General features: G+C 33.4%; 1 pseudogene; it reads right to left on the bottom strand.

Moving 5' to 3' along the window:
* Positions 1-42,687: 42,687 nt before the first annotated feature.
* LOC149535754 (DNA replication licensing factor MCM4-like) lies at positions 42,688-47,220 on the bottom strand (annotated as a pseudogene).
* Positions 47,221-72,089: the final 24,869 nt, after the last annotated feature.

Raw genomic sequence — 72,089 nt, 5'->3', positions numbered from 1 at the left:
TCTGATAATGAGGGCAATCAGACTGTTTCTAGTGGTGGTGATAAATACAAAGAAAAATTACTTGAGAATCCTATTGATATGAGAGAGGAGGATCATATGGTTAAGCCTACTTCACCTACTATAGAGATTGGGGGACAAGATAAGGAGGACATTGTTTAGAATGAGGACCCTATTGAGACTAGGGAGGAGGAATAGATTAAAAGGGAGGAACATATCAACAAGGTTGGTTCCCCTCCTCATGAGATTATAGAAGACACCAGTGACTCTCTGCAAAGGGAAACCAATCTTTCCTTCCTACATTCTACCAAGCTCAAATTTGACTCCATTGTACAAGTTGATTAATGGATTTATAATGAATTGATGGGGCTAAAGAAGAAAATGGAAACTCTGCAACACAACCAACATACTAACCATGCCAAAATTAGCCAATTGGAGGTGAAAATGGGAGATATCCCAAATAAATTTAAAGACTATGAGCAAAATCTCAAAATTCTTATCAAGGAAAGTGGAACAAAGATGGAATAGGTTACATCTAGTATCTGTGCTACCATTGAAAGCCTTGGCAAAAGAGCTAATGAAGAAATTATATCTTTCGAGGGTCCAAGCAAGAGAACAAGGTAGAGCTTAAGGAAGATAGCCCTGAAATCTACTACTACTTTAGCTACTGACTCCATCCATGATACTGCTACAATTGGTAAGGAGGCTATCAAGTTGATTATGGAGCTATAATAATAGCATTGGGTCTTGTTCTTTGGTTTTTTTCCTGTTCTAGTCCTATTTGCTGGTTGTAGTAAATGGTTCTTGTTTTTGGTCCTATTTAGTAGTTTTTAGTCTAAACTATATTTGAGGTTCTAGGTCCTTGTAAAACATGGGTACTTTTATTGGACTATGTTTGTGGTTTTAGGTCCCTATAAAACCTAATTTTGATGCTATTTTTCAATAGGTTTCAAGACTATTTTTCCTCATGCTTATTATTGCTTAATCTTTTCTCTTACTATTAAAGGGTTTTAGGGCCCCTTCAAAACCTACTTTTACCATAATCTAAAACAATATGGATGATAGAAAGAGCACTAGTGGTGGAGCATTATTTCTTGGAGGAAGATTGGTTTCTTGGCTAAGCAAGAAACACTATTGTATTTTGTACAATACATCTTAGGCATAGTATGTAGTAGAAGAAAATAATTTTAATCAAGTTATGTGGATGAAGAAGATGCTAAAGGATATTGGGATAGAATTCTCATAACCTATTATTATATATTGTGATAACACAAGTATACTGAATATGTCTAAAAATTATGTATTGCATTATAAGCTAAGCATATATCTATTAAGTATCATGTCTTTAGAGAGAAGGCAATAGAAAAGGAGATTAGATTGGAGTATATATGTAGCAAGAATCATATTATTGATATCTTTACTAAGACCTTACCTAAATATATATTTGAGTACTTTAGAGGTATGCTTGCAGTTATGCCCATGCCTACTTTTGAGTAAATGATGTTGAGATTTGAATTAGTCCAATAGTAAATAGTGCTATTATTTGACTTGATTGAATGTTAATGCTTCCTATATGGGGGAGTATTTTTGATGAGAAAAATCACTAAGGACTCTTGATATTTGGTAATAAACAATGTCTTTGGAAACTTGAGCTAGTTGAAGACTTGGGGCAATAAATTGACATAATGAGGCCTTATTCATTGATTTCAATGGGGGAGAAGAGTACATGAAAAAAAATCTCCTAAGTATTTATGAGGGAGAGCTAAGTATGAGAAATATCCTCTAATGGGGGAGATATAGTTATTAAGGAGATATACAGCATGAAGAGCTATTAATTCCAAAGAGAAGATAGAGTACCATTGAATGGGGGAGAAGCTAAGAATTTATTAGTGAACAAATCATGATGTCAATCTAGAAGACGTAGAACAAAATAGTGTTCTATAAGATTTTAGATTTGATTGATGAAGAGGATTTGAAAAGATGAGAGCAACAAGAACAACAACATAGTATTGTTTTGTGTTCTTGGAACCTAGATGTTTTTCATCTATGTTGTCATCAATGCCAAAGGGGGAGATTATTAGCATGAATTTTGATGGTATTCCTTTGGGGGAGTATCCTAAGCATTGGTGAGCATGTGACAATACTAACATATCACATTCATGACTATGTTTGTTATTGATATCAACATAGTCTTAAGTCTATGAATACTAGCAGAGTACTAGAAATAGATTAAGGTTGCAAATAAAGAGGTTTAATTTTTTAATGATGCATAGCTAGGGACATGTTCCATTTTGTGTCCAAATGATGAGGTCAAATGCGCATAACATGATTTGAAGTCATATGGAAGTTATATGTGATTTACAAAGAGCACTACAAGGATAGAGGTATTATTAAGCAATTTATGATGATTGCATTATATCTTATGGTTAGATGTAATGTAGAGATATATGGTTAGATGGTGATAGAAGATAGTCTGATGATGATGTTAATGAGTATGAAAGCCCTAATTTCATATGTGTGAGAATTTATATAAACTATGAGCCAACATTGCTATTGTTATTATGAAATAATTAATTATCTTATTATAATTAATTAGGAAAGCCTCAAGGCTGACTCAAGGAATTATTTTGAAGATATGGTATAAAGGAAATATGCTTTCCTTGTTTGTAATATGTCAAGGAGTTTGTGTTAATCATATCAAGTGCAAAGTGTGAATAAGAGAAGAGTTTTTGGTGAATGTGAGTAAGTGATCTAAGGTATTATTAGACGTGAGGTTTGTGATATGGTAACAAGATCACAAGGAGTAGAGGTTAGGTTGATAGGATAGAGAAAGAGGAAGAAGTAGTATAGCTCAATTCTATTTTTCTTCAAGGAATAATACAAATATCATTTGGACAGTGGGTTCATTGGTCTTGCCCTTGAATTTGTTTGGATAGTGGGTCCATCTACCTTCCACAACTCCTAACAAGGTTGGCACAACTCTTAATAGGGGCTGATATGTACTGAATTTTGTTATAGAATTTTAATAGGTTCCATCCTCTAATAAGGAATATTTATATTAGTACATCATCTTGTGTGTATCATCCCCACCAGGGTTTTCCCTCTAATCAAGGGTTTCCCTAGTTAACATTTGTAGTGTTATTGTGCAAGAGTATCTTGATGTGGTTTCTAATTATATCACTCATATGGTTAAGTTTTATTAAGGTTAATAATTTTGATAATAATTGGATAACTAATTCACCCCCTTCCCCCCCGACCCCCCCCCCCCCCCCCCCCAATTATATTGGTGGACTATATATTCTAGCAGTGTACAAGTTGAGATGGTCAGATGGAGGAGTGGTCATTGGGACTGTTGACTAGAGGAGTGAGTGTCAAATGGATGAGTGACCATTGGGATTGTCAAATAGAAGAATGTTAAGGTTTCAAGTAACCATTTTTTTCTATGACAATTAATGCACTGAAATCAATAATGAATTGTAAAGTAAAATTATGTGTGGTATTTTTAAGGAATGACAAGGTTGTAATGGTGAAAATCAAGATGATTGTTACACAATTTGGGCCTATAATCATGTGCAAGAAATGCATTTTATTGTATGTAATATTAATTACTATAATACAAGGTATTTTCTTCAATTCTTGGATGGTGGTTATTTTCTTGAAAGGGTTTCCCACATTAAAATTTGGTCTCTTTTTTTTATCTTGGGTGCATTTAATTTTCTATGTTTATGTTTCTTCTACATATCTCAATGATGTGAAGTAGATTTGAAATCATTTTTATTTCACTTGTAAATTGGTATTAGGAAGGAATTTCTATACTATTTCTTTCCTAAGGATTTATTGGTACCTATAGACCATGTATCAATAGGGTTAAGTATATCTATTAAAACTATAACTTTACAAAAATCATGATACCATGCAAGCATAATGTAGAAGTAGAGGTTAAAACTAAAATTCTTTGATAGAAAATCTTAAAGGATTAAAAAAAAATGAATTATCTTTTACAATATTTGAATAATTAATATGATCTCAATTGCATCCTAATATTACACACTTTATTTGTTCTCCAAAAAATAGGTGCGAGTTGGGAATGCTCTAATTGGATGGAGATTTTTTTTTATATACAATCTAATCATTTAAGTGTCCACAATTTGGCATTATGCATGAGGTAATCATGTAAACATATTTTCTTGCTATTTGTGTTTTTAGATCAGATATGAATGTGGGCTAAATATTTTGAGCACCACTACTATAAAAATGACATGCATGGGATATGTGGAACTATAAGAAAGGTGTGTGAAAATATTTCTTGAAAACTCCAAATTATTGTTTTTCCATATCACCATATCAAAATGTGTGCAAAAAAAAGAAGTTTAAAGGGATCTAAAACTTCTAGGAAAATTAATTAGTAGGGAAAAGCTAAATTCATGACCCTTTTTATTATAGTCATCGCTTGTACAAAAAAGAAGAGATAGGGTATGGCCACCCATTTGAAGCTTAATTATATATATTCACATGACATAATATGTTGATATATACATACATACAAAATGGTATACTTCAAATAATGTTTTGAAAAAAAGAGAAATATGAACATCGACATAATAGAGAAGATTGGAGGAGAAAAGATCTTCATTAATTTATTCATCAATTACATTGCCTCTATTTATAGATGACTTTACAATTTCTAGAATCTAAAATGATAGGACTAAATTAATTTTTTATCCTAACTAAATCTATAGGTGGCATATTGCATGATTAGGTGAAGACATAGTCCACCAAATTATTAGGAAATGTATGGAATTAGTTTCTATCTGATAGATAATTTAGTGTAGTCAACAATGACTACTATAGTCTAGATTTAACTAACTATAGATGTGGATAGAAATGAATTAGCTTAGGAAGTAATTTATCCAACACCCCCCTTTAATTTCTACCACAATTATCTCTTTATATGGGAGAAACTATTACAACAAAAAATTTAAATAGAATGAGTCCCAACATTAAGCCTTCTCAGGTACCCATTTACAAGATAGAATTTGTATTCCCTTTATCACTGTCACTTTACAAAATTTATTCCTCTTTTCATTATGCATTTGGTTTTTAACTAGTTCATTCTCTTCATCATCATCATCATCTCCATTGACAAGATTTAATTCCCCAAATTACTCAGCACATTAAGTGTGCTCTACCTCTACTATAACTTCTCCTTTATCCATTTTCCCCTCATCTTCATGTATATCATCACTATGGCTTTTAGATGGAGAAGCTATAAGAGGTGGTCTAGGAGATTTAAGAGATGGAAATCTTCTTGTTGGGTCATCTGGTACTATATCCTCCATACTTGAAATTTTTATTATTCTAGGATCAACATGTCTTTCTCCCATTCTTCTTCACTAATAAAACCTTAATCCTCTAGAGTTTCAAGATCTTTATCTGGTTCAACATCATGAGATTTTTCTTCCTCTCTGGTCCTCTTTTGTCCCTTTCTTTCTTTTTGGATTATATTAGTGGACTTTAGAAATACATTGAAACTTTCTTTATTATAAACAATAGTTACTTTTTCTTTTCTTCCTCTCACCAATTTCTAAGACATGGTGTCATATATACTTCATAAGTTTTCCAAAAGTATCCTCAATCTCTACTCTTAACTTTTGTAATATGAGAGTGGATCATATTTGATATCCTTTTCTCTTATTTCTTCTAATGTGTCATCATACATGCACTAGTATGCTTTCTTCCTTTTCTAAAACATCAAACCATCTTCATTTTTGATAATTTCCTCAAGGTAATCAAATTTATGCTTACCCCTTAGAGCCTTCTTTATCTTACATGTCAATCTTTCATAAAACCCTTTAATGACATTCATCCTCTTTAAACTAACATTCATGTTATAAGATCTCAGAAATTGAATTAAATATTTCTTCCATCCTTGTTAGGGAGAAAATTAGTATCTTGTAACATGGAAATTTGTCTCATGACTTCCAAGAAACCAATTCCTAATGGATCATATTTTGGAAGCACAAAAGGCCTTCCGAGAAAACTATATACCCTTAAGCTTGTGGTGAAAGGGTAAAAATATATGTCTCCCCACTAGTGACACATCTTTTGCAATAAATTAAAATCAATAGGCCCTCTTAAAGACTAGGAAAAATTATTAACCACATGTAGGGTATGTGCAAGATTATGGTCTGCCAAAAAAATGGCAATGTGAAATAAGTGGAGTTTGAAAATGTCTGAAAGCATTTCAAAATCTACTTTGACTTTTTTCCACCCATCCTAATACCAAGGAAAAAAGGTTAGGCCAAACCTCATCAAGTAACTAATTCATTATCAATTACCTAATATCATATCGAGTATCCGATATGAAATTAGATACCCAAAACCTATGACTTGGAATTTAAAATAAAAATACCAAAAGAAAATAATGCATTTTGCATTTGAGTTTTGTTTGTGTTGCCTCTATTTTAGGTATTAGATATAGGAAAGGGTACACAATATAGGTAATATTTTTTTTATTTACTTATTATTCTGAATGAATTTTAATATAAACTAGGTATTTTGAATTAAAATTGTTGAAATTAGGTTTTCTTTAATAGAAATGTTTGAAAGTAAAGTATTTTTAATATAAATGTTGTTTTTCAATTTAATAGGTATGGCTGAGCTAAATGATGACACTGAGCTAAGAAATAATGTTCCTCGAAACCCTCCACCAAATGATACAATTCCCCCTCAAAAATATCCACCAAATGATCCCCTACCTCCTCAAATTGAAGATTTGATAGAAGAAAATCTCATAGAACTGAGGGTTTTGAAAACCACATATAAAAATATACCTGCATTGATTCCCATGTTATCCATGTTAAACATGATAGAGGATAATATTCAAATACTTACCAATGAATAGAATATTGCTCTTCACTAGCATCAACAAATGCATGCCATGTTTGATGATGGGTTGGACTATGATGAGGTTGTATTCCTAAACATAACTAAAGATGATATAGTTAACCTTTTTGTGGACCCAAAAATTGGTAAAATAGTAGACTACAAGAATCCCAAATTATCAATTAAATGATGCACAAATGAGGCTATGTGTGCTAACTTTTGGGATTTTTAGCAGATGGTTTTTAACAAAACTCCACACAACAATTTAGAGGTGTCATTATATTTCATTAAAAAAATTGCATGCCAAATTAGTGTTGCACCTCAAGGTAAACTACTAGAGCAGGAGGTGCAACAAGGGTCTAGGAGGAGGAGCTCCTAAGGATAGACTTTTTAATGGGAAAAAGAAAGGTGTCACTTTTGTCCCCCCTATTAATGTCTTCACCCTCCTCCAGTGCAACATCCTAATATCATTGTAGAGGCTAGCTCTCAAATTTTTATAGTAATCCATAGATTGAGTATCCTTTTGATATCCTAGGCTAGATCAGTGTTTCCTCCAAGGGTGAATTCATCATCGGTGATATCCTTTTTATGGGTCCCATAGGTGATCTTTCTAAGTATCACTTTGTATTTGAGGAGGATGATATGCCAAATGTGTGTACAAAGGCTACACACCCTGACATGAGAGAGAAGAGGCATACAAAGACATGGAATCCTTCTATTTTGGTACATGTATACATTTTCTATTATGGTATATGTGATTTCAACTTAATTTTTATAATATAGTAATTTTAACCCATAATGACTTATACATGTATGTGGTCTTCATTCATGTTTAGTTGATGACTAATGAGGAGATCAAATAGGTTGATAATGTCATGCTCTCAACTATTTCATTTAGCCTTGAGACATCTATGGTACATTATGTTGTGTTCTCACTACTTTTCTATTTGATATTGGAGCAAACATGATTTCTAATCTTTCTTTTCTCTTGCAAGTATCCCCTATTAATGGGGGGCAGAGTATGGGGGATGATGCAGAGCCCATTGACAGAGGAAAGGTAATTAGGTGCTTTTAAATTGATTAAATATTGATACAATCTTGTAAAATATTTTTTCTAATTAAATTTAATTACATTCTTTATTATGCAGGTTATGGCTACTGGTGATGAGTCTAGGAAGATTTGGCATCACAGACCATCTAGCATTTGCATTTACAGCAAGATCCCTAATATATGTATAAGTATCATTTATTTGTTATTTTCCTTATTCTCATAAACAACTTAAAATTTGATTTCCATGATATTAAAAGCTAGGCTTTTGTATCTCATAGGAAACACCTAGTGCACAGGAGGTTGGATGTCATATGTTTGTATTTTTGCTCACCTAGTCATTCTATCAAGAGGAGTTGAAAAAGGTAAGTTGTAGTTTGAATTCTTGATTATATGTTATAAATTTAGTATGCTATGAATTATAATGTTATAGTTTAAGTTGTAGATCCATCTGGCAAACATACTTGAACAAGTACAAGCCACAACTAACTAGGTTCCAAAAATCTTGACATAAGAGAGGACTCCTAATTAGCATAGGAGGTCGATGTGAGAAATATTTATGATGAACGTTTAATACTATAAATATTCATTAAAAAAAGGATCACTATGCATTTGATTAATTCTGTTATTTTTATTCAACTATTGAGAAACAAAATACTCAATACGAAGACAATAAATTCACAAAAAAATTGGGATCAACTACTTCCTTTAAACAATTATTTGTGTTTTATATCAAGACCCTACTTTAACAAAATCAAGATAGATTTTCAACTCTTTAGGTTCTGCAAAACCAAGGTGGGTATGCCTTAGGGATGGGAGAGATTTCAACTTGATGCTACATACATATTTAGTTTGTTTCACAACATTTTACTACAAACACACACCCCTTACAACAGATTTGGTCACAATTCTTCTTAGGTTTACAAGTACTTCTGGAAATAGTAGCTAGCTAAGACACAAAGATCAAATCCAAAAAAGTGCTGACAAACATTGGTATTCTTCATAGAGAAAAGTAAAATTGATTTTGAATTTAAGCTTGATGCTTATTTATGATCTTTCCATCTACAAATTGATTCAATCATATTAGTGCCTCATCCATTGGGACTCAAAGTCCATTCAATTCTTAGATCTAATTGATTGCATTACAATCAATACTATTAGCAATTCTCATTGAAACTCATTCTTACAAACATCCTTCCCATTACCATGGACATCCTATCAATCTCACTAAAGCATTTACTTAATTCATTGAATTAAAAGTAATAGTGAATTGACATACATTAAGATTTAATTGCATTTAGTTGAACAAGCCTTTCTCATACAACATCAAAATAATCAAGCAATAAAATGGAGACAAGATTCAACTAGAACAGATATGGGGACAGTTGAATTTTGTATTAATTTCCTTTGAAAATTGTATACAATTGAACAAGACTCAGAATGAATCAAGATAAAACATCTAAATCCTACCAAATAATGTATTCTCATAAACTTGCAGAGAAAATGTATCACAAAGTGTATATAAAGAAAATTGGATTGAACAAGTCTTTGTAGAGATTAAAATATGCAATAATTTAGACCCTTTCTCTAGCCTTGGAATCTCACTTATATAATGTGAGATGCAACAAGCTTCAATAATAGAGAACTAATAGTTGTCCTTTGACAAAAGATATTTACATTTGTTGCTATCACAAAAAAAAAAAATCATGTAACAGAAAAACTTTACATCAAAGTATTATTCTTGGTGGGCCCATTTTCTATTACATCTTCAAATGCTTTAAGTTCCATGATTATCTCTTGTTCTATTTTGATTCCTTGGAATATCTAGCTATCAAACTTTTTAATGATGTGTTTGGTTATGATTTTTGCAAGTTTACCTCAACTCGGCACTACTATATTTAACATCATTTTTGGACCAAAAATTTTGACCATCAACTAAATAAATTTAGGGTGGTTGAAATGTAAAGGCAAAAATTTCATTTTTTTACATATAAGACCCGTGTTGGTCAAAATTTTGACCAACACAGGGCTTATACATCCACAAAGTTAAAAAAACATTTTCTCTACTACATCTTTCATGCCTGGTTTCATTTGACATTTTTGGAGCATTTTCGCATGGTTATCTCTGCATTTTTGCATGGTTTTCTCTAAGCCTAGTTTCATTTCAGGTCTTCTCCACCCACTTGATTAATGACACCTACTAGCCCTAGGAATAATATGAAAGGGGGCCCTGCATTTGGATCAATATTGCGGGGGGGGGGGGGGGGGGGGGGGTGCAGAATAGTAGTTTGAAACTCTTGATATTTTCTTTCTTTCATTCTTCCTAATGTGCTCAACTTCAAAAGCTCTTCCATTCATGACCTCCAATCACACTTGCATCTCCGGTGGTCGAGGAGAGAGATTTCTCTTCAAGCATATTTCCATATTCCTGCTGAGAAAGGGAGTGAGGAGTGCCTGTAGATGTGTATTTTTGTTGTAGGGTTTTATGATAATATTGAAGATGGAAGTGAATACTATTATTATCATTATTATTTTTTATGCCAAAGTTCAGCCATTGTTGTGTAATATATATGGGAGAGTCTCTGCTCAAGTGTTTTTTCTCAGTGATGTTTTGATGATAAGTGTTAAAAAGAGTCTAGTTGTAAAAAGAATGTAATGTACTTGTTGTTTCATTTTATTGAAAGTATGTAGATGCAGATTTATCATTTGGAATGTTGGTCTATTGTAACAACTATTATAATTTTTGTTATAGTAATGAAAGAAAAGAAAGGAAATGTATATGCAGAATTTGTAGTTGTAAAAGCTTAGAAGAAATAATAATGACAAATTCTTTGTTTTATAAATATAGTTGTGTTGGTATCATATTTTTCTTGTATTTTTGTTTGAATAATACATAATTATATCGTATCATTTAGACAACAGTTTCATATTCAAAAAAAGAACAAAAAGAAAAAAATTGAGTGTGTTTCTCTCTTCAACTCTAGAACATTCAACTTAAAAATCAACACATAAAGATAATAATTTGAAATCTGGTGTGTTTAGTGCTTGGATTTGTACCCTCAACACCTAGGCCATGTGGGCTATAAAACATCATATTCATGTGATTTTTTGTTAGATGATGATGATGATAATGAATAATCACCATCTACTACTAGCTCATGTAGTGATAAAAGGTCTTCAATGCACGTCTAACTACAAGTATGGCATGGAAAACTTGTGATGGAGATGACTCCTCAAACTAATAGACTATCATGGAATTTTTTTGATGAAGATGAAACCTAAAAATACTAGACTATCTTAAAAAACTTATGATGAAGATGGAACCTAAATTTACTAGACTATAATTGAAGTGATGTACTTTGAATCCTTCATGGAAAGTCTCTGTCATTTTGTTAGAAGATGATTTATCTTCTAGTTCAAACAAAAGAATCTATCTCCTATATTTCAACATTACATTTAATTGTTGCATTGCAATTATGTCTTCCCTACAAGGGTTTCCATTTAGATGAATAACAAACTTGTTGGTGTTTTAAAACTACTAAGCAACAAAATGCTTAATATCAAGATGGCAATACTCACACAGTCTAAAGACTATCCAATTCTTATTATCAATTGTATGTGCACACAATTTGGGCCCAACTTCTACAAAACCAAAGGTGGTTTTCTACTCTTTTGGCTCTGTAAAACCCAGGGATGATACAAGACTGGGAAAATTGTATGAGAATTATCTTAGTTTCATTCTAATTCTCATCTCAAATTCAGCAATGCATGTACAATTCTTGATACTTTAATAAATGCATCCCATATAATAGATATGGCCAAAAATCTTCTATAGGTCTGCAGATGTTCTCAACAATAATGGCTAACTAAAGCTAAAACATTCCATGCAACTAAGTAGAGGCCAACTTTGAAGATCTACACGAAATAAAAGTAAAGTTGATTATAATTCTACATTTTGACAATCATGTGTGACACATTTCTCTTTTAGCTAGATTAAATTTGATCAGTGCCTAATCCATTGGGGTTCAGAGTCTACTACAAATCTCTAGATCTAATTTTTTGCCTTACAACAAATTTTATCAGCAATTCATATCAGAAATCATCATTCAAAATCCTTTCCACTACTGCAGAAACCTTATCAAATTCATCAAAGATTTTACTTAATCCATTGAATTAACAGCCATGATAAATAGATATACAACCTAATTGAACTGCATTCAATTGCACAAGCCTTTACTTATACAACATCAAGATAACCAAGCAAATAAAAGGAGACAAAGTTCAGAAAGAACTGATATGAGGATAGTTCATAATTTGTATTCATTTTCCTTGAAAATTGTATACAATTTACAATAGACTCAGAATGACCTTCAAAAAGAAACACAGATCATTCTATATTCATGTATTCTCAAGATCTGACAGAGAAAATACATCATGAATTTTTGCTCAAAAATGGTGGACCAAAAATAGACTAAGTGTATCACTTAGCAAATAGAATTTGAACCTTTTCTCTTGCCCTATAATTTCACTTATATAGTGTGAAATGCAACAAGCTTCAGGCTAAGAGAAACTGACAAGTGTCTTTTACATGGAATATCTACATACACCTATCACAAAATGACAAAACTATGGGTAATAGAAGATATCGAAATCAAATCATTCCTTTTGGTGGGTCAACTTCTATTACATGTTTTGATGTTGCTGAGTTGGCTATTGATTTGATTTATCTTCATATGTAACTGCTAAATTAGCCAAAGATGAAGCTTGTTCTGACGAGGGCACATTAACCTCCACCTGTAGGCTTCCACCACCTTCACTCTGCATGGTAAGGACAACTTCTACCTTTTCCTTTTCTTTAATTGTATTGGCATCTTGTGGTCCTGGTTTTGCAACTGAAAGTGATAGGTTTTTCTTCTCTTCTTCTTCTAATTGGGTTTGAGTAGTGATGGTATCAATGATTTGGACATCTTCACCCTACACCTCATCACTATCAGTTTCATCTACATCAAACTTTTCACTAGAAGCCATTTCTGCTATCCACTTTTCAAATAATGTGTCATTTGGCCAATTGAATTACAAAATATCATTCTATTTCTTTATTATATAATCTACCTCATTATCAATATCAATAAATTCCTATTTTAAAGAATCAAAGAATATTTTGGCTTTCACCATTTCTTCTATTGTGGTGGCCCACCGTGCATGCCCTATTTCATTTATGACTTGATTCATTCTTAAATAGAATAAATCATCAAGTTCCTTCGCCCATTCCTCTTTGTTTTTCAAATTATTTTTCTTATCTAGGGCATGAGGAAATAAATTAAATTTTTGGCTCTTATGTTTGTCTAAGTAGCCTATTATTATCTTCTATAAATGTATCCTTTTGCTATCAAAATCAGCAAGATTAGAAATAATGTCAAAGATTTTTTCAATCTGATCATGAGAATTAATTATAAAAAATAGACACAAGTAGGTTATTGCTTTCTCCCTTCTCACCCATTTGTTCACAATAGGCTTTAGAGCTTCATCATCTGCTTTTAACTCTTCCTAGATGTTAATCACCCTAGCTAATTGATCATCGATTAGTGTCCATTCAACCTTGTCTCCTAGATATGTAAGAGCTATTCTTAGTTTATCTTCATATTTAGATTCCATCTCTACATGTAAGGCCCACAGTTTACTCTTTTCTTCTTCAAAATCCTTAGCAGTGTAATACTATGGCCCTTGGGGTGTGTTTGGTATTTCAATGAGGGGGGTAGATTTGAAAGGTTCAACAGGGGGGCAAGGGTATGTTATTTTAGGCCTAGTGGATTTTCCCAATAGCTTGTTTTCAAGCTCAACTCTCCTTTTTACCTCTTTATTGTAGGCATCCACAACTATCTCATATTTACTTTGTAATTCAAACATTTCCTTTTCCTCCCTTTTAGTAGTAGCCAAGGCAAACTGAGAATAATCCACATTCATGTGGGCTACCTGTATGTGTGGTATCAACAACACTCCTCACAATAATATTCCCTATCAGTCTTGAACCATCAGGCTATGCTGATACAATCCTGGATCCTCTTCTTAATGACCACATAACAAGAGTAGCTTTATCATCACTAAAAGTAGTCCTTGCAAATTCCTTTTTATTTGGGTCTTGTAACTTTAGTCTATTAGAAACATAGTTGAAAATCAATGCATCTGCAATATCCCAAATTAGGCAACAATAGTATGTTAGAAGTTTTTTACCATTTTCCTTCCCTCCTTAGGGGTAATGTTCTAGAATTCTTGCATCATTTGCTCCTTTATTTGGTTTTGGATGGAGGCCTCATCCATTTCTAGATGCTCTGTTTTCATGTTCTTACATCTTTCCTCAAAATTATGGATGTTTCCCCCCCAAGAAAATTGATGGAAAGCCCTAGACCTTACAAAACTATCATCTGACAAAAATTATTGGCTGGTTTGTTCCAAAATAGGGTCCAATTCCCTTCCCTTAAAATCAACTACAACCAGCTTGAGGCTTGGCACAGGAGGTTCCTGGGGGTTCCCTTCATCGATCTCTGCTTGAGTGACAAAAACTCCCCCTTGTGATCCAATTTGTTCAATTTTCTCAATAGTGAGCTGCTCCTCCCCGATTCTCAAAGGGGTTTGTGAAGGTGAATACTCCTCAACATGAGAATCCTCCTCTCTTATTATTTTCCTCCTCTTAGGGGAGGGCTCAGTAGGCCTCTCTTCCAAAACCCTACTAGTGGACTCAACTATTTTTTTGCCTTTGTCCACTATATTCTTTTTATTTTGAACAATAGTATATCCTAGCCTTTTTTTGATAGTTAATTGACCCACCCTTATATTGGGAGTAAAACCCAATCTTCCCATTACTTCCCTGGCCTTATCTGGGTAGAACCTAATAAAGAATTGCTTCTTTTCATTCATTGCCTTTATTATTTCAGAAAAATTATTCATAAGTTTTCTCATCTTATCTACATTTGTAATTGCATCGTCCAAAGGACTATAATCTAGATCAAAACAATGAATGAAATCAAAAAATTTAGAAAAGAATTTTCACTTTTCTTTCTTAGTCTCTTGCTTGTGCAAGGAGTACTCATTCCTTAATAATTCTTCAGGAAAATAAAATTCATGCTCAATTTTACTGAGCTTAATTCTATGCCTCAGAGCCAAATGATAAAATCCTTCAAAATCACAAAAATGAGGATAGGAAGTTTCCATCTTATAAGGATTCAAAATCATGTTCAGAGAAAGCCAACCTCCTTTTGTAATTACAAAATGATGAGCCACTATGCAAGTAGGAAAAATTGACCCCTTTTGTCTTTTCAATAGAAGGGTTTCCTCCACTCCTCCCAGCTATCACAATATCTCAACAACTCCTTCCTTCAAAGGCACTTGGTAGGGTAGTACGTGAGGGCTACCTTTGAAACCATATATTCTAAATATTGTAGAAATAGAATATGGAATGACATCTTCCCAATTATGTGAAAGTTTCAAACCACTTGGGTTGTCCACAGGCCTAATGAGATTCATTAATGCTTTGGGGATTCAAGGATTGTCCCTTAATAGGAGGCATCTCAGCTTTGAAGAAAAATACCTATCAAACCTGACAAAACTAGCATTCCCAAGTCATATCTGCACTCCACAATTAAACTAGTAATGCTTCCCCACTCTCTCCTCTGTCTAATTCCATTTCTTTACTAAAATATGTTACTTGAATAAGAACATGTGCATTAACAGAGAATAATGGCCAAAAGTTTGTTCCACCTTACCCTTAGCAATTCCAATCAGTCCAATGTGAATCTCCTCAGCTAAGTAAGAAGCAAAATCAAAAATTATATCCACACCAAAAGAGGAAATCTAAGTAATCATATACATAAAATCCACAGGCATGAACTCTTCTTCATCTCTCCCAAAAACTTTACATAAGGACCTATATATTTCTATAGCCCTAGAATTGAAGTATGCCCTTTTGAAAGGCTCCCTGGAGGATGCTATTATTGCTGGTAGTGTTCCAATTCTACCTATGTGTGCACTCAACACTCCTTGCCTAACTGCATCTCTCTTAGACATATACTCATTTTCTAACCCTTTCAAATCAATGGGCACATGATAATCAGTGACAGGGCCTAAATTGAAAACTTCCCTAATCTCCTTTGTGCTGATTGTAATCAAGATTTCACCATCATTTCTCCTAATTACCCTAAGGGCTTGGTCATAATTCTTAGCTACAGCTTCCAAAAGATCATAATCCATGAAAAAACTTGGAACCACCAATTTTTGTAGACCAAAATTCTAGATGTTGACATGTGGGGCAAAAAGGTTCCTCTCTAAAAACCATTTTTTGAATAAAACAAGACCAGTCTGTGAAGTTGTTGCATCCCTAACCTAGTTTCCTTTGTCATATAGCCGATTTTCTATTTTTAGCCTAGGGTTTAATGAAGTTAGCCTCTTAACTTCTATAGTTTCAATAGTGGAAGAAGGGAGTAGTTCAAGAAAATCATCATGAACATTCCTATCCAAATAGTTCTCTTGACCAAAAAATGCTTTCTATTTTGGAGCCATTTTTATTAACTCTCAAAGGAATCAAAATAGTGCAAGGATTATAATGCAAGTACTTACTTTGAATTTTGCTTTAGTTCTTCTCAATGTTACTGCAATCTTTTTGTGAACAAACTGCTTCACAATCTTACCCAATCCAGCATGGTCTTCTCAACAACTGTTTCTACTTAGAAATGCTCTGAATCTTTGTTTGAGTACAGTTGAATTAAGAAAATCTTCTATGTTATACTCTATTTTTCTTCACACATGAAGCTTTCATCTCTCATAAATGCATAGGGTGGCATCACCTTCTATATTCAAATTTACATCATGGATTTACAAAAAATCCTACGATCCAAGGATGTAAGCAAAGATGACTCATGTTCCTCTTGACAAGCTGATAGTCAACCCAATGAAAATTTTTCATGTGTACCTTTCCTTCATTGTTGGCACCTCTAAATTGGACCCATAGAACTCTGAGGGCACATGTCACTTAGGTGCTATCTCGCTATACATAAAGAGTGAGCGCCTTGCCATAGCGAGATAACACTCATCATTGATCCTAATTTGATCATGCGGATGACATTTAATGCATTTCTCAAAAGAAATAAGGTGGGCCCCTTGTCACCATGTCACTATTCATAACCTTCGTGCAACTCGCAATAGTGAGATAGCGACAATCATGGATCTGAGATAGATCTGACGATCAGAGTCTTTCATATATTTTATGAATAGGGCATGGGTCCAATCATTGATGATGTGATGAAATCCTGCCCCATTGGTATTTGGATTCAAATTTTTGAAGACTTGGCTATATTACCATGCTGCTTAGGGCCCATATTTGTTTATTTCTTGACTCTACACTATGTCGCTAATGGTGAGAAGAACAAGTTCCCGACAGCGACATAGCGAGTCCTAGTGTCTTTGCTTTTCCTGGTGTATACGTGTAGCCCATTAGATGCCAACATGTTCCAAAGCTTTATAATTTATATCTGATGGAGTAATTTTTGGGTGCTATGTTGCTAACAACGAGAGACACCAATTCTCCAATAGCGACATAGCAATTTTTGGTGACTCATCAAAATTCAGGGTCGAAAAGATAAAGGCGAGTGAAGTCATAACTACCCTCGTTAATGCATCTAACACATAATAAAACAACACATGCACCACGTAGCCTGAAAAAACTTATGATCATCAAAAAATTTAAAAGTGACTGCTAGCCATTATTTTTGGTGAAGGCATCATGTCGCTAAAGGTGAAGCGCAAAATTTCTTCGATAGCGACAAAGTGACTAATTGAAAAAGCTAAGATTTCTATTGATGCCTTTTGTACCTCAATGTTGTAATTCCTTTTTAGGTTTTGACATGTCTATTATAAATGTGATGAAATATCTCTGAAACAATACAATCTCTGGTCATCATATTTCCACTTGACGTTACCACTTTTCAACATAGCGATGGTCGCTATGTTGCTAAGGGTAAAATACTTGTATCTTTTCATAGCGAGATAGTGATTTTCGTAGATCTTCTAGGGATTAGGTGGTCGGAAACACAAAAGAAAAGGTGTGACTCAGGGCATGAAAAGTTTGAAGAGGATGGGAATCTTTGCATATTTTTAGTTTTGCACCCAAAAAATTTAAAAGAAAACAAGACCTAGGGTTTCAACAAAAAATTGCTTCAAAGACCTACAAAATATGACTTGGCTAGAAGCCCTATTCACCATAGGTGGATCCCAATCTGAATTCTTTTATACCTTGGACAAAGGAATTTGATTATACAAAAATTCAGACCAACAAAACTATCATGGAAAAATTGTGAGGAAGATGCCACCTACAACTATTAGACTCTCATAGAAAAATTGTGATGAAGATGACATTAAAAACTATTGGACTATCATGTGTACATACACAAAATAATTCCAACATATGAAATTAAGTGTACTACATAGGATAGTGATGACTGAATTTCCATGCCCTCCAAACTTGGTAGTTGTAACATTTATACCAATTTCATTTGTTGGATACACACTCTTGATAAGTTAGTTAGCCTTGTGACTAATGTCGATGGGGAATGTTGACACATGCAACCCTAGCATGAGTTTGAATTTGGTATTTCCTTGGAGATATTTACTTATTTGCCAAATAGAAGGTATCATCTCCATTTTTTTTGTCATGATAAGTTGTCACAGGTTTTTTGAATGAATTTATTTTCTTATGTGTATTTCTTCTCATAGAATGAACTTAGCCAAATGAAGCTAAAGATGTGAATGCTCGATGACCCGATTCAAGAATATTGTGTATATAGAGGCCTTGTACATTCTAGTATAATTTCTCCCTCATATAAGGTCACTTATGGATTCAAGAAAATGAAAGATGCATTTTCAAAGGGTGTCTTTTGTTAGTTTTGAGACACCAATAATTATTAAAATAAATAATTTATCCTCAGCAAGATATTACTTCAAATTGTCATAATCTGTGACTTTTTTTGACAGGTTTAGACATCTCTCTCACAAGTAGATCATTGAAGCTAATTACAGATGATACCAATCCAAATAATACATGCTCAAAGAAAATTTCTACTACTAACATCAGGAGTGGATAAGAGTAGGTAGTCATTAAAAACATTTCAAATGACATGGTGATGTATGAACTCCCATTAAATTTCTCACATAAGCATGATTAAGATGTTGAATTGAGATCTCAAATCAAACATGTTCATGGTAGTGAAGCTTGTAGCTCCAACAAGACTTGTCATACTAATAAATTAGGAGTACATCTAGAAAATCATCCTAGGTGGAAAGGGAGACATAATGAGAGTGAATCACAAGGGAATTTAATGGTGGATTCTACCAAACACATAGAGATCATAATCAACTTCTTTCTAGAATTAGTAGTAAGACTCTTGATCATGTACATGTGAGCAAAAAAAGATCAATTTTCCCTTAGGGAGATCATGTTTTCTTAGATACATACCCTCAATTCTTTTTTATCTTTTATTTAGGGTATTTTGAATTACAATTATGCTGATAAAATTGAATTTGTATTGGAGATGCAAGAACTAGTAAATAAAGGCATATTTGTTACGGTTGTTAAAAATATCAAGCAGTGGAATTCAAACTTCTTTAAGGAAAATCTTGTGTTTCTATTTCAACTAAAGAAAGTATTGAGATGTTCTCATTGATTATAATTTTTAGTATATTTGATATAAAAGGATGGTCAATTATTTCTATGTTCACAATCATGATATTTTTACACTACTAGTTATGATATACAGGTTGAGTTTCTTAAACTTGTAAGAGACAGGGATTATACGGGGACTCTTAGAGTTTCACAATCTGGCATGGGTCCTTTTTCTTAAAGATATTCAAATTTTTTGAAACCTTTGAAAGAGATAATACTAACATTGACAAAGCTAGATTATAGTGCATCAATAAATTAGTACATTTTGTTAATTTTTCTTGCGACTTCGCTTCAAGTATGATCTAGAATTTTAATGACACAACTATTAGTGATGTTATGAAATGAAGGACTTGCTATTTTGGTGCATCATTTTCTTATTAATAAACTTGTGCTATATCAAAAATTCTATCATAGTACAACATGATTATTTTATCTCTAGCTTAACAATTTGTCTTATTTTATCACCGCATATTTCATCTCTAATAGTGGACCCTACTTTTCAATCCATGTCATTTCTTAGATTACATACCATCTTATATCTATGTTGTATATTTATATTTGATATCTTCATTGCTGTGTAGAATCTTTACTCCTCTTCCACGTGAATGTGGCAAGCAGATTCCATTCATCCATATCTGATGCACCACATTTTGCCTTCAATGTAAGACTCATTTCACACATGGAGATATTTCTCTTTCATAATCATCTTTACCATAATCTTCATGTTGCAGATGTGCTTTAAACTCCATGACATTAAAGACTTCTTTTACTACAAAATTTTAGTAGAATATAATCATATCTTTCTAACATGCCCCGTGTAGGGCCATGTCCCTACATGGCTTCACCCACATAGCATATTATATATACTATCAAGATCGTTGTTGATTGGAAAATACAAAAAACAATATTGAAAGTGATTTCAAGAAGTTACTTATAGTTCTAGCAATCAAACTATATATGCAAAACCTGCAAGAAAAATTGATTAATCACATCATCAAGAAGATACAAGTGAGTGGATCCATCGCATTAAGGGTATTCATATAATTTAAGAAGGTATTAAATTTGATCCTAATTTACTTAACAAATTCAAGCCGGGGACAACACACATTTGTAATAGAGGAATCTATTCATTAAGCATCTTTCCACGTTGCTATATTTTCTGCTAACATTATGAACACCCATAAAATGCATAAAGAAGTAGGCATTGTATTATATTTACACATATAATATGAGAACTAAACCTATTCTTGAAGATTAGAATTAGCTAATACTTCTGTAGTTTCTTTTTCAACAAATTTTTCAATGCAATATTGGTTGGATGTTTTAATTTTGAACACCCCTTTTGCAAACAACTTTATTTTTTACTCAGTTTTGATCAGTTTAAAAAGTCATTGAAGATAAATTGATGTAAGAGCTCAAATGTTCAATTAGGTTTACAGGGAGATTACTCCAAACTTTGGTTTGGTTTGGATTGATGACCTAAAAATTTGGCTTGATCTTCACAAGGAGAGTTACTAACACTGTGTGATTTGTTTGGGATGGTAAGCTTCCAAGAGAAAAGAACAACTTACCAAAGATTGCTTGAATGGTTTTTAGCAGTTTGGTCTTGTTGTGGAAACATGACATCATTAATATTACCTTCATGAATCTTAAGTCAATATTCAGTTGAAGATCTTGCAATCTCACTGTTTTGATCCTAAATTAGAAATTGATCTCAAACTATATTTGAGATCAACTAAAGCATGAATATTCATGCATATTGTGTAGTATTTGACATTTTCTTGTTAATAAACATGAGAAGAAAGAGTAAACAGATGTGTCCTATCACCCATATTGTTCTTTCTCCCTTCAGATGGTTCACCAAAGCCATGAGGCTCTGCGATGGGCTTTTTGATGGTTTTATGTATTTTTATTTAATATTTATCTAATTAATAATATTATAATTTGATTGATCAGCAAGATAATAAAAGAAGTGCTAAAGAATTACTATGTGGAACCATTATAATGAGGGATATAAATACCAATCATGGAATTCCTCAAAACTAAAAGAATTGATGTTCATTCTTTGAAAGTTTTAGTAATTTCAGCTCTGTTCAAGTGTCTGTTATTAGAAACTTTCAATAATAATTTCAATACCATTACCAAATCCTAAGCAAAATTCTATGGTAACCTCGAATCCTGAGTCTCTCTTGTCATATATTACTTAGAATAGTACTCCATGCACACACAATATTTGTTTATAAATACAATATGTTTAGCCACTTATGTCAAATCACTGGCAATTCAATCAATTGTAAATGCCTTCCATTAAATACCACACTGCCACGTTATTATTGGAGACAACAAAAATTCAAGTTCACTTTGAAATACACATGCATTCTCCTAAACTTGCAATCTAAATTGCAAAACAACAAATAGTCAATGGTATGGAGTCTAGAGTTCAATTTATATACATAAAATAGATACAAAGTCTAGTTCTTGTTACCTTTATCAACTCTGTTGGGCATAGTACAAAACTTATTAATGCTCCACCAAAAGCCATAGAAGTAACAACAATCTAAAGTTTGGGTTTGTTGCTGCCAAGATCTCCTCCCTTTTCAAAGAACCCCAAATAGTAAAAGAAAACAAAAAAATTCAAGACCATTTAAGATTTACCCAATAATAATATCCCAAGAGTCCAAGAACAACATTTGACTACAAGGGTGGTGACAAGAAGTGTGGGGCAGCATCCCTTTAGACCATATAAATTCTTCTACAGTTCATGTTTTGAATGCCATAAAAACCTAGAATTAACATTAGAATCCATGGTTTGAATAATATAAAGTCTTAGAATCAATCAATAAAAAATCATGGTTTGATTGCTATGAAAAGTTAGGACCAGTACTAAATTTCATGCTTTGAAGGCAATAAAGACTTAGAGTAGTCATATAATGTTTTGTAACTCAACATTGCACTCTTCCCTGGAACATCCAATATAAAACCCTAGGACACATTGCACTCTTCCTTGGAACATCCAATATAAAAGTCAAAACTCATAAACAAAAAATCAATCAATTTCATTTCTAGGGCTTTTATAATTCCTCAATAAAAATTGACTCATGAGGCTTCACCAATATGTCACTTTAATGACTTATATAACTATTTTTTGTGTTTGAATTAAGTTATGTCATTATTAAAGGCATACTTTTCCATTAAATATAATAGCTTCTCAATAATACTTTATGAAGATAAGTAATAAATTTACAATATAACCATCATAAATAGCTTTATTACTGTTACTATAATTTTAATATCTCATTGATTACTCAACATCTCTCTATCTCATCTAAACCAGTTGGTCAACCATTGCTTCCATCGCACAACCAACTACCTTACTAAAATACTCCTAACCTACTATAACTAGTAATTCCTTAAATATTTGATAAAATTAGTAGTTCCAAGGGTCGTCACTACATTGAGATCGATCCAGGTGCCTTGCCAAATGTAGAAATGTTGGATACATAACTTACTATAAATTATAAGTGTAGCTAACTAAAGCAAACGAGGAGCAATCCTAAACACTTCTACACTATAGAAGGGAAAGATCTTCTTGTTTTTCTAGATGGGGCCCTCTAGCCATCACCCTTAACCTATGAGGGCCAATAATAGGTCAATCCAAACATAAACCATGGCGAGCTAAAATGAGTACATTACACTTTATAACCAATCCTACTTGTCAAAAAACACATAGGACACTTCAACAAACACTTTAACTTAAATACCTTTAGGAATTTTTGGCAACTTGACCACATTATGGAACCACAAGAAACGTATGATGACACATCTAAGAAACTCTTGGGAAGGGAATGTCCATTTGGTGTTTCTCAAATCAAATATCATGGTTAATCTAATTTGACATTCAAACACTTTCCAATACTATACATGAATTCGATGTTCAACAGTTGTGCATTTTAGGCATGTAACATGTATCCTTGTGATTTGACCCCGTGTTTTCATTATGAAAGTCTCTATGATTTAGCATTCAAGGTCATCCCATTTGAATTGAGAGTCATAATATTTTATTAATATTATGAGATTTCAATTATAAGACAAATGTATTAAATACAGTTTTCTACCTACATTGCTTCTGATGTTTTGAAGAGTATAATTTAGAGATTAGTTATCATACAATTGTCAAAGTGGATATGTAAGACCAAAATACCTTAAAATTTGAGAAAATACTTGCATAAAAGCTCTTGAATTCCCAGCTCAAACTTTGTTGCTTTAGAGAAGGAATTATTTGGATTGTGTGCCTGTACAATTGCTACAAGAGTCCATGTGGCTACTGTAACTGGAGAGTGTACAAGAGGGGTCTGTTGAAGAGGGATAACTTGTGATCTTTACAAATACACTAGAATGTATTTCAGGTTAGTTCTTCTCAACATATAGAGAAAAATGTTCAAGCATTCCTGTTAGTGGATGAGAATCTCTCTCACTTTTCTTTTCATGTTTACTTTTGAAATGATGATTTTTGCTAGTTACTTTAGACACTTCAAACAATGTAATCCATGGTTGATCTGATATGATTACCAATTTATGTAGTATTATGGAGCTGGCAAGGGAACAATTGTATTGATTTATATGACTGATTCTAACATGAATTTGATTGAAATTTGTATTTTAATTTATTTTAAATGTGTCCCAGTTGGGCACAACTTACAATAGTTTGTATGGTCTCTTTCACTTTAAACTTGAGCATAGATGATATATTATAGGAATTGATACCTCAAATTTTGTGGAGCATAGAACTATTTTCAAGTTGACAACTGTATTAAAATTTAAAAAATTTGTTCACTTTTTACAGAGACTGCTCTCTGCAGCAAAACAACAATTAGGGGAGATCATCTTAGTATTTGAATTTCTAGATCATTCTTCTCTGGACATGGTAAACACAAACTTCAATTTAAAATTATCTGCATGGTGGCAATTTCTCAATAATGATATTTGTTCATTTAATATTCAGACAAGGAGACTTTTGAAATATGTTTCAGAATTATTTTTCTCCATATTAACCTATTTGATATTTTGTCTATTAGTAGTGTTATTTAGTAGATGTAGTTTATAGAATATTCTTAGATGAGACTTGCATTTGGGATGTTGTATGGTGAGGAGAAACACTCTGACCAAGCAGGCCTGCATACCTCTCTCTGATTTGGAGAGATATGTTAAAGACATTGAAGGGTTATTTGCTAAAATAGGTATGTTGACCCAAGCCTTTTCAAAGATTCAAAATATTTTATGACATTACAATGCATAGATTGTTAGCTAGACATTTTTATGTTGATTGTGTCAATTTATAGAAATGGAAATCAATATAGGGAATGGATTCAGAATTCCATACCTTGTAAAGTAGCAGTTCATTGTTATGGAGGGTAATCATGTAGGGACACCATGTGAATATGATTTTCTAGTCTTCCATGTACAAACATACCATTTTTATAAAATGTTCCACACAATCATGTATTATATTGCTGCCAAATATTACTCATCCTTATATTTTTGAACATAGATATTAATATTCATTCTATTAAGCATTTGAGATCTATTTTCTATAAGCTACCTTGCAAGATTCTCCAAACTTAAATAATATGATAACATTTCACCTACTCACTGCCATGAAACTATCATATGTAGTTTTGATAATTTTGATTCTATTATTCATAACTTTTAAACTATACATTATTACACCAATCATAGTGGTGAGATTGTGGATATTCAGCCTTCCTAAAACATATCCAAAAATTAGAATCATCCAACAGTTAGATAGAAATTTATGGCCTCTACACTGAAACCAATTATTATTGTCATAGAATTTATGAGTTCTACCCTCTAGAATGTCAAATAATTTACAAGATACAAAACCAAACAATATCAAAAAAATTTTTTGAAAGATGCATGAATCTTATTTCCCAAAAGGTAAAACTTAGCATTTTTCCATGGTCAAAATGTGTTATTTGATCAAACCCTTATCACTAGGTCTGTAAATAAGAGTTTCAAGACAATTTTTACAAAAACCAAAGGATTTGTCAATATATTTCTCATCCAAAACCTCTAATTTTCTTCAAATGAAAGAGGATTAAATATAATTCACTTCCAAATAGATTGAAGTTATTTATCAATCCATTAACATAACAATAAATGCATGAAAACATGATGTAACATGACTGCAAACAAAAAGATAGTTTTGAATTTACACAAATCATATTTAAAATTTCCTTGAATATTCTTACAGAGTTTAGCCAAATGGTTTTATTCATATGTTGACCCTTTCTTTACTTCTTTAAAAGTCTTAATTCACAAAGCTCCTCTAAGTCCCATTGTAGTTGGGTTACTCATTCCTTCTCTAGCAAGACTGGTTGATTCTAAGTCTCTATGCTTTTATGCCTTTAATTTCATGCTCACCATATAGGTTTGAAATGAGACAAGACCATATTTAAAAGAAGTAATAGTCCCAACATTAGATATTTCTCTTCCTTTGGAGGAATTGGCCTCATTACCATTGCTATCAATATAGAAAACTGGGATCCCATTAGATTATTTTTCTCCCTCTTAACTTCAACAAGCCCTATCCATATTTAGAGATCCCATTTTTCATTACCAAATCTCCATTAAATGATCTCTAGCTTCTCATGGAGTTCCTATATTAGAAGCTTCATACATAGTATCACTTCCATCATCTGCAATAGCTGGTGATAATCCAAATGTAACCAATGCACGATTGCCAACTAAGGAAATACTAGAGCCAATGTTGAGATCTAACTCCACAATAATAGCTAATGAGTTTCCATGTTTTTTTATCAATGGGTTAATCTATTGAATTATTAGAAAATTTATGAGTCAATAAAAAAACTCATCAAATCAAGCTCGATGTTATTCTCAATTATAACAACAACCATTTAGGCCAACTATTCATAAACTACATATTGATGTTTGGTTCAAACTCAATAGTTTGGATGATGAATCTAATAATGTTTTTATGGTTGTAGAAGAAGAGCTCATTTTTAGCATATCCTTGCTCAAAATAGTTTCCACAAAAATTAAGATCCACCAAATATTCTACACCTCAAAATAGAAAACAATCAAATGATGCTAGTTGTGCACACCATGTTTACTTTGGTTCTAATTATCTTCCTACCAAATAATAGTATAGGGCTTTTCTATAAAACAATGCTACTAGCTGCCACATTTCTAAAATGATCAACTGCATGCCACTATCGACTATACTCTTGCACCTATGCTTGGTGCAAGCACTAGTATATAGTACTTAAGATACCACTGAATATCTAAATCATTATTTTTCAAAGAAGCTATAGGGCATAATTCAAGTGAATTTAAATACTCAAGGCAATTCCTGAGTGTGAATGTTTCAATTCCTTAGTGTCAAAACTTGAATATATTTCATGCTTATCATTTCCTCTAGAAATTCTTATGTAAAACATCATTAAAATAATTGTTCCCTATGACAACATCAAAGAGTGTATATATAAAATATTTTTGAAGTTGTTTTGTGCTAAATGAACCTTTTGCGATCAAGTCTTGTAAATATCTTGGTTGGTACAACTGCAAATTTCTTATTGGCTTTGTACTAGTACCCAAGATTAACATTGATGACATTAGTAGAATTCCAAGTTTTTCTCTTGTATTCCTATTAATTGTACTTGATTGTAAAATATGTTAAAGAAGAAAAAAATGCTAGTTAATTTACAGACTGTAACTGTAATACCCCAAAATTGGCTCATTGCCATGATACCAATTCTGGTCTATTTTGATCATTGCTAAAGCCCTATTTCATTAGACACATCCTTGATCTAACTTGCTACTTGACTTAATTGTCAGATGCAGAAGACCCTAATCTACATTCATCATATTTCTTATTTAATTCCTATAGTACATACTCATATTAGTCGGATTAAACCTACTTGATTTAATTATAATTTAATTTAAAGTATTTATACTTTACTAAATTAAATTATCTCGTAAGGCTAATGTACTATGGGATTAAATTTATTTAATTTAATAAATATGCCTATCTTGATTAATTAAATGTAATTATTTAATTAAATGGGAAAGGTATTTCTAATTAATTAAAGAAAATTATTTAATTAAATGGAAGGCTATTCTTTAATTAATTAAATAAAGTTATTTAATTAAATAGGAGTAATTCTTAATTAATTAAATATAGTTATTTAATTAAATAAGAAAGTGTCTCTAATTAATTAAATGAAATTATTTAATTAAATAGAAAATATATTTATGAGAGCATATCTCATTTTATTAAATTAAATATCTCTCCAAAATCTCTCTTCAGTTCAAAAAGGGAAATTTCCAGTTCACTGTTGATCAAAAAGGAATTAAATCAGTTAACTCCTTATTCTATTCAAATTAAATTGGTTAACTCCTTATTCTACTCAAAAGAAATCAGTTAGCTTCCTCTAATTTGGGAATCTTCCTTTATGACTAAACTTCACCTTTAATCCTTACTGTTGATTGAAATCGATCTCAACCATTGATGGATTCTAGGAAATTCTATATAAGAGACCCTCCTCTCTTCATTTCAAAAGAGGAGAGGTTGAATGAGAATTTGCATCGAATTTCTACTGGATTGTGCATTCATTTGAGATCATTATTTTTCATAAGATATTCACTTTCTAGTTTAATCTCATTTAGCATAATATGCATACATTTTAGCATAGTTTTCTTTTACATGTTCTTAGATTAAATGTGCATACTCCATTCTAGACTAATCTGCATTCTCATATAGATTAGTCACATTTTCTTTTAAATCCTTCATTCTTAGAGGGTTTGGTTGCTTAACACCTCAAATTTGAGGATATCTAACAAGAAATTCCCTTTAGATAGAAGGCAACAGGTCGTCTTGCCGGCTGATTTTTGAATGAACAATCCAATGTTCATTCCGGGATGAATTCGCAAATAAGGACCGTGTTGAATTGTGTGTGTTAGCATAGGCTGAATTTTCACATATACATTTCTGGCGTCCACAATGGGGTAGAGAAAATCAATTTCTCTAGCCTTACTCTGCATTTTTTTGGAAATTTTTTTATTCTTTGTCTGTATTGTTCTGTACAGATTTAGGAATCTTTGTGCAAGACTATTTATTTTCGCGCGAGGATCTAGAATCTTTGCGTGAAGATTCTCTACGGGTTGCATGAGAAAGTGCTTTAGTGCACGAAACTTCATGCGACACCTATTTTCTTCACGCAGGTATAAAATAATTTTGCGTAGACTGTAAAAGATTTCACGTGACCCTTACACAATTTTGCACAAGATAGAGAAAGATTCTACATGAGTTTGTACATCATTTCGTGTGAGTCTGTTCAAGATTTCACGCGGGTCTGTTCAAGATTTCAAGCGAAATTTTGCAACAAAAATACAAAAGATAGTTTTTTTCAATTTTCCAGATAAAATAATGTAAAGAAAAAAAAAAAAAAGAGTATAAAAAGAAAAAAAAAAAAGAAGAGTATAAAACGAATTTTGACTTTTGATGTTTTCATAGGTTTTAGCATTTTCTAAGCTTTTTTATGGGTGTAAAAAAGAACAAAAAAAGTTAATTTTTTATTTTCCTATAGTTAAGCTTCTATTTTCACTAACGTTTTTTCTCTGAAGCATATTCATTTTGGTTTTTTTGATTTTTTGGAATAGCCTAACAGTGGTTTGCAAGATAATTGGAAAAGTGTGATAAAGTTACTAAAAATAGGTAAAACATCTACTAAGTGCATTGCGAGGATTACTAGGTAATTCTCTTTGACTGATAACACTTCATTTGGACCTAAAATGAACATCTCTTGTGTCAAGCTTGTGTGTGTTTCCTTTCATATCCTCATTTTACAACACATGCATAATTTGATACTAAGTTATGATCTCCATTAGTTTTCATCTAACAGGCTTAGTTACTAGTGATAGATCTAATTAGCTATCTTGGGTTATTGGAGTCGCTAATCCACCAGCCCCTCATTTCACCCTGTGGTTGCAAGATCAACACCATGTTAAAGGAGAGGGGTCTAGCGGAAAGAAGCGTTAAATGCTCCACAAGGCAACCCTTTTGTGCTTTCTAAAACTCACTAGTTTCTGAGTTGTGGACTCATTTTGGCTTGTGTGAGGGGTTAAATGTTCCACATCTTTGGATTCATCTCACATTAGTTAAAGCCTTAAGTGTACCACCTTATGCTCTTTGACTACTTTTGGATAGATTTTATTTCGGGAATTAACATCTGTACACACATAGTAATTAGGCCCCATGAACACTATTCGTGGATCTTGAGAGAGTGGGTTCCTGGGGAAACTCCTCTCTACGATAGATTCCTTGTAGGTGGGGAGGATACTTTGAGCATCTTGCAGATAAATGAGTCTTCAACTTGTTGATTGAGGTATCCTTTCCTCGAAGAGGTTGATAGATCACTAGAAGTTGACACCATAGATCTTTAAGAGATAATCTTAGTTTAGCATGTCAGATTAATCTGCTTGCTTTAATTGAGGTGAAAGTGTAAAGGTGTCAAGACCTTGGATCTAGAAGCTAAGTCCCCTTGTGGTACACTATTGTGAGTTGGTCACCTTTAGAGAGGGTTAACCATAGCAGACAATCCCTCTATGTGGCAAACTATGTGGATGGAACCTCGAGTGGTAATAGCCATTTTTGACAAGGTAGTGACAACCGCTATATAAATGTCCTTGTGTGGTTCATTGTGGGTTGTCAAATATCAATAGTAGCTCTTGAAGATTAAGTTCTTAAACTGTGTTGAAACATCAATGCACTGGGATTAGAGGTCACCCCAGTGAGTCATAAAAGTTGCAGAGTCAAAAAATTACTAAAAACCTTAGAGAGGCCGAACTTTTCACTTTCTACAAATGTGTGCAATGATTGTAAAACTCTTTGAAAACATACACAAATAGCTCTCCGAGGGATTAGCACAAACTAAATCACTTGATTGTTCATGCACAAGGTTGCTTTTTCCCTTGCTCATTATTTTCAGCCATGCTTGAAATCACCCACTTGCTATTCTACATGCCTATTTATCTACCTGGTTACTGAAATGAATCAACAATCTATCCAAAACTGTCTGAAATCTTCAAGGTCTTTTCAAAATCTAGTTTAGTTGTCAGTCTAGTTTCCATTCTTGCACATAGTTTACAAAATTTTGTGTGAATACTTGTTGTCCTACTACTTCTTTAGGCAATTTTGTCCAAGTTCTCATACAAATAGTTGCACATCTCCATGCGAGATCTTTATGCTATCCAAGTTAACCTTGCACTACTTTGCATGGCCTAGAGAACATCCTTGTGTGAAATCTTTATGCTATCCTAAGTCTTTGCATGGCTCTGTGTACTTTCTCATGTGCCTTTCAGAGGATCTTCACGTGAGATCTTGAGTCTGAACTGTCAAGTTAGTTTGTTAGAGCTATCTATGCTCTATATCAAGTCTGTTTCTTACATCAATTTACTGCTTCTCTATCTAAAAATAGTTCCAAACAGTGGCATCTTGCTTAGCTAATGACTTGAAATCCATACTTTAACTAGTCTTGTCTCTCAATTATCTTTCTCTTGTCCTTTAGTGCTTGTTGTACTCTGTGTCATGATAGTCATAATCTTTGGTTGTTCTAGCTTTCAAATCAGACTATTTGTACCTTAGTATACTGCACTCTCATCTTGCTTTTTTTGAGACTAAGTTCTATTGTGGTCCTTGTCTAAGCTTTTTATTTTTTTCATTGTCTATGACTGTGGCAACTTGACTTATGTTCTAAAACTTGGTTGTCACTACTTGAAACATAGTACATCAATATGGCTAACAACAAATGTGCTAAATCCAATATTCCTAGTGAGGAAGAAGGGATTCTAATTACAAACATGAAGAAACAAATTGAAATGATAAGTGCTCAACTTCAAAGACTAAAAGAAGAGGAAAACACATCATCAAACAAATTCTCCTTGAGAGAAATTTTCCCTTTCTCCTATGACAACCAAAAATCACATTCTTGTGATCTTGAATTCAAGACATCTAAGAACACCTCACATACATCCAAGAAATCTAGGAATATCTTTGAAGAAAAACCTTGGGAACCTAAACCAAAGTGTGATTTCACACCTTTGGGAAAATCTTATGAATTAACCTTGGAAGAACTTCTTGAAGAGAAACTCATTGTATTACCTAAGGTCACTTTGGCGGGAGTTTCCTTTATGAGTAACTATTGTGCCTATCATAGACATAATTTACATAAAAATTCCATTGTAAGGAGCTGAAAAATAAGATCCAAGATCTCTTTGACAATGGTATAATTCAAAAATCTAAGCTCTCAACTACTAAAGATTCTACTCTCAAGAAGGATCAACCTCATGAAACCATGTCTAGTAACAGTTCAAACACAACTTCTACTTCCTCCAACATACATCCACCTTCTAAATTGTCCAATCTTTCCAACACATATTCACCAAAAGAACTCACTACTCCCCCAATTGACTATGTGTATCCTCAAGGACTACCTTTAAAGGAAACTCAAGCTAATCTTGACTTAGCTGCAAACCTCTCCTATACTACACAAAGAAAAGATCCAGAACCTCCATGTGTTGCTCCTCCTATTATCCCCAATCCAACTATTCCTTCATTGTCCCTTCAAGAGCTTGTTGTGGAGACTCTAGAAATATATTCGAATCTAGATTCAGATACTCCCTCATCCTTGGATTTGGTTTCATGTCAAGAGGACCACTTAAATGATGAAGAAACAAGTATTGATCAAGACTAAGATTCCTTCATCCCCTTTCAAGTCTTCCAAGATCTTGTGCCTCCATCTCAAGAGCCACATAGTCCTCCATCTCCCATGTCATGCATCTCTACTAAGAAAGATCAAGATATTCCTTCCACCATCCTTAAGGAGATTACAAAAGACCAAGAGAAGGATACTTTTCCTATGTTACCCAAAATTCTTTTTGAAGAGAAAAGTGTTCCCTCACTCTCTTATTCTACCTCGCTACATTCACTTCCAAATATGCTAAAGCTTTAAATACTCCTATCAAAGGTACTGCTCCTATAACAATTACTCATAAATCTATTGATGACTTTGGTCATATTTCTCACTCTAAAGATGCTGATATCCATACTCATGGTTCATTCACATCTTCTAAATCTATCCTTGGTCCCTACCCATCTAAGCTAAAACATTCAAGTCTTCCATCCATATTGGGACCTTATGTTCCTCTATCTCTTATTGCCACTACTAGCTCATTACACATTCCTCCTACCCCACCCCAAGATAAACAAAGATACACACACTTGAACTCTTCACATCCACCTTTCCATCTAAACTAGTCATATTGGCCCCATTCATCCACAAATTCCAAGTCCTTTGGAAGCAATTTGGATGATCAACTCAAACACAAGTGCATGAATCCATCCTCAAAAGTTCACTATGTCTCCTCTAATCAACATGTGAATGTCAAGAAGGAAAATACACAAAAGAGACCACAAAGGTCCAATATTCAAAGAGCTTAACCAAAGAAAGTATGGGTTCTTAAATCTATTATTGAAGAAATGCGTTCCAAAGAATCTAATGAAAAATCAAAAGCTATATGGATTCCCAAGTCTCTTTTGAAGGACTTGAATATTGAAAACAAATCAAAGTTGACATTCAAGCTTCCAAAGGCTTTCACTCCACCTTCTTCCCAACATCTTCCTAAAAAGGTTTCAAAACCTTCTACTCCACCTTCCTCTGAAATTATTCTACCACCTCATACATCTAAACCTCATACTATTTCATCCATATTTCTTCCATTAGTCCATCACCCTTCAAGGTGTGTGTCAATGTTCATCTTGCCCAATTTTTCTTCTCCCCTTGTGCATCCCTTTCATTACCCTATCCACTCCACCTTCTATCCTCCACCTTTTATCCTTCCATCCCATTCATCTTATCCATAGCCTAGACCTTGTCCTCCATATATCTTTTCTACTATCTCGCTCCATTACCTTATCAGCATCTTTGAGCATACCTTTATATGGTCTTGGCTTATCATAAATAGGAGCACTATTCAAATTGAAATAGGCTTCAATTCTTTTGAAAAAATCTAAAAAAAAAAAAATAATAATAATAAAAAAGTGCCTTGGTGAAAACCACTTCTTGTGGTACCTTGGTCGCAAAAGTAAAGAAAAATAAATCCTTCCTATGGTGAAAACCACTTTTTGTGGCACCTTGGACAAGTACCATGATGAAAACCTAGCAAATAGGCATCATGTGTAATTCTTCTATCCATGACATCCTATAATGATCTTGCTTATCCTTCAGATGTCCTCATTCTTGAAGTCATTCACTCATAACCTCCATAACAAAATTGTCTATCCTATTCAGTTAACCCTTTGGTCTTGATCAATAAAAGAAAGAAGAAAACTTAGTTCTTAGCAATCTCTTGACATGGTCATTTTTTTTCATTACTTACACAATACCCTTCATTACACCATGAGCTTATATCCTTTTCCCTAGCTTGGGTAATCTTGTGAAGGTTTTCCTTGAGGGTAACATTCACCACTTCATACTCCTTGCCTATCCATCTCTGCTTATCCACTCGCTTGCTACTACATCTTGTGCTACACCTTGCTAGACACTAAAACAAAATCAAGGTGATCCTTCTTGAGAGCTAGTAATCTTTGACAAAGTTCTAAAATTTTGAAAAAATCTAAAAATTAGAAAAAGTCCTGAAAAAATTGTTACCCTGGTGAAAACCTAGCAATAGGCGCCTTCGTAACACCAAAAAAAGTGAAAAATCTCAAAAAATTTAAAAAAAAGGAAAAAAAAAATCAAAAAGAGAAAAATAGAAAAAAATAGAAAAAATAGAAAAGTTCCATTGGTGAAAATCTAGAAATAGGCATCATGGTAGAAAAAAAAGAGAATCCTGCCAAGAAGGTGAAAACTTGGTAAATAGGCACCTCTTATTCCCAATGCTACATCTTCCAATGCATCTTCTAGCTATTCTGTATAGTCACTTTCATGCTTTCACTTTCCTGCTTTTCCTGCTCATGTACCCATGGATTGAGTCTTGTTATAGCTTAGGTCATCCCCCCTTTGTATCACTCTTTCTGAGATTCTCCTCATAGAATCTCCTATGCAACAGTCACCAGTTGTTCTCACTATGTCTACCTCCTATCGCTAGTGTCACTATTTTTGAGATTCCTCTCATAGAATCTCCTTTGCAACAGTCACCAGTGGTTCTCACTGCATCTGCCTACTATCGCTAGTGTCACTAATTTTGAGATTCTTCTCATAAAATCTCCTTCATAACAGTCACCAGTGGTTCTCACTACATCTACCTACTATTGCTAGTGTCACTCTCTTCAAGATTCTCCACATAGAATCTCTTTTGCAACAGTCACCAGTTGTTTTAGTTGTGTCTGCCTATTGTTCCTAAGGTCATGTCCCTAGATTCCTTTATGGAAGATCTCTCTTGAATTAGTCACCAGTCATCCTGGCTATGTCTGTCTACTATCACTCAGTCCTTCTTAGGTTCTTCATCATGAAGATTCCTCTTTGACCTCAGTCACCAGTCATTCTAACTGTGTCTACCTACTGTTGTCAACTTACTAAAGAGATTTCTTTCAAACATGTTCTAGACATTGACACTTGACATCAATCCCAAAACATTGAACTCAAAAATGATATACTTGTTTGGATATGCTGAGAATTTTCTTTGTTTGCTTTTTTTTTCTTTATCATATCCCCTCGAGCAACTTGATGACATCATCTTTGACTAGAGAAGTAATGACTGGGGGCATGATCTTTACTTTACTTTCTATTTGTGGTTTAGTTCCAATAAGTTGATCTATTCCCATAAGAGGGGTGTCCACTATAAGAGCCTCCATCTCGTATTGGATGGCCGTGTGTACCTCAACTCCTTTTATATGAATACATCAATAATATTGGTTCTTCTCCTTGTTTGTTGGAGTGAACTCTTCATGCTACAATAAATATTGATACTCGTCTTGCTAAGTGAACGTATGGGTCACTGCGAGTATATGTAGCACACTTCTATCTCAGGTTATGAATGCAAGGGTCATTGTGGATAGAATGAATACTGAATACTTAGCATAAGAGGGATCTCCCATGTGTTTGGTGTGCCTATCATGCAAGCAACATTCAGGCCATCCTATCGTTTATGCTCTGATGCTTATGTTAACTTGCTACATTAAAAGGAACAAATGTTCTAGTCATTCTGGCTTCTTATGCCTTGAATGCTTACATTTAATCCTGAAAAGTCAATAATGTATGTTATATTCATATTTCCATGATTGCAATGTCAGTGGGAATTGTATAACATATGAGCTTTGTTCTACATCCGGTGATGATTAAATATTGAAGCTTGATAACCAGACCTAGGGTTGTATTTAACATAATCGTGCATTGCATACTTCACTTGCATAAGCATGCAATTCAATTGCAAATATACTTTCACCTTCTCTGATGAGGGATTGCTAATCTCTTCAAAGAATCATGTTCTTTCATGAATTGCAAAAATGATTGATTAATCACCCTCTTGGCTACTTTGGCTGCTTAGAACCCATTTTTCGGGATCAAATTCAAAATCTAACACACTTAAGTGGCTAAAAAATGCATTTTGAATTTTTTGTGCAATCCAAATTCTTTTGATACTTTGCAATTCTTGGAATCTTTTCAACTCAAACTTGGACTTTTTGACCTCAAAATCACTTCGGATCAACTTCCAAATTTCTTCAGATTGTTCTAATCTCTTTAAATTTCTTCAAATCATTCTGACCTCTTTATATTTCCTCAGATCGTGATGATCTCTTCAATTTATTCTAATCATTCTAATCTCTTCATCTTTTCTTTAGATCGTTCTGATCTCTTCTACATTCTATTGAATCTCAAATTTGATATACTGCTTCACATCATATTTCTGGTATGTCATCTTTCGATTTTTCTCCCGAGGGGGTAGGATGATTACATCATTGAATACTTATTTCTTGGGGCATCTAGTTCCCATTTTATGTCCTTCTCACTTGCGGCATCTCATTACTAGGGGCATCTTGTTTGCCTGTTTCTAGCATCCTTGTCATCTACTTCATCTTTTGATCATTTGATCACATCTTATAACATTTCTAATTTGAGTCTAATGGACAGGTATCAAGACAATCTAAACCCTAACTCTTGAGGATCAAGCCTCATTCTAGGGATGATTCTGTGACTCATAATTAGATCTTATCAACTTAGGTATCTAGGTGTTCTACTTGGATCCCTTAGGATTAAGCTTCATGCTAGAGATAATCCTTAAAAGCTTGTTTCAACTTAGGTATCTAGTTGTTCTATCTAGATCCCTTAGGATTAAGCTTCATGTTGGAGATAATCCTTAAAAGCTTACCAGTCTCAAATTAGATATCCAGGTGTTGTATCTGGATCCCTTAGGATTAAGCTTCATGCTAGAGATAATCCTTAAAAGCTTGTTTCAACTTAGGTATCTAGGTGTTCTACCTAGATTCCTTGGGATTAAGCTTTGTGCTAGAGATGATCCTTAAAAGCTTATTTGTTTTAATTAAGGTATTTGAGTGTTCTACTTAGATTCCTTAGTATTAAGCTTCGTACTAGAGATAATCCTTAAAAGCTCATCAATTTGTCTTTGTAGAATCAATTTCGGAACCAATCTCATTTTTTGATCAGCGCATCATACTTTTTGATTTTCTTTGAATTGAACGTGCTACTTGCACATTCATTTAAAGAGGGGCAAAATGTAATACCCCAAAATTGGCTCATTGCCATGATACTAATTCTGGTCTATTTTGATCATTGCTAAAATCCTATTCATTAGACACATCCTTGATCTAACTCGCTACTTGACTTAATTGTCAGATGCAAAAGACCCTAATCTACATTCATCATATTTCTTATTTAATTCCTATAGTACATATTCATATTAGTCAGATTAAACCTACTTGATTTAATTATAATTTAATTTAAAGTATTTATACTTTATTAAATTAAATTATCTCCTAAGGCTAATGTACTATGGGATTAAATTTATTTAAGTTAATAAATATGACTATCTTGATTAATTAAATGTAATTATTTAATTAAATGGGAAATGTATTTCTAATTAATTAAAGAAAATTATTTAATTAAATGGAAGGCTATTCTTTAATTAATTAAACAAAGTTATTTAATTAAATAGGAGTAATTCCTAATTAATTAAATAAGAAAGTGTCTCTAATTAATTAAATGGAATTATTTAATTAAATAGAAAATATATTTATGAGAGCATATCTCATTTTATTAAATTAAATATCTCTCCAAAATCTCTCTTCAGTTCAAAAAGGGAAATTTCCAGCTCACTGTTGATCAAAAAGGAATTAAATCAGTTAACTCCTTATTCTATTCAAATTAAATCAGTTAACTCCTTATTCTACTCAAAAGAAATTAGTTAACTTCCTCTAATTTGAGAATCTTCCTTTATGACTGAACTTCACCTTTAATCCTTACCGTTGATTGAAATCGATCTCAACCGTTGATGGATTCTAGGAAAGTCTATATAAGAGACCCTCCTCTCTTCATTTCAAAAGAGGAGAGGTTGAATGAGAATTTGCATCGAATTGCTACTGCATTGTGCATTGATTTGAGCTCATTATTTTCATAAGATATTCATTTTCTAGTTTAATCTCATTTAGCATAATATGCATACATTTTAGTATAGTTTTCTTTTACATGTTCTTAGATTAAATGGGCATACTCCATTCTAGATTAATCTGCATTCTCATATAGATTAGTCACATTTTCTTTTAAATCCTTTGTTCTTAGAGGGTCTAGTTGGTTAACACCTCAAATTTGAGGATATCTAACAAGCAATTCCCTTTAGATAGAAGGCAACAGGTCGCCTTGCTTGCTGATTTTTGGATGAACAATCCAATGTTCATTCTAGGATGAATCCACAAATAAGGATAGTGTTGAAATGTGTGTGTTAGCATAGGACACATTTTCACACATACAGTAACTAACTTGAATTGCTTGATGTATTTTTTAAATGTTGAGATGCATATACTAAGAATTTTTTGTTGTTGCAGACCAAGCCACAGCTAATAGACAGGTCAAAGCTTCCAACTATTGTGGATCCTATGATTAAAGAGTTTCTGAACTTGAAATATCTTCAGCAAGTAAGTTGCATGCAAAATATTTCTTTTGAAGGGAATTGACAGTATTTTTAAAAATACATTTAGTTTATACAATTTTACTCATGTTTTGGTGGATAATGGTGAGCCTACCAAAAAGCCTGATAATTTTACATGTCTTAGTTTAGCTGGCAAATGGTGAGCCTTCCATAAAGCATGTTGTCAAGGGTGCAATTAATATAATGGTCAAGCTATCTACTTGCAAAATTCAACTTGAAGGATTGAAGTTTATTTTTGGCTTCCTAATATCTATGTTGGTTGCATGTGGTGCTAACAAACATGTTTTGGAAAAGTCCATAGAAAAACCATGGTCAAATACTAGTTGTAGCAGTGGATCTGCTATCTGTAAGTTGAAGTCAAATGTTACTAAAAAGAACATAGATGCACTAGTTAATCCAATCAATCAGGGACCTCAATCTACCACAATGGAGTGTGATGTTACATTAGTAGATGAAGATGAAGATGATGCTATGTCAGATGGTGAACTAGCTAGTATGGATAAAGAAGATGATGATGATAGTAATAGTGAATGCTCACATGCTCTACTATTGCACCTATTGTTGTATTACTAAAAAGTCTTCTATTTGCTCCTTATGAGGCAGTTCAGACATCCTATAGGTTTTTTCTTTGATATTCAAATATTCTTAGTTTGTATTTTCTTTAGGGAAAATTGACTCTTTTGGGATAATTGCATTCGCAAATGCCTAAAATTCTTTATTTTTTGTTCTCTTCCAGCTTGGCCATGTCTTCCAAGTTGCTTCAGGTTCCCTTCCCAAAGTAGACAATGTTGGCAACAGATGATGTGATAGAGAATAAAAAATCTTTGTCAGTTCCTTTAGACACAAGTGTTGCCACTGGAGGTAGTGTCCAGGGGATTATTGAAGAAGATACAAATACTTCATCTATAGTATTTCTATGATGGTTGCTCAAATATTCCCATTCTTAGGCAGTGTTGGCATTGTAATGTTTTCCCAAATTTTGATCTATGTGAAGCGTGCTATGAGGTGATGGATTTAGATAGGCTTCCATAGCCTCACTCGAGAGATCATCCAATGTTAGTTATTCCAATTGAAGTTGATTTAGTTACAGTGGATGGGAGTGAGATGCAATTTTTCATGGATGAAATGATTGAGGACAGTTTACTGCAAGTAGCAACTGAAATCAGTTTACACAATTCACCTCCATTGGATCCCCCAATGGAAACAAATAAAAGTAGAAATTTTCTTGTTACTACAAATGATACAAAAGTAGTTCACAAGGCTTGAAATGTGGCAAAACTTAAGCTTCAAATGTTTACTTATTCATGCATCATAGTTAAAATTTAAGTAGGTAATTTGCAAAAAATGAACAATGGTAAGTAAATATAGTAGGGATTTTTAGAATTAAAAATTATCATTTTGAATTGCTAAAGACCCTTTATAATTCTATACTTAAGATTATTTAAATAGTTTGAATAGCTAAACTCTAAACTATAAATTTTAAAAATACAATTAAAACAGTTGCTCAAAAATGTTGTCAAAGAAGTTGAATGAAATTAGTACTATTAAGTTGTCAAAATTGGAGACTTCCCACATGCTAGCTTCTATGCATAGTTCTAAAAACTCAAGCCTATTAATGACCAAACACATTCCAATTTTTCCTTGTATTATCATTAGATGGGTTTATCATGACCATAATCCTATCTTTACCTTACTATCAAATCTGGACAATGACTCTATGCATAAATCTTTGTTGCAAAACTTTATTTTGCACATTCTGATATATTAAAATTCAATAGCAACTTTATAAACTTACCTTGGATATTCCTATACTTCTTCAATTTCATTCCCTATTCATTCTTGGAGTACCTTCACAAAAACTTCTATATTGAGGAGAAACTCAACACGTAGAAAATTTAAGGCAATTAAAAACAACTCATTCCTCTTGTACTTTAGAAAATAGTTTGTCACCAAGCTCCTTCATCCCATTCAAAGATACATCAATATGCATGATAAAAAACAAATCCTTTTCATCAAACCCTCAAACAATGTCTTTCAGTTCCATGTAGAAAAATCTAACCATTATCCATTTGGTCAATTTGCACAAACTTGACACTAATGATATCTAGCCCCAAAACTTGGATTATATTTTCCAATATGGAAATCTAAGGCAATTAGTTATCTTGACCCTTGATTGAACTTTCGAGTACAATCTTCTTCAACATGCATTTTTGTTTGTAATGACACCATGATTTGACTGCATTTAGCTATGTATTTTTTGATCTTGAAATGAGATGAACATGATTGTGTAGATGACTTGACTATTTATAAATTTGCTAGATTTGATACACACTCTTTGTTGGATTGCAAGAGGAGGCAAAATAGTTTTGAGCAATATGAGATTGGTCCAATGGAAAGTCAATTGAAGGAAGAAAAAAAAAACTAGAATTCTTTGTGCCGTGGTGGGATCTACAGCTCAGACTCTCAGATAATCAATTTTTATTGATTTTCCTGTCAAAAAATTCAGATTTCAGGTAGAGAATCTATAATCTCAAATATAAATTTGAGTGTTATAAAAAATAGTTGTACTATGTACTATGATAATTATATTTTCTTATCAAGAATGTATTCATGACACTCAATTGCTTCAGCTTGGTGGGGCTAGCTGTATAATAGTTGAAACATTTAGTTGTACTGCATATAAATCTTAGTTTATAAATTTAAAACAGTAGATATATATTTGAATAAATTAAATTTGCATCAGTACTGTAGAAGGAATTTGCATCAGGACTACATCCGAGTAATTTCAAACAATCCCTATTCTTTCCTAAATTCTTTGGTTTGAAATTGACTATGGGTAGCATTTATTAGAGATTATCCTTGCGATGTATCATGGTCATGATTGGTAGACTCTTATAAAGCTTTTGAATTCACCTCTATAATATCTTGTACATTGTGATTCCCTTTGATTCATAAATTTTGAATAATGACTTCCCAATTTGATAATGATTCTTCATCATCTTTTTTTTCGGTCCCTTTTCCTTATCAGTGCTTCAAGTTTATAATAATAATGTCCTACGTCTTGAAAACTTCTTATGATCATATCTAGAGAAATAGCTAATAGCTATGTGTTTTTACATCTTGTAGTTGCTTCATAGTAGAGCATATGATGCATTGTGCCAAGTAAATTCATCTGCATTCTGCACTTTTGTTGTTTCTCCCTTGTAGCTATTCATAGAAAACCAAGTCTTTACGAAACCATGATTGACATCATTGGTGTGTATGGAAGACAAGTTACTGATGATATTCAGCATTCTCAATTGTTGAAGTCACCACCATAGAATCATCACTACATCAAGATTAGATTCTAATTTTTCCTCTTTATATTTAATTTAAAATATAGATTAAAATAAATTACTCCTTTTATATTTAATTCTCTTTATATTTAGGTAACCACATAAAACTAGAGGGAGAGGACAAATGCCATTGTGAACATTAAAATGAACTTTTTCCATTATGTTGGTTGAAAAAAAATACCTTTATAATTGCAATTACTTTTTCCTCACTCCAAAACTTGATAGAACAAAACACCAATGATTCTCATAATTTATAATTATCATCCTCTTATCTGAGCAAGAATTATAAGATATCTATCATTACCTCAGTGGTTGTCTTTGTCATAGATAGTACACCCAGGCTTTGGATTCCTTCAATTTTTTGGATTTTTTTACAAGAGAAAGTACCCATCGATGTACTATAGAGCATGAAGCTTAAGGCATATTAAAATAGTTTGCTACAACACACTGACTATAGTTTTATCAGATACTTCATTACTAATTATTATAGTGGCCATATCATCCTCAAAACTCATTCAGATCCTCTTCACATTGTCCCCATGAATTGTAACAAACCCCTCACTCACAAGGTTTCCAATTGCATTACGAATCTGAAATTGAACAACATAACTCATAATGTATTCATTTCCCCCAAGAAAATGAAGCTGGAAATAGCTTGAAATTTACCCACAATAAAGAATTAGTTACATCAGTTAGGCTGACTTCCTTGGATCCCTATTTGCGCATTTCCTCCATCAACTGTGATTGCATTCATTCATATCTGGTTAGGTGCCATACCAACAATTTTCTCAACACTATTTAGGGTAGTATAAATAATGTTACCTTGGTAATACAGGTTGATGGTCCCCTTGCTTGCATCCTTTCCATGATAAGAATCCCCAATGATGAAATAAGATTGGCTCGTCTCATTCTTTCATTGGCTGAGACTCCTATGTTTATGAGATCCATGTCAATGGTCCCTGTAACCATGACAATCAAATGCATTCAGTGGCTTCCAATTAACATAGTTCCTTCAAAGATGACTAATTTTGTGATGATAATGCATTCAATATACAACTAAATGAACTGACAATCCTCATTGCCAAAGATGCACAATGGTTACATGTTGAATGATCAGTGGCAGATTGTTGAAGTGCAACTTCAAGAAGAAGAAATAATTTTTCCACATCACACCTTTCAACCTACAAAATTGGAATGTAAGATATCTTTTCATTGCCTCAATCTGGCTTTAAAACATTCAGGAATGTAACCCACTTTTGTCTACATAGGATTTTGTTACCCACTTAGAGAATCTGATGCGGAAGAGGGCTTCACTTATTCTTATTAACCTTTCAATTTGGCATGGAGTCATTGTGATAACCTATACAATTCATTCAGGAGAACAAGTTAACATAACATGAGAATTGCCCTACATCTAGATGCATTCTTCGATAGAAGTATGAGATATACTATTACTTTTTTCATGTGTGTAACTTGTAAGCATACTATACAGAAATTGAATTTGAGAATATATTGAGCTAACCTTCTTGCTACTGCCAGGGAAGTTTCCCTTCCTACACATTTCAACATAACCACAAATCAGATCTTCTACTACCTCATCAGATATCTTAGGATGTATATGTTGTCTTGCATAAGTGGTATACAAAGTGAGAGTTGGGAGGTCAAATGCATCCAGCATTTGGTCCTAGAATCATAATGTAGTTCACATCAAAAATATTAGGTCATTGGACCCCCCATTAATTCCTACATAGTATTGACCAAATCAAAACTTACCTTTAGCTCGTCATAATGTAATGCAACAAGATGCCTTGCAAGGCGCTTGTCCATTTGTTCATCAACTTTATCAAGCACTAGGTAGATCAAATCAAACCTGCAGGTATTTTTTGTGATTCTTTTATACTTGAGTGACAACAAATAAATTCTCCAAACTGAATTCTAAAACCAAACATGCTCCACCTGGAAAGCAATGTTGGAGGAAGTTGGACATTGTCAATCACTGACAATCTAGGGTTGTAGCATGAACCACTAGGATTGGCACAAGCTTAAACAAATGTTCTTGCATTCAGAGATGCTATGATCCTAGCCTTTGCAATTGATACTATTTGTTGTTCCATAACCTACTTCAAAGGAATGACCAGACATTGATATACAAGTAAACCAAGAACATAGATTACAAAGTCTAGAAACCAGTAAAAGCACATAATTTGAAGATCTTAGAGAAAAATCACACCACATGTAACATGCTATGAGCATTGTCTAACATCTTGGCAAACTCGTCTATACAGAAAACACCCCTATCACTCATCACCAATGCTCCACTTTCTAGAACCTATTGAGTTCAAAGAAATAAGCAGTTTATATAGAATAAAGTGGTAGGTAGCAGTGGAGGAGTAGGCAGCCCAAAGAGCTCAATGATCAAAAAATTGAGTTAATAACTTACTGTTTCACTAGTTTTGAGATCCTTTGATACATAAGTAGTCAAACCAATTGCAGAGCTTCCATGACCACTTGTATAAATGCCTCGAGGATCCAACTTATGCACATACTGAAGTAGTTGAGACTTACTCATACCTAGATCCCCAACAAGAAGGATGTTGATATCACCATGAAAAGTAGTGCCTGAAGCTAGTTTTACTATAGTTCCCCCAAAAAGTTGTTTAAGAAGCATAATGGTTAACATATTGTTCAAAGAACATGCAACAAATTACCAATTAATCGAACATGAATGCAAAGAAAGATACCTAGCACAAGAACCCTTTCTTTACATCTTCTAGCTCCCAAATACTCAGAGTTAAGGACCTAGTTAGCTTCTCATAGATATCGGGCATGCAAGATAGTTCTTTCAACTTCTCAATTTGGAAATTGGCAGTCAAAATTCAATTTTAGAGCTTGCAAAATTCATGTTATATACAAAAGGTAAAAAGTATCAGTTTATAGCTTAGCTTCATAATTAGTTGGTGACATATCACCCTCTTTAAAAGAGGCAAAACTATCACTATTGGTATCATGTTCCATTGGATCTTTGACTCGTAATCTTGTCTTGTCTACCTTTTTCAGATGAAGGCAATCGATGTAGGTCTGCACCAGCAAATGATTTACAAATTAGAATTAGAAATCATAGAATATAGGATTAAGGTCCTCATTTCCAACTTAAATGGACTAAGATAGGCTTGAGAGCTTTGCTTTAAATAGAGATTTCACAATCCTTTGGTTTGGTCCCACTCTAACTATCATAACTCTGAAAATCCTAGTAACCTACAAAAAAACACCAATGTCAACCTTCAAATGCTAACACTTGGCAATAAAAATTAGTGTCGAATTCGTATATCATGTAATGTTAGACACATCTTGATTCAATCACCAAGTTTGGCCACATCAACAAGTTTGTCGTGCATCAGAAAGCTAACAATGTGCAGGATTTCCCCCTCTAGAATGGCATTAGGCATTTCTTGTAGCCTTACAATCTGCTTATCAGCAAACCTAACCACAAAGTAAAAGGATATAGTTGTCTTCAGAGTCTTGAAAATGAAGCTTCAAATCATGCATAAACTAAAATCAACAAGTTCCTACTTGCATCTATTATGCATCAATGTCGAAGAATTCTTAGCAGCACATTTTGGCCTTGCATAATGTGTAGGTTCATCAATCTGACCTGAGCATTTGAAGCATAAACTAGGATGTGAATACAAATCCAGAAAAAACACTTTTAGATAGCAAGTACCATTGTATGTAGTGAAGCAAACATGAGATTTTTTTTAAAAACATGAAATACATTTGACAAAATTTGGTAGAAGATTCTCATGGAATATGAGAATAAAATTTGGTGTGAAAGTTCTCATACAGGGATTTTTTCACACTAAAAAAATGTGCTCTCTCATATATAGCTTTCATCAAGAAAACATCTCAATGTGAGAAGAACCTCATGTATGGTGTCCTATTAGTTCCAATTAAGTTTACAGAGAGCAGATCAACAGTGGCTGTGTCATAATAAGGAGTAAGATCTTATTTGCAAAATCTTGGAATCTAAAAGCTTCTGAGATCACTGTCATAAGCATGAATCTGTTTAAAGCCGTAGATTCTTTGCCATAGTTTATGCAAAATAGAATTGAGAAATAAACATAACATACAATGAAGACACAATTAACTATTATATTAAGAGTTCAATTGCAATCCAATGAATTACCTCTATCAACAGGTACTTGTGCTGGAGCATATCCACAAACAAGGCACCTAAAGAATGCTTCTTTGATTTCTGGTATAATTGAGCTGTATTGAATTATCATTCCTTTGACTAAAACCATCTTCTCAATATCTAGATTTCAAAGAAAACAACACCCCCTTATTAGATTTTTCAAATAGCATTGAACAATGAAGAGATAACTTTAAAAAGCATTGCCTACCTGATGGATTCAGATCTTGCATGTTAACTGTATCTCTAAGATTGAATATTATTTCCTAAATGCAATGGTAGTTATATGTAAGTCTGAGGCATATTTATGTGCATAAATAAACAAAATTTGAAACAACCAAGTCATTAAATGAAAACATACTAACTGACAAAACATATTTTTCCAAAAATACAATTCAGTCACCTGTATGTGCTTCTCCCACAAAGGCTTGAGGTGAACAACTACATCCATCAATACAATGTCAAAAATGGTGAGAACTTCAAGAGGATATCTTACCATCTTGCCATAAAGGTCTTCATCATATTTGAAGATGTTCATTGCATCGATATTCAGCGAATCACCTTCGACTTCAATTGTCTAAATGAGAAATCAACTAAATGAAATGAATACAAAAGCAAATGTGCTCAACTAATAATTTGAAATGAGACTAGATGGTAACCATAAGAAGCCAACAGGGACAAATTTGAACCTATTCCAAGAGCCTCATGTATTTCCCCTCAAGGTCTGAAGGATCATCCCTAAAATTCTTCATAAAGCACTGAACTACTTGATTGACATCTTGAAAACTTATGTTTGTGCCCCAAACAAGCATGGGTGGGGGGGGTTGTCATCAAGGTCACCCTTGGAAGAATGGGGCATCTAATTATAATAGCCAAAAGAGGTAATTAATGTGTGTTTCAATAGAACATATTATACAAATTGAAAAGAAATGATTGACTCAATTGATAGGTAGTTCTCTATCCAAAAGGTTTCCTGATACAAGGAAATATCTTCAAAATAGGTTTCTTTAATGTAGAAGGAACCAAAAGTTGGTACATAAGCATCTACTATGCTGATTCCCTGAGGAGGTAGTTGCTTGGATAGTTAATGTAGACCACCCATTGAGGTTTTTAGAATAGAAGGGTTGTCTGGTATGACCCATTTGACATGACCCTGGGAATCTCCATGGTTGAACTGACCTAGAATCTAGGTGCGCAAGCTAACATACCATTAATATAGTTTTTAATGCTTCTCACTAGCAATAAAGCATGTTTTATTAGCCCATTATTTGGCTAGTTCACCTGTATTACTTCAAACAATCTAATCCAATGTTTATAATAGTAGAGTTCTATTTATTAGAATATGATACATTTTCTATTTTGGTATGTCCAAGTTACATACTCCATATTCTTAATATATGGTTCAATTTCTTTTTGTACTAGTCTAGTTTTAATTGCTTTAAAAAAATTTAAATGACTATTGTTTGGAATTATCAAGTATAGATTAACCTAGACTCTGCCAAAGGCCATAAAGCATGAGGAATGGTAGGTTTACACATCTAGAATTCATGGCGTGAATGACAACTTTACACATATGGAATTCATGATGTTAATGAAAATCTTCATCCATATAATGCTATTTTAAAATTTAGGACTTTTTCTTGTTATGTGTTGTGATATATAATTAATATTTGTCAAAATTGTAGGAAGAAGCTTGCACAAAGACTTTTTTTTGATAAAAGTGCAAATGATGATCATGAAAGAAGCATATTGACAAAGATGAAGCAATAGTGTGGTGGTCAGTTTACTTCTAAAATGGAGGGAATGGTATGCTGCATCATACATAACTAAAAAACTCACTTTGATTTTTATCAATGAAGTTAATCTAATTGTAAATTTTGTAAAAATCAGTGTGCTTGTATGTAGGTCATAGATTTAACATTAGCAAAGGAGAACCAAGGGCATTTTGATGATTATCATAATGAAAATTCTCAAGCACATCCTAGCATAGACTTGACTATGATAGTTTTGACAATTGGGTTTTGGCCAAGTTACAAATCATTTGATCTTAACCTGCCAGCCGAAATCATATGCCCATTTTGTATACAATATACCTTTTAAATTTTCCAATTTTTGAATCAGGTTAACATTTTGACCTTTGCTACTTAATGCAAGTAAGATGCATAGAGGTATTCAAGCAGTTCTATCAGACAAAGACAAAGCATAGAAAGCTTACATGGATATAATCTTTGGTTACTTATAATATTAATGGGAAGTGTTAACCTAAGCCTATGGAACTTGTTGTTACTACTTACCAGGTAATTGCCTTTTTGGTTGATTACTGGCTCACAGTTAGATTCCTTGATTCATATAAAATTGCGTTATAGGTCATTTTATACTGATCATTATTGGGAATTTCTTCTTCTAGTTTCTGGTTAAGAATTAGTTGGGTAGGATAAGTTAAAGCAATGGTTAATGTCATTAATTGTTAATGACCATACATTGATAATTTGATTCATTTTCTACTTATGCTATCTATTTAAAAGAAAACTAAAATTGATGTGTTATAGAAGCCATAAATATGCAAAGTGAATACATCACATTTATCAGTGTAAGTTTCCTTGATATATCTGGAATTCACTTATTTTTCCTTGCGTAACTTACTCTATTGTTATGATACATAGGAATCAACATTCTTGCTATTCAATGCATCCAAAAGGCTAAGTTACTCAAAAGTGAAGACTCAATTGAATTTGACCGATGAAGATATTGTCAGATTGCTACATTCTCTTTCATGTGTGAAACATAAAATTCTCAATAAAGAGCCCAATACAAAAACTATGGCACAAATAGATGTCTTCGAAGTCAATTCAAAATTCACTAATAAGATGTGCAGAATCAAGGTATGAACTCTGATATAAAAATTTGTATACTATTTTGCCTGTCTATTTTTAACAAAAATTAATGCATGTGGAGATCACATGGGAATTGGTTTCTACCTGATTGCAGATTCCACTCCCACTAGTGGATGAGAAAAAAAAGGTGATTGAGGATGTGGATAAAGATAGATGTTATGCAATTCTAATCAATAAATTATAAGTTAGCTGAAGATCAATGCTAATATGTTTTCTCATGAATCTTTCCCTAGGGTGTTGCTACTCTAACTCCTAGACTAATTTAACTTCATTTTAAAGTACTGGCATTTACTCCTAGACTGATTTAACTTCATTTTAAAGTACCGGCTTTGAATTTGTATTGATTAGATGTCATTTTAGAGTAGTAGAGTTGTAATATGGATAATATGGTAACAAAAGGTGATCAATGCCAATGGTAGTCACCCAGTGTTAAAGAAATTAGGAACATCTTAGAGGAGACTTGGAATATTGTATTGGCTATGTCATTTGTGGTTCTTGTAATAAGGTGTTAAATTGTTGATAGAAGCAACAAAAGTACTTTGTCCTAGACAAATAGGTTTTGAAGCTCTGCTTCTTGTCGTCTAAATGATCAGAGCTTTTAATATGGATAATATAGTAATCAAAGTTGATTGAATGGTATTTACCTTGCATTTAAAAAATTGGCAATATTCGAATAGGAAAATTTGGAGCATCATGAAGGAGGCTTGGTCACATCTTGGATATCATTTTGAAATTTACCATACAACATTGTTTAAGAGCATTACTATGTTTGTTCATCAGTCACCCACTGTTCCTTTCTCTGTTCACTCCTTACAGGAAATGAATTTGTGAATAGAGGGACATTTTTGCTATGTGAATACTAACAATGATGATGCTCGAACACATAATGTTGTTTAGAATTTGCAAGTGTCTGGTTGTTGTATCAAGACTAAGGAAATTGTGACAAATTTGGGTTTGGAGCCTCAAGAGGAGGGCATTAATCAAGCTCCTCTCTGGCTCCATCTATAGAAGATGTGGAAACTTGACTAAGTGTCAAAAAACTCAACTTGTTCAAACCTAAAAAATAATTGTGTTGGTAAGGATAGTGAGGATAGTGCCATGAAGCAACAATGGTTATGAAGGTATGAAAAGATCACACTGGTACTGAAGAAAAATTTCAATCAAAGAATAAAAAGTTAAAACTTAGCATCTACTGGATGTATAATCCAATGCTTTTATTCTGTTGAGGAATGTTGTGTCACTGTTCACCCTATTGCAAGCAGGTGCACACAAGGATGAAATGAAAAGTAAGTTCCACCCTTGAAAAATGATTATGCTAGTAAGGATAGTGAGGACAGAGCCATGGACATTTATATGCAGCCTGAAAATGGTGTTATTGAAGGTTGGTTTTGCAACCATTTAACCTGAAGAACACAAACAAGGTTTAGAGCTTAATGTGCTTGTTTTATTAACTCTAATGAAAATGGTTCTAATGATATTTCTGGTATTCATGTTCCCTCTCCATGAGAATGAGCTCACTTTGATGCTTGTTTATGATAACACATTACAAATAATTAAAGGAAATGACTATGCAATGAATCAAAACATGTACAACTAAATGATATGGGAAAATATGAGCTTATTGTTTACTGCTAAGACTAAAAAGAGAGATTATAGACCTATTATCAGTCACATATCAAACTGTAACAATTCAATCCATAGGTTTTAATGCCATATAATCAACATGTATCACATCCAGATGTTAGCTAGCTATTGTAGGCTTCTATAGACCACTTTGGGACTCATAAATGACCACTTGAAGGTATGATATGTAAGCATGATCTGTAATAGAAAGACTGATATTATCCTACACGGGCTTGATATGCAATTTCTAGCCATCATATTCAGTGCCATGAATCTAATATGCACTTTTAGCCACTATATCCCTTCAGATATGGTAAGTTTGAATGACACCAAATTTTTCTTTGCTTTAAGTGACTTGGAGGGGTGACTTGGTGAGTTGACTCGGTGAGCTGACATAGTGAGCAAACTTGGTGAGCAAACTTAAAGAGTCAACTTGGTGAGGCGACTTGGTGAGCAAACTTGAACGGTTGACTCGATGAGTCAACTTTGGGAATAGACCTAGCAAGTTGACATTGTTAGTAGCCTTAAAGAGGTGACTTGGTGGGGTAGATTGGCGAGCCTACATAGAGAACCCCACTTGGTGAGATGAGATGGTGAGTCAACTTGGTGAGATGACTCAGACAGCTAACTTGGTGAGCAGACTTAAGGAGTCAATTCGTTGAGGTGACTCAGCAAGGTGACTTGATGAGCGAACTCAGAGTCAACTTGGTGAGCATATACTTGAACAATCAATTTTTTGACATGACTTGGTGGGGTGACTTGGTGAGCCAAACAAGTGAGCTGAAATGGTGAGTGGGCTTAGAGAAGCAACTCAATGGGGCAACTTGGCAAGCACACATAATGAGCCAACTTGCCTAGGAAAGGTGGTAAAACCACTAGGTGAGTCGACTTGGTGAGCTAACTTAAAGGATCAACTCATTGAGGTGACTGGGTGGGGGTGACTTGGTGAGTTAACTTAGGGGGTGGACTTGGTGAGCGAACCTAAAGAGTTGACTTGGTGAGTGTACTTGAATTGTCAGCTTGGCAAGCTGACTAGGGGAATCAACTTGGCAAGCTGACATGGCAAGTGGGGGTGACTTGGTGAGCTGACCTGGAGAGATGGATTAGGAGGAAGACTTGGTGAGTGAAATTAGAGAGTTGACTTGGTGAGTGTACTTCAATTTCTATCTTAGTGAGCTAACTTGGGGAGCCGGCCTGATGATCTAACATGGTGAGTGGGCTTAAAGTGGCAACTTGGTGGGGAAATTTGGTGAGCGAGCTGACTTGTTGAGCGAGCTCGATGAGCGGACCTAAAGATTGACCTTGATGAGGAACTTTGGTAGGGTAACTTGATGACCAAACTCAAAGAGTCAACTTGGCATGATTACTTGAATAGTTAACTTAGTGGGGCAAGTTGGCGAGCCAACTTAGCAAGTCCAATCAATCAAGAGGAAATAGTTGAGAGTTTAGAGTGACACAATTTTTAGATGATCATATGAAATGAAATGGGTGTGTGAGTAGAAAGAAACTAGAAATCCCTTGTGTATAGATGAAGGCATGAAATGGATGGTTTTGGAGCACTCAGCAGAGACACTCAACATTTAGTTTCCTAAGGCTCATAGTTGTTGAGGTCCACTTCAGCAATGGCCCTTGCTGTGAAATTTCCATCTAAGACCTTTCTAATGAGATAATGTGTTATGAGCTCTTCATCAGTGGGATGGAACATGAATCCAGGAGGCAGTTGTGCATATCAGTGGGATGGAATGTGAATCCAGGAGGCAATTGTGCATCAATGCACAACTACCTCCTGGATTCACATTCCATCCCACTGATGAAGAGCTCATAACACATTATCTCATTAAAAAGGTCTTACATGGCAATTTCATAGGAAGGGCCATTGCTGAAGTGGACCTCAATAACTATGAGCCCCAAAAAAAATTTTGACTAAGCATTGGTCAAAATTTTGACCAATGCCATATAGTTTTCTACCAAGAATTGGTCAAAATTTTGATGAATGCCTTGTAGTTTACTACCAAGAATTGGTCAAATTTTCAACCAATGAACTGGTGATTTCCACCAAGCATTGGTCAAAAGTTTTAACAATGAATGACAGAAAAATGCCCTAACAATCCCAACATTTTTCGACCACCATATTGGTCAAAAATTTGACCAACCTACTCATTGGTTAAATTTTTGACCAACAAATTTTTGACTAGTACCTTGCAGTTTTCCACCAAGCATTGGTCAAAATTTTGACCAATGCCCTACAGATTTCTACCAAGCACTGGTAAAAAATTTGACCAATGAATGGCAGAAAATGTGGTCAACATTACAACTTTTTTTGACCAATGTATTGGTCCAAATTTTGACCAACCAGTAGGTTGGTCAAATTTTTGACCGAATTTTTTTTGACCAATGTGTTGGTCAAATTTGGTCGAAGTTGGGTTAGAATCTAGGTCAAAATTTTGACCAATAAAGGTAAAAAAATGAGCCCAAATGTACTATTGCAGGGATCTATACTAACGTCATCATGAACTGTTAGGGTAACAGTTACTTCTAAATCATCAGCTACTACATCATCTTCTTCTACTACCACCTGTTCTGATGACAAAAGTTCTTCCATCCATTTTTTTGAAACAATATCATCGGTCCAATCAAAATTTAGGATTTCCCACTACTTTTTTCATACAAAATTCCTAATCTTTTCAATTTCAACAAAATATTTTCTAATAGTTTTGTAGAACAATTGTACCTTGACAAGATCTTCATTAGTCATTGCCCATAGTACATGCCCCTTTTCATTTATAAAACTATTCATTCTATGGCATAACAATTCATCTAATTCCTTTCCCCACTCTTCTTTTTCTTTTATTTTGTCAACTTTTCTAAGTGTATTGGGAAAAAGATCAAACTTCTCTACTATATATTTAGAAAAATAAATTGTTATCCTTTTCTAAACAATTTTTTTTTAAAATAAGTTTTGTCAGATTATTAATTATATCAAAAAAAAATTCTATTTGATCACAAGATAACTTGATGATGGAGATACATATAGAAGTGACATCATTATCTTTCTCACTCCATTTATGAACAATGGGCTTTAATGTGTCTTCATCTGTCTTTATTTCATCCCACATCTCTACGATTCCTACCAGTTGGTCATAAAATGTTGGCCAATCAATTTTGTCTACTAAATAAATATAAAATTCCTAAGCTTTTCTTCATATTGATTGTTCAACTCAACATGTATTTCCCACAATTTAATATTTTCCTCTTCAAATTCCTCTACAGTGTAGAACTTAGGTCTCTATGGGGTATTCAGTAACTCAATAATGGGGGTGGATTTAAATGGCTCAATTGGGGATGAGGATATGCAATTCTTGGCCTACTGGACTCTCTCACTTTCCTTTTTCCAAGTTGTTTGTCCATCTAGGATTCTTGATTTTCCAATAGTTGTATCCTCTTTCCTCTTTCCTCTTTCCTCTTTTCTCATATGCCTTAAGTATTTCCTCAAACTTGGCATTGAGCTCTAAGAATTTTCTCTTTTCTTTCCTAGCTACCACACCTTTGAAAGCTAGCATTTTTTGAGCCATTTTGGTGACTTCTCCACTATCAACCTCATCTACTATGTACACTATGGGTGTACCAAAATGCTCAGTACTTGAAATCTCTTGCATCCTAGTCTTTTTTCTTTTTTTTTCAATAGACCATATGACTAGGGCTTGGTGATCATTAATAAATTTCATCCATCTATGTGCTTGTAAAATTTCTTCTTCAGTTTTGTATTGCACATCTTTCTCTTTTCTAATGGAATTAAAAATCATAGCATTAGCTATGTCCCATTTAGGCAAAACCAAAACTCTTGATTCTCTAACCAATTGTCTCCTAGCCTTAGGTTTTATCTTAGCAAATTCATCCAAAATTTTGGCTTTTACCTCTTCCTCAACTTTAGAGTTTGTTTTGTTTGGTTGCTCTACCTTTATTATTTTACACTTTTTTTCAAAATTACCCATATTGTTCCTCGAAAAAAATTGTACAAAGGCCCTAGATTTAACAAAATTATCATCATCTATGAATTTTTGAGAGGCTTGAGCAATGATGGGGTCTATCTCCTTACCTCTATATTCAACCATAGTGAGGTCAAAGGATGGCATAGGAGGCTCCTTAGGAACTCCTCTTTCTATATCAATAGTGGTAACAATGATATCTTTGTCCCCGCCCATTTGCTTTAGTTTTTCTCTTAGAGATGCTACATATTCTATTCTAAGTAGGGTTTGAGATGGTGAATACTCTCCCGCATGAAAAGAGGATCCCTATTCTGATCTTTGTATCTTGGATGCACTGGTGTTAGGTGCACTCTCTAATCTTGGCCTTTTGTAGGGGGGAATGTATTGTATATTTTCAGCCACAATATATCCAACCCTCCTTTTTAGAGTATACTAGCTTAGATTAACCATGACTCAATGGGGTATCCAAGTTCCATTCTACAAATCATTTCTTAAACAAATCTAAACCCCCAACTAAAACTTATGAATCTCATACCTAATTAGCTCTATCATAGAAACCCTCACCTACAACCAATCTAGGGTTTTTGGGGATGAGTTCTCTCCCTTTTGTTAATTCATTCACAAACAAGGGCAATTTTTCCAAGAAATCATCATGAATGAACCTTTTAAGATAATTAGTCAAACTAGAGAATTCCTTTCATGGAGGCATTTTAAAAATTTGACTTTACACAATTAAAATTTCTTTTATTTACAAGAGTCACAGACCACTTAATCGCTGAGTTCTACTTCTTTTTCTCTATAAATTACCCCTTAGATTGTTGAAAAATTTGCAAAATTTCATGGCCAAGCTCTAGAAACCCTTGTGCTTTGAGAAATTTATGATCATGTGGTTTAGTAATGGTGAATTTGCAAGTTATACTATAGCATTAAGGTCACACAAAGGAGCCCTGAATAGAATTTATGTTTCTAACCATTAATTTTTGTGTTTCACCACAGATTTGAAATTCATCTGTCGATCTCATAGCATTGGATGGATTTACTTGGAAGATAAAAGTTTTTTAAAGTTTTGAGATCATCATCATGTGTAAAGTAGGTGCTTGCTCACTTTTCTTAAATTTCATGCATCTTCATATTGTTGTGAAGTGCCAATCATTGATCTTACCAAGATTAATGATCATAGGAAATAGAAATATCTTATTGATAAAACCTTTTGAAAAGTTTCCCCATTGGCACACTCATCGCCAACCTAGCCAACAATAATTTATCTAGCCAATTAATTCACTCCATCTCAGTGCATTTTCTAGCCTAGCATGAGTCAACAACTTTTCATCACAACAGATCCCACCTTGCCACTTGCTAAAATGGTGCTTCCCTGCTTTGTTTAAAAACCATGCAACTTTACATTATGGGTAAGTGAAAATCATTGATTTGATAAAGATCAATGATGCTATGAAATCATGCCTTTATAACATCCAATCAGCTAGACCAACCAATAGAATGATTCATTTCTTTTCTAATGTGTCTAACAACTACCATAGTATAGACTTTGCTACTACATTTGAAAGAAGTGGGTCCATGACATCACCACATGCCACACATCCTATTAGTGCTTATCTGCAATGTGTAATTATTGTGCACTTTCTTATAGCAGTACAGTGCCAACCATTGATCGTGGAAAGATCAACAATCTATAACCTGTAGCTTTTGGACTACGTGAAACACTAGTCATGGCATCATTAGGGATAGGTGTCATCAAGGTGCTTGCCTAGTTTGCTTAAAAACCATGCAAATTTTCATTGTGGGTAAGCACCATCCATTGATCTTACCAAGATCAACAATGGAATAGATTTACATTGTTTAATGCTGATCCAATCATAGTAGCCAATGAGTAAATTACACTTGTCACAATCATATCTGACAACTTTCAGTAATATAACACCTTTTAGAGACTGCATTGATGAGATCATAATGTGCCAAACATCAACAATGTGCTTGCCCACTTTGTTTAAATATTGCTCACTTTCATCTTACAGTAAAGTGTCATTTGTCGATCCCATCGAAATCAATGGTGTAAAAGATACACTATTTTTAGTTGTATGTAACATTTCTCATGACGTTAGCTTGGACAAGTGTCACCATAGTACTTCCCCACTTTGATTAATCCTCAAGTAACTCCATCAAGTGGTAAAGTGCCAACTATTGATCATGAAAAGATCAATAATGCATCAATTTTGAAAGAAAAACAACCCCACTAGAATGATCCAACCAATAAGATCACAAGAAATTGGGATGTGCACTAATAGGTACTGTCTAATGAAGTACTAAGAAATTTAGAGGAATTTAAAATTCTTAATAGAGCCATCAAGACCTACCATCAACAAGTGTTATTTGGTGGAATGGCACCTCCCTACTTTTCTTAAAGTTCATGCATCTTTATATTGCAGGCAAGCCTCACTATCGATTTGGGCAAGATCAATGGTCAACCAAAATAAATCGTTAGAGTTAAGATGCTTTGTTAAATGCTTAAGAGATATAAAAATGGTTGAGGTAAGAATTAAAAGGTTTAATTTTTGGGAAATAATAAAGTAATCTTTGTGAAAATGAAAACTTTGAATAACCATGTCTCGCATAATTTTGAAAAATGAAATTATACTCAAGTACCTTTTTTTGAAAACTAGGGCACACAACGAGGGTTGAAAAGACCTTTAGGTATTTTTCACTAGGGTTTTCAATCAAAAAATACCAATTTTGGATTATAACCCTAGGTTTTTTCACTATGAAGAACAAAATATCATAAAGGGTGAAAAACCAGGTCAACAATGGCTTTGTCTGGGGACAATAACTAAACAAAAATTCATATGAGGGCTCAAAATCCATGTGAGAAGTAGACCACAAACTTGAACTCCCTCTAACTTGATAATTTTGAGAGAGAAACAATAGCAAGAAAGGAATATACAAGGACTACATAAAAGACAAAAAGGATATACAAATGTATAGAAAACCCTAAAACTACTATTCATGGAAGAAAACAAGTATTTTAGCAAAAATACCTCTTCAAGAACTATCCATGAACTAGTAGCTCAAGAATACATGTATTTTCAATTAGATAGGGACCTAACCATATAGGATCAAACTTTCCATGTTTTCCCTTATCTTCAATTTTGGCATTTGACATGAGGACTAAATCTTGAACTTCTACTTTCTTGCTCACTCTCCTTTTATCATAAAGTATTTTGACCTATACTTGCAACTTTTGATTTCTAAGGGATGCTTCTTTCCTAGTCTCAGTCAATCCTACTAACTCATCTAGTCTATCTTGCATGTCATCAATGATGTCTTCATCATACATTTTAATGTAATTATATAATCCACCTAAAGTATTCTTAGGAATTCTTGCCTTGATTCCATATGCAATATCAAAGGGTGCTACACCTATAGCCTTTTTTATAGTCACCTTATCATCTTATATTGCTATTTGTAATTTAGAATCCTAGGATTTCTTGTTATCATCCAATGTTCTTTTTATTACTTTTAATAAGCTTTTATTTGTGGATTCAGCTTGTCCATTTCCTTATGGATGATAGGGAGAATATGTTGATCTTATAATTCCATACTTGTGACAAAATTTTATAAACTCCTTACATCTAAAGCACATTGCATTATTTGTCACAATCCTCTAAAGAATACCAAACCTTGAAATTATATTATTTAGCAAAAATTTTTTAGCAACCTTACTAGTTGCATTTCTTGTTGGAATTGCCTCCACCCATTTTGTGAAGTAATCAATAGAAACCAATATCCATGAATAACTAGTGCTTGATTTGGGAGAAATTTCACCTATAAAATCCATTCCCTATTGTCGGAATGGTCGTTAAACTTTGATTGGCTTTAATGAAGTATTACCTAAAATTTTTAGTTTACCTAAAAACCTTTGACATGCATCACACTTTCTGACCATTATCTTAGCATCTTTGAAAAGTGAAGGCCACCAAAATTCAGCTCTCATCACTTTGCATGTAGTGGTCTAGGCCATATAATATCCTCCACAGACTCCAGAATGCATTTCACTCAACACTTCTTTCAATTTTTCTTGATTGACACATTTTAGTAGAACTCCTTCAAAGTTTCTCCACCATAAGCTATTCTAAATAATAATATATCTAATGGCTTGCAACTTGGTACTCCTTTTTTTATTTTCAGTCAAATGGGAAGGGGCTTCCATATGTTGTAGATAACGAATGACATTAGTATACCATTCACAATGGTCCATGTCACACAAGCCTAACCTTAAGTCATTTTTTACTACATTTATCTAGTTAGCATCTAAGTTGGATTGAGCCATAAGCTTAGATAGTCCTTAACCACTTACCAATTCTATGATCTAAATTTCAATGTTAAATTCTTAGATCCTATTGATCCATTTGCATCTTCTAACTAATACCTCTTGCTAAAAAAATATGTCTTTTGACAGGTGCACTAGGTACAAATGCAATAAAAATGACACCTACCAAATAACACCTAAAAGCCTTAACAACTTTCACTAAGGCATATACTTGTTTCTCATTTATTTCATATTTCATTTCAATAGGCTATAATGATTTACTAAAGAATGCAATGGGTTGTTCATATCCTTCTTCATTCTTCTGTAATAAGACATAGCTACAGTATTGAAGGATGCAAAAGAGAATATCTGCATTGTCTTAGTATAATCTAGGGTTCTAAGGACTGGAGCATTTTTTATGGTAGTTTTAATATCTTGAAAGGCCCATGAAGGTTCACCATCCCAATTAATAGCAGTTTCTTTCTTAAGCATTTTGAAATGGGCCTACTAATCTCAGCAAAATTTGTAACAAATCTCCTCATAAAAATTACTTGCCCAAAGAAAGATTGTATTCCATTTACATCTTTCAGCTTAGGCACCTTGTTAATGGGCGCCACTCTTTTTGGATCTATTTTTACTCCATCATTTGATACTATATGTCCTAGTAATCTACCTTTTATCACCCCAAAAGTACATTTTTTGAGGTTTAAGGACACTCCATATTCCAAATCTTTGATAAATATATTCTCCAAATGGCTATAATGGTCACTAGCTTTCTTGGAATATGTTGCAATGTCATCTTGGTATACTACCATAAATTTGTCAATATACTCATGGAATGCTACATCCATAGCTCTCTAAAAATTTGCACCTGCATTAATCAAACCAAATGGCATCCTCACATATACATAGTTTCCCCATGGAGTTGTAAAAGTTGTCTTAAATTGTTCACTTTCTTTCACTAGGACCTAAATGTACCCTTAAAATCCATCCATCATGGACATTAATTTAGAACCAATTACCTATTGTAGCATAGTTTCCATGTTTGGTAATGCATAATTGTCCTTTAGAGATGAAATATTTGAATTTCCAAAGTCTACACATAGTCTTACATCTCCATTCTTCTTTCGGATAGGTACCAAGTTTGAAATCCAAGTGGAATGTCTGATTGGTTTGATTATTCCTACATCCCTTAGCTTTGTCAACTCTTCTTGCATTTTTGGGGCTAGGTTGGGATTTACTAGTATTTGTTTTTTTCTAAAAGGTTTTACATTATCTTTCAATGGTATGACATGTTGGAATAAATCTTCTCTAAAGGCTTTGAGGTCATCATATGACCATGCAAAGACATGTATGTACTTCCTTATTAAATCAATCAGTGGTTCTCTAATTTTAGTTGGCAAGTTTTGGCCAATATAAGCTTTCTTTGGAGCCTCAACAGTACCAAGATTTATTTCTTCTAATTCTTGAGGCTTAGGGTCCCTAGTTCCAATTTTTTCTCTATCTTGGTTATTAGAAATATTCTTCAAGACCACTAACCCCTTGGATATCTTGTTGGTTTTCAACTACATAATTTCCTAGCCAAATATTGTTTCCTTACCATTAATGGTTTCAATTAAATCACTACAATCCATTTCTTGACCATGGTATTTGTCCTCACTTAACATAAAATTTAAAATATCTTTGTCATCTTCAAAGAATTTCCATTGTTCAATATTGTCAAGTACTAAAGGCCTATTTTGAACCTCCATCTATGAAATTCCTACACATTTCATTAGGCTTGATTGCTACATTTGCAAGAAGGTCTGCCATTTTATTCTAACTTCTATCCCTCCATGAAATACCAAATGCATCAAAAATCTCTATCTAGTACCATGTTGCATTCCTATATTGTTTAAACCTTTCATTTTTTGAAGCATAAGTTTCCTTTATCTATGAAATAACCAATTCAGAGTCACCTATGACATGCAACTTTTTGATTCCATGGTGGGTGGAAACTTTCAATCCTAACAAAAGGGCTTCATACTCTATTATATTGTTGGTACAAGAAAACTTTAGAGTGAATGAATATCTAAAGGTATTATTTTCAAGAGAAACAAAAACTACTCCTACACCTAAACCTTCTTTTGAACTAGCCCCATCAAAGTACATGGTCTATAGAATTGGTGAATCCATATAACATTCTACTTCATGTTTGATCATAGTAGGAAAATTCTCAACTTCTTGAATAATAAGTTTTGTCCTAAAAGCATTTACACCAGTGTCTAAGAAATAAGTTGAATCCTTATCAATTCCTTCTCCTAGAATTTTGGTTACCCTTGGCTCCCTCTACCCTAATAGACTTTTCTCCTATATGGAAAGTTGCATAAGACAAGTCACATTGTAAGATACCTCCCATAGTAGCACTCCATTTTCTAGAAAATAACATCTCATAATGTGGAGGAATGTCAACCATAAGGACTGACATAGTTAATTCTACCTTAGGGTATGTAGCTAGCTTGAATGGTAGTGCACTAATAGTACCTATAATAGGGACCTCTCTAGCATCCACACCTCTGCATCTACCTTGCTTAGTATCTACCTTCATACCTAAAGCTTCTATAAGTTTAAATGGTGTGATAGTACTAGAGGATAGTATTAGAGGCTCCTAAGTCTATCATGTAGTTTTTCAAGGTTTTTCTTTTTATGATCAAACTGAGAAAAGATGGGTCAAAATCTTCTATGTAGGTTACTAATGAATCATTAAAAAACATTTAAAGGATTTGGGATATAATACTACTATCTTCTACTGGCACTAGGGTTTGTCAAATGACATTTTATTCAACCATATGACCATTATTTCCTACCCCATCTAACCATGACAAGGTCTTACTCTTGTGCTCATAAATTCAAAACAATTCAGAAAAAGGTACCTTGACAATAATTTGGGACAACATAGATATCATATCAATAGGCTCAGATACAGTGCACTTCATAAGAATACCTAGAGTGGGGGTCTTTTGAACAACATGAACTATGATCTACTTAGCTAAATTAGATCCTGAATTCTTTTCTTGCACTATTGCTCTAAGGGTATCACTTTTTCGAAATAAAACTTTCTTTTGAGGATCCCACTTCTTGGCTTTGCTATCTTTAGCCTTTTCTATCTCTACTTGAGTCTTCTTTCTATCATCCTTCAACTTGTGTGTAATATCCGTAATGAATATACTAGAGGGTTTTCCAGCATCATTACCAAATGTCATACTTCTCATATTATATTTAATGTGCACTTGAGATATCAATTATGTAGTAATTTTATCAATCTCCTCTTTGGAAGGTACTCTCAAATTTATTTTATCAATAGTTGAGGATGTATTATAGACCTTGTCCTTATCATAACTTTCATCATCTAAGAACACTTGCTGATGGTGTAAATGGTAGACAATTCTCTAATCTACAACATCACTTTTAGGTTCTTCCAAATCATCATCTACACAATCACCAAACATGCTTACCATATTACAACTTACATCATCATGGATTTTTTCTTCCTCTTACTCATTTTTTGCATTTTTATCTAAAGAAAATGACTGAGCCACCACACAATAATCTAAAGAATTATGTGATTGACATATAATGCATCATGGTACATCATTATTCATATTAACAAAGTTTTTTTACAAAGGATCTAGTGTATCTTTATCCTTTATATTTTTGGTTTGATTTAGAATTACTTTACCATCCTTCCGCTAAGTGGTATAGGGGTAATTCTACATTCTTGATTGTCTATTAAAATGATTTTTGTTTCTTAAGGCTTTCTCACCAAAATCAAGTTTTTTTGAATTGAAGTTTGGTAGATTCATCTTTTTTAATAGGTACAATACTTGACCTATTGTGGGCTCTTTAGGCTTCTTACCTATGTGAGCTTTATCATTTTCTTTCTTGTTGTTCTTGGGATTGAAAAACTTTGGATCATCTCTTCTTCCCAATTTACTAGATGTTTTTCTATTATTCTTAGTATTCATTGCAAACTTGAAAGTATCCTTTAGATTTTTAGGCTCCTTATCCCCCAACTAATATTTCATTTTTCTATCAAAGGCATTAAAATACATTGTAAGGCAGACATCATCATTCATTTTCATTACCTAAAACAATTTGTACATTCCCTTTTGGAATCTTACACAAAAATCAAATGTAGATTCATTAAGATTCTTCCTGATATTGTTGAAATCATTCAACATGAAGCCAACAGTAGTATTATCACCATATTGTTCTTTGAAAAGTTTTCCATATTATTCTAGGAACTAATACAATAATCTAGTAGTCTCCTGAACCAATCCCTGACATCCTCAATCAGTGAGTGTATAGACAATTTCATCACTACATCTTCATGCTCAACTTCAAAATCATTTAACATATCTACAAAAACTCTCAGGTATTCCTCACCGGTGATAACATTGTGTCTAGAAAACTTGACAACTATATCTCTTAGATCAAAAGATATGGGATGAGGAAAACCAAGAATCCATATGAATGATATTTGTCTAAATTTTTCCATATATATAGGCTTCTTCTGTAAACTAGCAGCATTGGATGTGCTTGCTATATTGGCCTAATTTTGAGTAACATTTTGATATTGTTGTATTTGGATAGTAGGGATTTGAATACTAGTAGTGGATGATGATACATGAGTAGATTGAGACATAGCTTGACTTGAAATTACTAGTCCACATGTAGGTATAGAAGTTGCAACTTAATTAGAAAAATTAGGCAAGGAGGCTAAGGCCAAATTAGACTTGATAAACTAAATATTTCTCCTAGTCTATGCTGCTTGAGCCTCATTTTCAACTTTCTCAAGTTCTTTTGCTAGATCTTCTTTATCTTTTTCAGCCTTTTCTAGATCAAGGTCAAATTTAGATATAGTAGGATTTATAGATTTACTTGTGCAGCTTGGAGTCCATTTATTTGGATTCCTATAGCTTTTCCCTTTCCTTTATCTATGGTTTTTATAGTAGGTTCTATAGGGTCTACTTAGATAGGCTTGTAGGCTTCCATTCGAGAAATAACAGGATCGTGTCTTTGTCTCATGAGCTTTTCTTGTTCTAGAACCTTACATCTCAAACTATCTATTTCACTAAATACATCAACATGAAGGACTGAGGTCCTTTCTTATAACTTCTTGATTCCTTTAAAGCAATCATCCTTCTAAGCAAGTTATCTCTCTCAATTGACTTCTTGATTCCTTTAAAGCAATCATCATTCTAAGCAAGTTATCTCTCTCAATAAGTGCATTCAAGATGGCTTGCTCTCTTTCCTTCTCCAAATGAATATGTTTTTCCTCCTCTTCTACAACCCATTTCTTCAAGACTTCTATTTATGACCACACTTCTTTAGGGTTTACAAAAGTTGCTTCTAAATTAGCAGGATCATCAAGATCTATAAGATTAAGTTCCATATATGGATCTATTCTAGGATCTCTCATCACATTTGTGTATCCTAGCTTGTGGTTCACATATGATCTATCAAATGTATCTGTTAGAAGTTGTAATCTTTCCTTGGTGTATTTATAAACCAAGGTTAGAACTTCTTTCTTTATTGTTGTAATATATTAGGATATAAGCCAAGGTATCCTAATATATTTCTTTTTTGTCCTTTTTCCACTACATCGTATTTTGTCATCTAGTGGAATATGTGAGGACAATATACATTGTAATTTATAATTTTAGATTATTCCTCCTTAAGAGGAATCTCACACTTGGCCTCACACACTTATGAATGGTGGCATTCATAGACATGGGAGTTACATTCCAACTCCTCTCTCTCATCTCTATTTAAGAGATGACCTTCCTCTCTCATTCAACAACAATGAGGTTTCTTCCTCTTCTCAATTATTGTATGAGCATTGCTCTCTATCTCTTTCTCTCTTCCTTCTTAGGCTTTTCATGCCTCATTCATAATGTCACAAGGGGTTTTCTTTGCTTTCCCCTTTCCAAATATCTTGTCTCATGGTGTTGGAGCTTAAAGCTTTCTCTCTCCTATTTTATGGTAATATCTTTTCATGCATTTACTCACTTAGATTCTTTCCTAGTATTGCTTATTTACAGATTTCTTTTTCCATTTCTAACAGTATATCCCATTAAGGAAAAATTCTTGTCATGATAAACTTGGTCTTCTTGTAGTGGAGTACTAATATACCCACCAAAAGCCTTGTAGTTTCTGATTCAGAACTTAATAAAGAGGATTACCTCTCTAGCACTAGTTGGTATTGAGGGTATATTGATGTATTACCCTTGGGTTTCCAGATGGGATTTGGACCTACTTTCTTTTTTCTTTGAGTTTTTGTACCACCTTAGGGTAGATTAGTGTATAATCATATATCATGATTGGCCCTTGTATAGGATCTTATGTTTTTCCTCTTGTCGACCATTATTTACTACTTATCAAATAGACACTAGCTTCAAAACCTTGACCAAGTCAAAACCCTATTTTAGGGAAAATATAACAATAAAATAGCTTTTGACTTCAACTGTAAAACACAAAAAAAATTGAAAAAACTTGAAACACAGAAGAACCAATCACAAAAACATTTGACTACAACTCTTAATTGATAGATAAGACACTTTATAAGGGTTGTATACATTAGTGTGCACTTGTGGTACTAGGGGTTCTTCTTTTTTCTTTTTAAATTTTCAAGTTTTTTCACTAAAGAGGTCTTCTATAACTACAAGAAATAATAAAAGATTTGATGTACACATATACATCAAGACCAAAGAAATTGCATTATATTTTACACACACATGTGTGTTAGGAAAATCCTTAGTAGAGTCGCCATTTTGTTGGTGCTTTTCAACTATTGAAAAAAAATAAAAAAACTCAATATCAAGACAATAAATTCACAAATAATCTAAGGATTAGTTACTTCCTTTAAAAAATTATATATGTTTACATCAAGACCCAACTTCAACAAAATCAAGATAGATTTTCTACTCTTTATGCTCTACAAAACCAAGGTGGGTATACCTTAGGGATGGGAGAGATTTCAACTTGATACTACATATGTATTTAGTTTATTTCATAATGTTTTACTACAAACACACACCCCTTATAATAGAGTTGGTCATAATTCTTCTTAGGTTTACAAGTACTTCTAGCAATAGTAGCTAGCTAAGACATAAATATCAAATGCTAACAACTTTCCATCTACAAATTGATTCAATCAGATCGATGCCTCATCCATTGGGACTCATAGTCCATTTAATTATTAGATCTAATTGAATGCATTACAATCAATACTATCAACAATTCTCATTAAAACATATTCTTAGAAACATCCTTCCCGTTACCATGGAAATCCTATCAATCTCATTAAAGCATTTAATTAATTCATTGAATTAAAAGAAATAGTGAATTGACATACAATTACATTTAATTGCATTCAGTTGAATAAGCCTTTCTCATACAACATCAACATAACCAAGTAATAAGATGGAGACAAGATTCAACCAGAATAGATATAGGGATAGTTCAATTTTGTATACAATTGAACAAGACTTAGAATGACTTACGTTAAAATATCTAAATCCTACCAAGTTAATTTATTCTCATAAACTTGTAGATAAAATGTGTCACAAAGTGTACATCAAGAAAACTGAACCAAACAAGTCTTTGTAGACTTTAAAATATGCAATAATTTGGACCCTTTCTCTAGCCCTAGAATCTCAATTATATAATGTGAGTTGCAATAAGATTTAGGCATAGAGAACTGATAGCTATCCTTTTGAAGAAAGATATTTACATGTGTTTCTATCACAAAAAATAAAAAATTATGTAACAGAGAAACTTTACATCAAAGTATTATTCTTGGTGGGCCCATTTTTTGTTACATCTTCAAATTCTTTCAGTTCCATGATTGGCTCTTGTGTTATTCTGATTCTTCAGAATATGTAGCTATCAAACTTGCTAATGATGTGTCATGTCCTAATGTTTGCAATTTTAACTCAACTCAAGAATCTCTACTAGCCCCATCATGAACTGTTAGGGTAATAGTTACTTCTGAATCCTTAGCTGCTACATCATCTTCTTCTGTACCACCTATTTTGAAGAAAAAAATTCTTCCTTCCATTTGTTGAAAATAGTATCATCGGGCCAATAAAAATTTAGGATTTCCCGTTGCTATTTTATTACAAAATTCCTAATCTTTTCAATTTCAACAAAATTTGATCTAATTGTATTATAGAACAATTGTACTTTGACAAGTTCTTCATTAGTCACTACCCATATTGCATACCCCTTTTCATTTATAACACTGTTCATTCTATGGCATAATAATTCATCTAATTCCTTTCCTCACTCTTCTTTTTCTTTTATTTTGTCAACCTTTCTAAGTGCACTAGGAAAATGATCAAACTTCTCTGCTATATATTTATAAAAATGGATTGTTATCCTTTTCTAAATAGAAATCCTTTTTTTGCTAAATTTTGTCAGTATCACAAGATAACTTGATGATGGAGATACAAATAGAAGTGACATCATTATCTCTCTCACTCCATCTCTTAACAATGGGCTCTAATGTGTCTTCATCTCTCTTTATTTCATCCCACATCTCTAGGATTCATGCCAGCTGGTCATAAAATGCTGGCCAAACAATTTTGTCTACATAATTCAAATTTTTTTTCCTAAGCTTTTCTTCATAATGACTATTCAACTCAACATTAATTTCCCATAATTTATTATTTTCATCTTCAAATTCCTCCATAGTGTAGAACTTAGGTCTCTTTAGGATGTATAGTAACTCAACAATGGGGGTAGATTTAAATGGCTCAACTGGGGGGTGAGGATATGCAATTCTTGGCTTGCTGGACTTGCCCAGTTTCCTTTTTCTAAGTTGTTCATCTATCTAGGATCCTTGATTTTCCAAAAAATGTATCCTCTTTCCTCTTTCCTCATATGCCTTAAGTATTTCTTCAAACTTGGCATTAAGCTCTAAGAATCTACCCTTTTCTTTCCCTACTACCACACCTCCAAAAGATAGCATTTCTTGAGCCATTTTGGTGACTTCTCCCCTATTAACCTCATTTAATCTATACATTGTGATATACTAGTATGTTTAGCACTTGAAATCTCTTGCATCCTAGCCTTATTTCTTTTTTCAATAGACCATATGGGTAGGGCTTGGTGATCATTATGAAATTTTGCCCCTCTATGTGCTTGTAAAATTTCTTCTTCAGTTTTATATTGCACATCTTTCTCTTTTCTAATGGAGACAAAAATCATAGCATTAACTATGTCCCATTCATGCAAAACCAAAACTCCTAATTCTCTAAGTAATTGTCTCTTGATCTTAGGTGTTAGCTAGGAAAATTCCTCCAAAAGATTGGCTTTTAGCTCTTCCTAAACTTCAAAGTCCAGTTTGTTTGGCTCTGCCTTTATTGTTTTACACTTTTCCTCAAAATTGCCTATATTTTTCCTCCACAAAAATGGTGAAAAGGCACTAGATTTAAAAAACTAATCATCATCTATGAATTTTTAAGAGGCTTGAGCAATGATGGGGTCTATCTCCTTACCTATGTAATCAACAATAGTGAGGTCAAAGTATGGCATAAGAGGTTCCTCGTGCACTCCTCTTTCTATATCAGTAGTGGTAACAATGATATATCCCTCCCCTCCCATTTTCCTTAGTTTTTCTCTTAGAGATGCTTCATCTTCTATTCTGAATGGGGTTAATACCCTCCTACATGAGAAGAGGATCCTTGCTGTAATCTCTATCTCTTGGGTGCACTGGTGTCAAGTGGACTCTCTGATCTTGGTCTTTTGTAGGGGGAATGTGCTATATATTTTGAGCCAAAATATATCTAGCCCTCCTTTGTAGAGTATACTAGCCTAGAGTAACCACCACTCTACTATATATCATTCTCTTCACCTCTGCAGACTTATCAAGGTATGTTTTGACCAAGGTCATCTTCTTATCATTCAATGTTTGCATTATCATAGAAAAATTATTCATCAGTGCATTCATTTTGGCCCCCCAATACTTCTTATCTACCAAGGGGTTATAATTGGGCTCAAAAGCATTGATAAATTCTAAAATTTTACTAAAAACTACCCACTTTTCTTTTTTGACTTCCTATTCCTATAATGAAAAAATATTTCTAATAACATCCCCAAGGAAATATATAGCTTGTTCAATAACATTATCCTTGGTTCTCTCCTTAAGGAGGTCGTAAAATCCTTCTAGATCAATGTACCTAGCATGAGATTGGGTCATATAACATCTATCCAAAAAAAAAACATAAATTTCTCCATATTTTCTTAACAAAAACAAAGCCATGTATGACAGTCACAATAGAGAAGAAAGTGCCTTTACCTTTGCCCAATATATCCCTTTCCTTGACATAATCTGCCATAGAAACTCTATAATTTATATCTTCAAAGGCACATGGAAAGGTAATACATGGGGATTTCCCAAGAAATCGTAAAATTTGATTATAGTAGAAATAGGGTATGGGATTAAATCCACCCAATTATGAATGACCAATAGCCCCTTGGTATGGTCCTTGGGTTTAATTAGCTCTAATAAGGGTTATGGGATTTTTGCACTATCCCCTTTCAAGAGCAATCTAAGCCTTGAAGCTAAGTACCTATCAAATCTAACATAGCTGGCATCTATGACTTCCTAAGTCATGTCAGTACTCCATAACTAAATTGGGAGCTTCTCTCCATCTATTTCGAGTTCTAATTTCATTTCCTTGGAGAAAAAGGTAACTCCTTGGTAAAGCCATATGTACATCAATAAACAATACTATAAAAAAAGATTATTCACTTACCTTGAGCTATTCCCACAAAACCATTGTGATTTTCCTCAGCAAGGAAAGTAGAAAAATCAAGAATTGTGCTCATCCCAAATTAAAAAGTCTAATCCATAATGAGAACAATAGAGCCTTGGATATATTCCTCATCATCCATCCCATATATTTTTTAGAGAGTAAAATATAGGGATATGCCCTAGGATTAAAGTATTTCTTCATCAGAGGATTTGGGGTATTATGTGTAACCAAAAGTAATGACCCAATTTTTACAACATGTTGTTGTAGTGGCCCTATCCTCAAGTATACCCTCTTTACATCATATCTTGCCTAAATTTCATCCATATCAATTTTCTCATGGATTTCCTAGTTAGGGTTAATCTTTAATACCTCTCTAATCAAAGTAGGTGAAACCCTAAAGAGGTTATCTCTAGCATGATTCTTTGCAATTCTTGTAATGTGGTCATATTTCTTGGCCATATCAGATAATAGGTCATTGCCAAAAAATACCCCAGGAACAACCAATTTTCCAATGTCAAACTCCCAAACATTACTCAATGGGGTATCCAAGTTGCATTCTACAAACCATTTCTTAAAAATTTCTAAACCCCCAACTAAAAATTGTGAATCTTGTACCCAATTAACTATTTCATAGAAACCCTCACCTATAACCAACCTAGGATTTTTTGGGATGAGTTCTCTCCCTTTTGTGAATTCATTAATAGGTAAGATCAATTTTTCAAGGAAATTGTCATGAACATACCTTTTAAGATAATCAATCAAACCAAAGAATTTTTTTTATAGAGGTGTTTCAAAAATTCAACTTTACACAATTATAATTCCTTTGATTTTTAGAAGTCACAGACCACTTACCCACTGAGTTATGCTTGTTTTTCTCTATAAATTATCCTATAGATTGCTGAAAACTTTATAGAATTGTGTGCCCTAGCTCTAGAAACCCTTATGGTCTGAGAAATTTGTGATTGTTTGGTTTAGTAATGGTGAATTATCAAGTTATACTATAGCATTAAGGTCGCATGAAGGAGACCTAAACAGAATTTATGTTTCTAATGGTTAATTTTCATGTTGCGCACTAGATTTGAAATTCATCTGTCAATCTCATAGAATTAGCTGGATTTACTTGAAAGAGAAAAGGTTTTTTAAAGTTTTGAGATCCTTGCCATGTGTCAAGCAGGCACTTCTCTGCTTTTCTTAAAGTTTCATGCATCTTCATATTGCAATGAAGCACTAATCATTGATCTAATAAATATCAATGGTGCTATTAAATTGTGCCTTTATAACATTCAGTTAGCTAGACTAACTAATAGAATGATTCCTTTTTCACCAATGTTTCTGACAACTACAATAGTACAAACTTTGCTGTTGCATTTGAAAGAAGTGGGTCCATGATATCACCATGTGCCATGCATCCTATTGTTGCTTCCCCATAGTGTGTAACTATCATGCACTTTCTTATAGTCCTAAAGTGCCAGCCATTGATCTTGGAAAGATCAATGATCCACAACTTGCAACTTTGGACTACGTGAAACACTAGTCATGGCATCATTAGGGATAGGAATCATCAAGGAAGTTGCTTGCTTTGGTTAAGAGCCATGTAACTTTACATTTTAGGTAACCACCATCCATTTATCTTCCCAATATTGATGGTGGAATAGATTTACATCATTTAGTGGGAAGTCAATCACAGTAGCCAACGAGTGCATTACACTTGTCACAATCATATTTGACAAGTGTGAGTAGTAGTAACACCTTTTAGAGACTACTTTGATGAGATCATAATGTGTCAAATATAAACAAGGTGGTTGCCCACTTTGTTTAAACATTACTCACTTTCATCTTGTGGTAAAGCACCATCTGACGATCTCATTGAGATCAACAATAGAAAAAATGCACTTTTCTGAGCTGTGTGTAATATTTCTCATGATGTCATCTTGGACAAGTGTCACTAGAGTGCTTTCCCACTTTTCTTTATACTCAGGAAACTCTGTCAAATAGTAAAGCACCATTTATTGATTGTGAAGATTAATGGTACATCAATTTTGAAAGTAAAACAACCCCACTAAAATGAGCCAACCAATAAGATCATAAGAAACTGGGATGTT

This window comes from Cupressus sempervirens, chromosome 10 (assembly GCF_028749045.1).
Source record: "Cupressus sempervirens isolate cs-2001-9-10 chromosome 10, ASM2874904v1, whole genome shotgun sequence".
NCBI lineage: Eukaryota > Viridiplantae > Streptophyta > Pinopsida > Cupressales > Cupressaceae > Cupressus > Cupressus sempervirens.
Note: the sequence above shows the minus strand (reverse complement) of the source record. Positions and strands in the feature narration are given on the sequence as shown.